Source organism: Pyrus communis, chromosome 8, assembly GCF_963583255.1.
Source record: "Pyrus communis chromosome 8, drPyrComm1.1, whole genome shotgun sequence".
NCBI classification, from domain to species: domain Eukaryota; kingdom Viridiplantae; phylum Streptophyta; class Magnoliopsida; order Rosales; family Rosaceae; genus Pyrus; species Pyrus communis.
In genome coordinates, this window is record NC_084810.1 from 11,827,748 (window position 1) to 11,899,836 (window position 72,089).

The 72,089-nt window shown below is 38.5% G+C and overlaps 4 protein-coding genes and 1 long non-coding RNA gene across 5 annotated transcripts; 1 reads left to right on the forward strand and 4 right to left on the reverse strand.

Annotated features, from left to right (window-relative positions):
- Positions 1-7,068: 7,068 nt before the first annotated feature.
- Positions 7,069-8,693, reverse strand: LOC137743411 (geranylgeranyl diphosphate reductase, chloroplastic-like). Its single transcript, XM_068483295.1, has one exon. It carries the CDS (start codon positions 8,635-8,637, stop codon positions 7,285-7,287), a length of 1,353 nt encoding a protein of 450 aa, XP_068339396.1. The 5' UTR covers positions 8,638-8,693; the 3' UTR covers positions 7,069-7,284.
- Positions 8,694-9,126: 433 nt separating this feature from the next.
- On the reverse strand, positions 9,127-15,806 carry LOC137742962 (GDSL esterase/lipase At1g71250-like). The gene is made up of 4 exons (XM_068482893.1): positions 15,669-15,806; positions 10,620-10,938; positions 9,496-10,176; positions 9,127-9,401 (listed from the first exon to the last, which is right to left on the reverse strand). Exons 1-4 carry the CDS (start codon positions 15,804-15,806, stop codon positions 9,127-9,129), a joined length of 1,413 nt encoding a protein of 470 aa, XP_068338994.1.
- A 14,333-nt stretch (positions 15,807-30,139) lies between these two features.
- LOC137742373 (F-box/WD-40 repeat-containing protein At5g21040) lies at positions 30,140-32,937 on the reverse strand. Its single transcript, XM_068482227.1, has 2 exons — positions 32,788-32,937; positions 30,140-32,505 (listed from the first exon to the last, which is right to left on the reverse strand). Exon 2 carries the CDS (start codon positions 32,375-32,377, stop codon positions 30,674-30,676), a length of 1,704 nt encoding a protein of 567 aa, XP_068338328.1. The 5' UTR covers positions 32,378-32,505; positions 32,788-32,937; the 3' UTR covers positions 30,140-30,673.
- A 14,574-nt stretch (positions 32,938-47,511) lies between these two features.
- LOC137742963 (uncharacterized) lies at positions 47,512-48,879 on the forward strand. Its single transcript, XM_068482894.1, has one exon. It carries the CDS (start codon positions 47,512-47,514, stop codon positions 48,673-48,675), a length of 1,164 nt encoding a protein of 387 aa, XP_068338995.1. The 3' UTR covers positions 48,676-48,879.
- A 10,806-nt stretch (positions 48,880-59,685) lies between these two features.
- On the reverse strand, positions 59,686-60,502 carry LOC137741641 (uncharacterized). Its single transcript, XR_011069321.1, has 3 exons — positions 60,356-60,502; positions 59,918-60,061; positions 59,686-59,751 (listed from the first exon to the last, which is right to left on the reverse strand). It is a non-coding gene; the product is annotated as an uncharacterized lncRNA (long non-coding RNA).
- Positions 60,503-72,089: the final 11,587 nt, after the last annotated feature.

Consider the following 72,089-nt stretch of genomic DNA (forward strand, 5'->3'; position numbering starts at 1 on the left):
TATTTTGATTACACACAAGTCCGAATACTTTGCAAAAGGTTTCAAAGAATTAAAGAATGTAAGTTGATGAGTAAGACGTCTAAAGTATTTACCTCCTTAGATTTGATCCAAGGAAAAATAACACTTTAGAAGAGTTTCCTTGAAAGATATCAAGGAAAGTAGCATCAAATACCCATATATAGGATATATACTTCTAAGACAATATGAATGTTAATTAGAAGATCTTCCAAAATTTTCATGACTCCATAGGATGTAGTTGGAAAGAAAGACAAGTCTTAAGCGTGTTAAGATTTGGGGTTGTGTGCTAATAAGCAATATTTGTTTGAGAACAATCTTGTGGGATATCTTTAAATTAACCTTTGGATATCACTTCTATAAACCAACTAACAAATGTTACTTGTTGGGTAGTTCATTGTCATCTTATAATAGGATTTGCCTAAGATAGAGCAAATGAACGAGAGATAGAACTCAAAGAATGGGTTCTTTGAGAGATAGGATGATAATCAACAAATATAACAACCTAGTTCCTACACCACAAGCTCCAAGGTAGTCGAGAATGATCTATAAACCATCTCAGTTGAATGGTTTGAACTTTATGACTATGTCATAGAGTTACACCTCTTAATTCAAAAGAGATAAGAATGAAAATCCTTATGACTACATTGAGTGTATGTACGACATATACTCAAGGAAATAGTATAGTACTATTTGACCCGAAATAATGAAACCTTCATAGCTAATTGGTAGCTTAAGGTGACTACAATCAATGAGATTGGTTGACTTGGAAAAACCCATCTTTGACGTAGTCTTGGTTTCTATTAATTCGAAGATTGCTAGCTACAACTAAACGGTGATTCAATGTTTGGACTTAATATGGGTTTTCGAAACCATTATCAAGATAGTCTTGATAATATATGTCTAAAACTAGGAATCACAAGACATGTAAGTTGTAGAGATCCATCTATCATGAATCTTAGAACGCTAGTGGGAGCTATAAGTATCTTGTGAGACAAAGATCAAATAGTTTGATTTCTCATTAAGATGTAAATGAATCTTTTGTTTACTAGGTTTACAAAAGATTAGTGGGAGTTAATCATATTCCTAAATTTGAATATATATATATATATATATATATATATTAATTTTGGAAATGAAAGGAATTCTTCTTCGTTAAAATTATGACTTTAAACATTCTATAATGATAGAATGTATATGGGAGACATAGTCTATATGCATTGAATGGAAATCTATAATGATAGATTTCAGGATAAATTGGATTATATCTATCCCTAATGATAGACAAATGATGCTAGGAAGTTTCTCATATGATGATAAACTTCAATCAAAAGGACAATTCCAGTGAGACTAGAAAGTTGCTCTTCTCAAAGGGAATGTAGCCTTTGACTCCCAAAGAAATAATGCATAAATAGAATCCTTTATGCATACGTAGAAAGGTGATTTATGTATTTCATATAGTTTGAAAAACATGATATGAGTTGTACCAAGATCGGCACAAGATGATATCAATGCAAGCCCAGGATCAGAACCATGGCAACTATCAAGTGAATCCTTAAGTATTTAGGAAATACTGAAGGATGGATTCCTTAAGAATGAGGAAGGATTAAAGTAACGCAATGGAAGCATAAATGTATTAGATTATGAATCTAATATTGTATCCATCATTGGATGTCTCTTCATTATGAATGAAGAGATAATTGGATATCTCTTTATTTTGACTAAAGAGATACTTGGGTGGAAACGTTAAAAGTAATGACTTTAATGTGTTTCATCGTGCATGCAAAATATATCGCCATATAGAAGCTTACAACATTGTTGTTTGGATGGGAAAGGTCATTTATGAACTCTCCATTTAGTTCGAACCAGAAAGTGTCTCTAGTGTGCCGACACTACAACACTAATGGGGCAATAGCTCAAGTCAGGGAATCAAGGTCTCATCAAGATCCGAACTCAAATGAGAGACTGAACCACATGATTGAGAATCATGTATAATGGTGACATATAGATATCCATTGTCTAGGCCTACTACTCAGCCATTTTTGAAATGATGACCAAGCTGATTGGCTCTAGTGCAAGTGGGAGATTGTGGGAAATGTGCCCTAAAACTAATCTAGTTTAATATAAAAGGAAAAGATTATTGTTTAAAGTCGTCTCATATAAATGCTATATGCTTAAACGATAAGTCAAATGAATATGTAATTGAGAGAATGTGATCTAAAGAAGTTAGATTCATGAGACCATTCTCTTTCGAATTCATATCCTAAACATTCTTGATCACAGGATTGCCATTTGGGCATTGACATTCCGTCAAGATCAATACGTGCTATGTTTTCTCTTAGGAAGAGTGACTGGTCTCGACTCACTAACATCAAGACAAGCATGTAGGTGCTCAATAGAGAATGAATCCACCGAATGCGATCAACAATGAGTTCTATACTCATGTCACTTGAGAAGTCATGGTTGGGATAATGAAAAGTAGTCATTTGACCTAAGGCATCATAGTTGTCTTGTGGTTAGGTCCTTGATCTTTGACTATGTCAAACTCACTTTGTAAGAAGGTGTCCACGACATAGTTGAGGTTAAGCCACTTAGTCATGGAGGCAGGTAAATGCACAACAAGGGATCTCTAACCTTCAAACTATTTGAGGGAGAATACTCTATGATATGATTAAGAATCTCTGGCCAGAGTATGAATAAGAGTTAGGAAGTCGTTCCAAATCACATTCAAGGTAATCATATAAGTAAGAGAATTACATTGGATAGTAGACATGAATAAACTATCAAACCAAACAATGCGGTCAAGAGTATTGTATTAAAGAAAGACCGTATTACATTGTAATCCTAAACTGAATAGGTTCTCCAACCTCTTCTGATTAGCTTGGATAGCCATGACATATTGGTAGGTGTCACTCATGGTTTGTGGAAGCCCTAAGGGTGTATAATCACTAAAGGGAAAATTGAAAGGAAATTTCAATTCACAATCAATTTGAAGAATTCTAATTGCCCACTACCTCGCTAAAAGGAACCTAATGGATCGCACACTATGTAAGGTAATGTTTGAAGAATTTGACGAAGATGAGTAAGGACAATTAAATGGTTTAATTATTTATGGCAAGGATTAATTAATATGTTAATTAATCAAACGAATAAGTTCGTTTTAAACCTTAAGTTAGAGTTGGGCCTTAAAGCCCAATGGGCTTCGAATCGTCAAGCCCATTAGCTTAAGTTGTATGACAACTTAACAACCAAAATTCAAGAAACCCAAAATAGCCCAAAGGCTTGGGAAAACCGGCCATAGAGAGATGAAGGGCCTTTTGGTTCAAGAAGCACACGAAAGTTGAAAGCATAGAAATGGTATCTTTGCTTTATCCTTATAAGGGTTTTCTAAGGATGAAAAGTGAGAATAACTCTCTCTTTTTCTCTCTAGAATAGCCGGCCACCATGGGAGAGTTTACTAGTATCTAACTCTTCCATGGTCACTCATCTTCTTCCTTAACCATCATTGGTGTCGGAACTTGGAGGTCTCTAACTTTGGGGACTTTTGGAGAACCCAATTCTTCCATCCATATCCAAGAAGACATGGAGCCAAGAAGCCAAGTTCCTCCATCCACATCCATGGAGCCAAGGAGCAAGGTGACAAAGGAAAAAAGGCTCTCACATGGGTGATTAACCTTTGCTAAGCAAAGAGGTGCTTCAAAGGTATAAAGAAATCTAAACTCTTTCTCTTAGATCTTAAGTTGAGTATTGGTTCATCATAACTACTAGGCTTTGAATTTCATGGGTAAAGTTTTGTTTTGAGTGCATACAAGTATGATTCCGCCTTTAATTGTTAATTGCATGTTGTAGATGTTACTCAAATGAACTTGTTCTTCACAATTTTTCCTTCAACATTCAGGTAGCTTGTTCACCTTCTTTTCCAGCAATTTGTCTAGCATTGCAGCCACATCAGAGTCCAGAAAAAGATACGTCTTCTGCTCCAGTTCCCTCAAGGTGTTTTTTTTTTTTTTTTTGGGCCTATCTTGGGTGCAGGAAAGCTCACCTCTCTTCATCTTCTTCGTTTTGTTTTTGGAGGAGATCTTGACGGGCGCGGATGAGGTCTTAATTGGGGTAGTATTGATGGTAAAAGCTTATTTGATAGGCTTCTTCCCAATCTTGTCTACCTTTGGGGCGAACACCTTATCCTTTTTAAAGTCGATGATCGGTTTCTTCTTCCCATGATTGGCGATACTTAGCTCCATGTCATGGGATCAAGTTGCTAGCTCTTAAATGTTCTCGGCTTTATGCCTTGGAGGATGTAATGTAGTCCCCAATGCATGCCTTGAACATACATCTTAATGGTGGAGGTTTCAGAAAGCTGATCTTTGCAATCCAGACTTAATGAACGCCATCTATTGATGTAGTCGACGATAGGTTCATCTTTCCATTACTTCGTACTTGTCAGCTCCAGCATGCTTACGATGCGGCGGGTGCATTAAAAACGGTTAAGGAATTCTTTTCAAGATGGTCCTAGCTGTTGATGAACTCAGGCTAGAGGTCGGTGTACCAGTCAAAGGCGTTACCCTTCAGCAAGCGCACGAACTGCTTGACGAGGTAGTCTCCCTCCGTCCCAACATTGTTGCAGGTTTCAATGAAATGGGCAATATGTTGTTTAGGATTGCCCTTTCCATTGAATTGCATAAATTTGGGTGGTTGATAACCCCTTGGCATCCTTAAGGCGTCAATCTTTTTGGAGTAAGGTTTTGAGTACAACATGGAGTCATGTGAGCTTCCTTCGTACTGCGTCTTGATCGTGCTAATGATCATCTCCTGCATTTACTGGATAGAGAGAGATCCCATGAGCATCGTTGCTTGGTCTAGCCTCTCCTTGACTTTTTCCATCGGAGGCTCCTCATATTCATCAGTTTCCTTCTTTTGTAGATCAACCTTTGGGTCACGGTCAGCTTTTTCGTCATGATGCGCCTTAAGTCGGTTGACGAGTGCTACAATTTGCAAGTTCTTTTCCTCCACATGCCTTGTTAGCCTTGCAATTGCTTTATTCATTTGAGCCAGCTGTTCCTCGATGGAAGTCGTACCAATTGGCTACGGGATACAAGCTGCTGCTTGAGTCGACATCAAAAATCAAGGACTCAGAACACCTCATCGGGCTTTCTTCCCTTAGCGCCCTTAGTGAGGCCAAGGTGATCACAGGCTCGTGCCTCAAGTGCTCTTGCTCATTTGGTAGGTTTGGTGTAAGGGTGGAAGGCATGACAGAGAAAGCTCTTGCTTTACTTCGGGTTGTAATGCCCAAAGTGCCACCACTTGCAGCAATGATGTTCTAGTTCTTCGCGTTGGTTGCAGGAACAACTTGATCTTTTCTTGATGCCATTTGTGCTTTTTGTGGATTTGAAGACAGAGATGAGAGACAGAGATGTCCCAACGAGCATTCCAAATTTGTAAACACGAAAATTCTGTAACAAATGAAACGAGAACACGTGTACAAAGTAGATTTGTATTGATGAATTTGTAAGGTTACAATCTCTGTTTACAATTTTCCTCTGATTTAGTCTTCAAATTTGATGTAGATGCGTAGGTTGTTGATCCAAGGGTCGCAATGACTTCATCTTAGATGAATGATTGAACGATTGCTTCAAGTTTTGAGCTTGAAACAATTCTTGGATAATCTTCACCTTTAGGTTTATGTATGACCTGCGGCAAATGTGATGTTGATGTGGGATTTTGTTGATTCAAGAGTCTTGGTGACTTAATCTTGAATCGAACGTCGTTACAAGTTTTAAGCTTGCAACAAAGTCTTGAAGGAATCGGCACAAGTGCTTGTTGATTCTTCAGTGGAATGCTTCGTCTATGGTTGAAAGAAAGCTTCGACTTTGGTTGTACGTTCTTTGAAGAGAGCTTTGGCAGCGTATTAGTCTTCAAAGATTTGGCAGAGGTTCTCCTTGTGTGAGAATTTCAGCCCTTCAATGTAGAAATTATCGACCTTTATTTGTGTTTGGGGACCTTGTATTTATAGACTTCCCAAAGCTTGCCTTTGGATGGATTTGGCTTTGATTTGTGTCTTGATTTGTCTATGGGAGAATTTAGGCATGTTTTGTGTCTTAATTTCAACCACTTTCCCTTGCTTGGCCGAATTATAGGGCTTTCTTGCATATTTTGTGAGCAATCCCTTGCCGATTTTAAGAGGGATTTTCTCCCTTTTGCCGACTTTTGGGAAGGTTTTGTACTTCCTTTGCTTGATTTGTGTCACATGCCTTTGATGACTTGTCCATTTGTGATGCATCATTTGTATGCAACAAATTTTACATGTCTACAAAAGTTTTGGTATACATCTTGTAAGTCTGACTTTGCATGGTTTTTTTTTTGTTTTTGTTTTTTTTTTTATTGGTCAGTAACTTTGCATGGTTGAAACATCAGAAATAGTCTCGAGGTTGTTTGCTTTACCTTTTGTTGGGAAAGTGATGTATAAATGAAATTTGAACTAAGATTGACATTATTTGATTCAAAATTTGAAAAATCATGCAAATAAGGTATTATAAGATTGAACTCAATAAAGTTGGACGAATTGAACCCAACTCTAGTAAGGCCAAACTCAACCCAAATTCGAATTGTAAAGGTTGGGCTAGAGTTAGGTTGACCATCCAACTCACCTGAGTTGTTCTCCTAGCTCTTACAAACTTAATTTTGATGAACATGAAAGGACGCTGCTAGTTTTATTATTCCAATTGGTCCATTGTACTGAAGTTTCAGCACCCAGGGTTGCCTCATTGGAGCTCGCAGAATGGGATTGTCTTAAGTTCCGGTAGAAGGTGACTCCAAGTTGCCTTTTTTAAAACACTCTCAACTACTTTTTTTTTTTTTTTTTTTTTTGTTTTGTTTTCGTTAGAGACTAACAAAGTGAAGATTATATCACTAAACCAATCAGTCATGCGCGTAATAACAATTCCGTTTTAATCGGAAATAATTCATTTGCTAGTGCACATGTCAGCGTACAAATTTCATTACCTTCTTTTTGACAAACAATTGCGTAGGGAGAAGGATATTGAACTTGCAGGAAAGTGTATAGACGGCATTACTTCCTTAAACCGTCACCGGCTACAAAACCTTCAAGTACTGGAATTAAACAACCACACACACTTAAATTCACCTATGAAGAAATCAAACAAGAAGAAAGCAGTTGATAAATCCCACCACACCACAATTGACCCAAATGAAATCAAACAGGCGAGGCCAATTAAGGCAACCAAATCTAAATTACCCTATCCCTAAACCCTACTACAACTTCAAACCCTGCATTTTCTTGCCCAAAATGTTACACCTCACCAAACTCCCAACAGTATTCAAAACCATCTTAGCGTCCTCCCACCTATTCCCATCCGCTAACTTCTTGTACAAGTAACTCTCGAACGTCATCCGCTGCACGTACTCGTCGCCACACAGCTCCACCAACGCCTCCCTCGCCGCGTCGCTCCCGTAAAACACCTTTTGCAACAAATCCAAAAACCTAAACGTTGTAATGTACTTGCCATCCCACTCTTTCAAATACTCCCTCTTCAAATCCCCTTCGTTGATCATCCTCTCTCCTCCTTCCGACGCCTTCACGATCGCTTCGCCGCACAATCTGCCCGATTTCGCCGCAAAGTATATCCCCTCCCCCGAACATTTCGTCACATACCCGGCCGCGTCCCCAACCAACGCCACACGTCCTCTAACGCGTGTTGGTCGGGGGTGCTCGGGTATTGGATGGGCCTCTACTTTGATCACTTTCCCTCCGCTGATTTTAGAATGGGCCCTAGCCCTAATTGCCCTTTGGAACACCTTAATATCCTGTTTGGAGCACACCGTGCCAGTCCCCACGGCCACGTGGTCGCACTTCGGAAAAACCCACGCGTAAAAATCGGGCGACACGTCGTTTCCCACGTACATCTCGGCGAGATCTTGGTAGTAGTCCATTTTATCGTCCGGGAGTTTAATCCTCTCCTGGAACGCAATGGCGCACGCGTAGTCTCCGGCTTTGATGGACTTGGAGACTCGGCTGTTGGCGCCGTCCGCCCCGATCACGACGTCCACCGCCAGCGACTCCCGCTTGTTGTCCGCCGTGTAGCTGATCACGTACGGCGCGTCGACCGAGGTGGGGACCTCGAGATCCGTGACGAGGCCTGAGATAAGGTTGGCTCCGCGCGACTGGGCGCGGGTGCGGAGGTAGGAGTCGAGCACTTCGCGGCGGAGCATGGCGATGAACTCGTGGGGGAGGAGGGTTTTGCCGAAATCGACGGCGAGATTCGAAGGGGAGAAGATCCTCATGCGAGTGACTTGGCGGTCGATGAGGTGGGATGGGATGTCGAACTCGTCAAGCATGCAGAGAGGGATCGCTCCGCCGCATGGTTTCGCGGTGGACGGACCGCTCCGCTCGAACATGAAACACTCCACTCCGCCGGCGGCCAAGGCCTCAGCGGCAGAGGACCCAGCTGGGCCCGCTCCGATCACGGCGGCTCGGAGCTTCCGGCCGACGATGGGTGGGTTGGTGGTCCTAGTGGTGGACTTTAAGCATCGGATGGTGAGAGAGCGGGGTTTGGCCGGCAGCGGAGCGGCGAAGAGGCTCAAGGTCGCTTGAGTTGCTGAGGCCATTGTTTTTGTGGGTAAAACGCGAGCTAGCGAGTGAGTCAATGAGTGTGAGAGAGAGATGCTTTTGGTTGCCTATTGAATATTAAATCCGAGTACTGCTAAATAAATTAAATTTAGAGACAAAGTTTTGAAAATTAAAAACATAAAAGTTGATGAGTAGATGATTACTTAAAAATTTGATAAATAAATTTATTCTTATGGGTGACATATTATTTAGTTTATAAATTTAACCTCCTAACGAATTTCCCTTTTAATGAAAAATCCTTTTTAAAAGTATAAATGTGATTTTTCGTTAAAAATGAACAATATTGAGTGTTTTCTTAAAATCCTGTATTCTTAAATCCCTCCCCGACACATGTGAACGTTGGGGGTTTTGAAAATTTCGATTTTTTACAATTTTATATTGCAATTTGCAACACATTTGAACAGAGGAGTGTGGAATCACTACAATTACATCAAGCCCTATTAATTTTCAATTTGAAATTTAGGAATTCAAGTGGGAGGATGCGAGACCGGAGCAGCGGCGGCGGCGGTAGTAGTGGAGGTGGAAAGTAATTCCTTGATGGTGGTAGGGCGGCAAATGCGAGAGAGGGGAAAGCCGTTCCAGGCGGAGTCAGCAAGCAAGGAGTTGACTCCCTTGGTTGGGTTGTACAAATCCCACCACACATGGCTTGAATCTTGTTGGCACGCCATTTCTTTCGAAAGGCATCCGATCGCTGCTCCGTACATGCCCAACCCACAGCAAGCACTCTTCACATCCTCAAATCCTGCATTCATTCATTCATTCATTCATTCATTCATTCATTCATTCAATCGTTTGAAATCTATGGAATTAGAAAGAGTTGGCAATTGTAATCGTACCGTAGCGTTTCGGGTTGTTTATGATCTTTCTAATTCCTTTGTACACATCACAGAACACTATATGTGCATCCGGCAACTCTGCGTGGAGCTTGCCGATCTGCTGGTGCAGCACTTTGTTGTACTCCGAGACCTGCTCGTTGATCTCCTCCACGCATCCACTCCGGACATCATCGTCTTCTTCGTCACCAGGTTCAGAATTGGAATTGGTGGAACTGGAATTGTGGTGGTCGAACAACATACGCGGCGTGCATCCCAAAGGCAATATCCCCATGCATATGATCCTCCTCACATTCATGTCGTACAGGTTCCTTATGACATGTATCATCTGATTTGCTAAAATGTGGGAAAATTCCTGGTCACTGTTCTTGGGTTTCTCAGCGCCGGAGGAGGAGGAGGCGTGGCGTAGGTAGAGGTTGATGTAGTCGTCCTTGCCAAAGGAGAGGTAGAAGATGGATGATCTGATGAAATGGAGAGCTACATCCTGGCTGAGCTGCAGTTGTAAGAGCTGCATTGAATCGAAAACTTGGCGGAGTTGTTGGTTTATGGACTGGTAGCTCTGGCCGCTAGGGTTCATGATAGTTGCTTGTGCCGAACCAAAGTTGAGGCCTCTTAGTATTCCATCAATGGATCCGTTTTGTTGGCTGTAGAATGGTAGGACACTCGGCATCCCCATCTTCCCAGCTGTCGTGTTTCACAAAACATTTCATCAAAAAAGACTCTCAGGAGGATCATATGAAGCAATATGCTGCAATTTCGGATGAGCTTTATTACTATTGGCCTGAGAGGTTTTGACACTTGAGAGTCGAGACCTTGTTCATTACTAGGATCGGGTTAACAGTAGAGTGGGCATGGGCAGATTCAAATTGAAGCTGCCGGAGTTGGGTAACTCAGAGAAACAAAACTAGTACTTGTACGGGTTTTGGCAAGACAATGATGGGTTTTCAATTCCAACAAGAAATATGCAGTTCAATTCTCAAGAAAGCTGAATCAAATCAAATCAGAAAAAAGCTCAACACAGATTACTTGCAAATTGAGAAGAAATTGAAGTCCAAGAAACAGAGCATCACATACGAAATCAAGAAAGAAAGAAAGAAAGGAGACGGAGCGAGAGTAGTAAGAGTTACCGAGAAGATGAGGAATGAGACTCGCATCAGAAGAACCGTTGCAGGAATACAAGGAGAGAAAGCTGTGAACGAGTGGGTAAAACAGCGTGTTGTCTCCGCAGTCGACAGAGGAATCCCCAAGAATGTAGAATGCAGGGGGCGCATTTGGGGTGTCATTCTGCACTGCCGAAACCTCAGGCAATTTCCCGTGAGCTGTAACGACGAAACCCATCACTGAGAGGGCAAGAAGATGAACCAGAATCGACCCTTTTGGCGGCTTCGCGCTATCCAACCCCGTCATCTTTGCTTTGTTCCTTGTGCTCAACGTCCCGCTTATCTTCTGCGCTGCTTAAATTCTTGAATGTTCTTGTTGCCTCTGTAAAAATCTATAAGTTGAGTTGAGAAAACGAGTGTTGATGGTGTGTAGGTGGACAAGGATAAGCAAATGAGGGATTGGTTAGGCGATAGGCATGAAATACATGCCCAGAGAAAAGGCAGGTCAGCTGCCCATGTTTTTCTGCTGCTGGCACTGGGTTTTTACTTTTTGTCAAAATTTACAGACGCACAAGATTTCTTGATTTATTATCTTTGTATTTTTTTTCCCTTAACTTTGTCACTTATACATCGTTCTTAGTTGTTTGAAAAAAATGTTGGATATACTTGGTTGTTAGAAAAAAATGCATTCATTTAGAAAGTAATTGGGTTTTTGTCACACACTAGCTTTCTAGGGCATTTTTAACATTTGATCAGTCATGACTTTCCTCTGTTAACCATCCTGATGGTCAGATTGTAATTGTATTAAATACATATGTTTATATGAATATATATGACCGTCAAATAGCAATTGTATTAAATACATATAACTATTGTAGTCAAATCCTTTATTTGCATCTAATTTTACATTTTCATGAAATATTAATTGCATTAAATATATGTAAGTATTGTAAGCAACTTCATGAATATGAGCTCTATTTCAATGAGAGAAATATAAATTTAGTATCTCATTTACTTTTCCCTTTATTTAATGTGATTCATCTCCAAAATATATAGTAAAGAATTTAAATTTCCATTTTCTTAGCCAAGATGAATATTTTAAATCACATACACGGAAGAGTTTTTCAACCAAATAAAATGGTGCCTCTTCTCAAACATTTTCCATCCTTGATTGAAAGTGTTCTTAATTGTATAGAAATTATCCTCGCACATTTTTCTTCAAAAGTGAAAGGTTGAGATTTACCCACACATGAAAAAAAAAAAGAGTTCGAGTGAGCAAAGATCCTTAGAGCAAGTCCAGTTGTTACCCAAAAGGCACGCAAAAGGGCTGCCAAATTGCTCTTTTGCCCAAAAATTACTTCAACGGTTCCACCGATCCATTTTGTGGAGGGCAATTCGTGGGCTACATGCCTAGCCAAAAGCCTGAGCAATTTGAGCCCAGGCTTCCGTCTCAAATTGGTGGGCCAACATATTATGACGTCATCCATGTGCTTCCTTTTTTTTTGTCAGGCGCATGTAAACTACACACATATTCAGTGGGTGGGATGACAGCTTCTGATGTTGTGGGCCTCATTGCTGCATATCCAAATATTGTGCCAATTGCTGACTAACGTGGCGAGATGAGAGTTGTTGGATTTCCAATGCTCTCATGATCTGCACAGTTGGATTTCCAACGGTAAAAAAAATTTGAAAAAGTTTTGATGTGCCCTGTGGCATGTTAAAGGCTGTCAAATTCAATAATAAAGAAAATCCAACGGTCAAGATTAATCTAATCATTAAATATGAAAACAATGGAAAACATAAAAACAAAAAAATTAGGAAGAAATTATTTATTTTTATTGTATAAATATTCAACCATTTTCTACATTCACCTTTTATTTTTAATTAATTATGTTTGTTTGTAATGATGTACTTTACTTTGTATTTAAAATCAAATTATCGGAGTTTAACATGAAGTTTTATTTTCAAAGAACAAACTTACAAAATAAAGACTTAAACACACTTACAAGGCATAAAAAATAAACACAAGGATTACTCCAACAGGTATGGGGCCTGTTGATTAAGAATGCTTCCTTAGCGTGTTGCTTTGTTGGTACTTTTTCATTGAACTTTGAAATTTTATTTTGTATAATACAAGCTTTTAAGTTAGCTAGGACTAGCCTAGGCAATTGTGCTTGGCATGGCAGGTCGTGCAGGGTCTCTAGGTTCAACACGGGCTGGGAACGGGCCTATATGAGTTTTTTTTATAGTATTAGAGCAACTCCACCTCTAAAGACTTTGCGCCAGCACCCAGCCCATTTATCCACTTCAGTGAACAGTAATAGACCCTAATGAACAGTAATAGGCCAAAGCATCTCCACCCCAAAAAAAATGTGCTGGCACCCAGTCTAAAAATGCGCTAGCACAAACGATCTCCACCCCTACAAAATGCGCTGGCACCCAGTCCATTTAAAATATTAAATAATTTTTTTATAAAATAATAAATAAATAAAATAGTTTTAATTTCGGATAGGATTTTTAACCAATCTCGTCACGCCATGTGTCATTATCCGAACGTACTATTTTTTGAATAGATTTCCGCTAAGATTTTCAACCAATCCCGACAACCCACGTGTCACTTCCTGTTTACAATAATTTAGGGAAGATTTCGATAAGATTTTTAACCAATCTTGTCACGCCACGTGTCATTATCCGAACGTACTATTTTGTAGATAGATTTCTGATAAGATTTTCAACCAATCCCGACACGCCACGTGTCACTTCCTATTTACAATAATTTAGCCAAGATTTCGATAAGATTTTCAACCAATCACGTAGTGCCACGTGGCATTGTTCAGAACCTCATCTTCTTTTTTTTTGTCCATATAAACCCTACATCCCTACATCCATCCTCACACTAAACTCAATCTTTTTTTTTAGCTCAGAATTCTAATTTATCGTTTTCAAATCTTGAGTTCTTACAATGTCTTCTTCAAGGAGAGCGTATAAACAGTTGCAAGAGCAGCAGAAAAGGTTGTTGGCACAACAGGAAGAATTGGTCAATCTTGACCAAGGTAGAGGTGGAGATGAGGCCTTCGCAATGGAGGAGGATGAGGATGATCACCATAGAAGGCGAAGGGCCTCACATTCCCACCGTATCATGGAAGCTATGGGTCAGATAGCCAAACCCAGACATGCGGCAAACATCGATAGAAGAAGGGAAAGACGAGGTAAAGATCTATTGGAAGATTATTTTATTCCCAACAGCGTTTTCCCTGATCATGTTTTTAGACGTCGTTTTAGAATGCAACGAAGTTTGTTCGATAAAATCATGAGTGATGTTTGCAACCATGATCTATATTTTGTGCAAAAAGAGGATGCTTTTCATGTTCTAGGTCTTCTTCCTGAGCAAAAAATTACGGCTGCCTTGCGAATGCTTGCATATGGAGCATCTGCAGATCAAGTGGATGAGATCGCAAGGATGGGAAAAACAACAGTTCTGGAGTCCCTGATGCGGTTTTGCTCTGCAATTGAAGCCCTCTACACCAATGAGTACCTTCGACAACCCACGCCAAGGGACATGCGAAGGCTTCTGAGGAAGGGTGAGATGCGAGGCTTCCCTGGCATGATTGGAAGCATCGACTGCATGCACTGGACATGGAAAAACTGTCCAAGTGCGTGGCAAGGAGCTTATGGCGACAGAAAAAGAGCCAAAAGCATCATTTTGGAAGCGGTGGCTTTTTTTGATACATGGATTTGGCATGCTTTTTTTGGTGTTCCATGAGCTCAGAATGACCTAAATGTCCTTGCCTAATCTCCAGTGTTTGACGAACTGCTACAAGGAAATGGGCCGAGATGCACATATTGGGTTAATGGTAATAAATACGAGGGACCATACTACCTTGCAGATGGTATTTACCCAAGGTGGTCAACATTTGTCAAAACAGTGCCACATCCGCAGAGTGAAAAAGAGAAACACTTCGCAAAGTGTTAAGAAGGGTGTAGGAAGGATGTCGAGCGTTGTTTTGGTATCCTGCAAGCTCGTTGGGCCATTGTCAAGGCTGCAGCTAGAATGTTTGATGTCGAGGCTCTTCGATCCATCATGATGACGTGTATTATTCTCCACAACATGATTGTTGAAGACGAGTATGATTATGATACCGTCGATGAATACGAGCCGGATCCGATGAACAACTCAAGAACACAAATCTACTATGCTCATGACTGGACCGAAGATCCCGTGCAACACGAGCCGTTGGAACGGGATGGACGTTACAATGAATTGATCGTTCAACGGTACACTTCATTGCAAGAGCCATACTAGCACATAACCCGCCAGAATGACTTGATTGACTATCAGTGGAGATTGCACGAAGGCGAAGATAATTAAAATAAGGCTTGTGGTTGAAGAATAAAGTGTATTGTTTTTTAAGTAATCTTATTTAGTGTGTTTTTTTTTTTTTTTTTAAGTTTAAGTGGTAAGGTTATGTAATGTTATTTGGTGTAATTTTAAATAAAGTTCTAAAAATAAATAAGAAATTACATAAGAAATTAAATAAAGTTCTAAAAGTAAATAAGAAATTACATAAGAAATTAAATAAAGTTCTAAAAATAAATAAGAAATTACATAAGAAATTAAATAACGTTCTAAAAGTAAATAAGAAATTACATAAGAAATTAAATAAAGTTCTAAAAATAAATAAGAAATTACATAAGAAATTAAATAAAGTTCTAAAAATAAATAAGAAATTAAATAAAGTTCTAAAAATAAATAAGAAATTACATAAGAAATTAAATAAAGTAGTACAAATAAATCCGAAATTATACAAAGTCTGTGGAGTTAGGATATGTGGTGCTAGGATCTTGGTTGCTAGGATTTCTGTAGTTGGAATCCCCTTGACTTGTTTCGGTATCTCTTGCACGCCTCCTTCGCACGACATCTCTTTTTTCTGATGTCCAAAAATATTTTGAATTCGGAGACAGTCCTACTAGAGACTTGTTCATAGTGTCACGATCTATTTGAGCCATCCTTTCTTCTCTAAGCATCTCATTCTCTTGATGAAGTGCTTCTCTAATCATCTCGTTCTCTCGATTAACTATTTCTCTTTGTCTCTCAGCCGCCGCATCATGAGCCTCAGTAGCTGCTATTATTGCTGCCATCGCAATAGCTTTTTCCTCATCTCTAACCTTTTCCCATGCCATGTTCAGTTCACCTTGACGAGTAAGTTCCTCCATATATTTAGTGTAGTCATTTTTGGAAGAACTACCTTTTTTCTTTGATGCCTTTTTACCTTGAGGCCTGAGGGATTGACGAGTCGGTTGGGTCTCTGGCACTTCTTCAGGCGTCCCTTCCATGTCTTCAAATGTGTTGGCTTCTTGTTCGGCTGTGTCTGCTTCTGGCGAACTGTGTAGACCCATACCGTGCATGACAACTTTTGGACCGGTTGCCACAATTTTGTATCTAGGGCAATCTTTGACAATTTGCCAACATTCCCATTTGTTGAATGATTTGTTATGGTTCTTTGCATTGTAGAATGCTTGTACTTGTAGTGTCTATAAAAATGTGGGATAAGATAGTATTAAAAAATACGGGTGTAACACAAATAAATAAATTAAAATATTGATGGACGTGGAATGCATATAAATTACATAAGAAATTACATAGAAATTACATAAGAAATTAATAAATTAAAATATTGATGTGGGTGTAACACAAATAAATAAATTACAATATTGATGGGCGTGGAATGCATATTACATAGAAATTACATAAGAAATTAAATAAATTAAAATATTGATGTGGGTGGAATGCATATAAATAAATAAAAATATTGTTACCTCATCCGCTAAACTTGTCTCACTACGCAGATTACCAGAAGCATGAGAGATGGCGTTTTTCCAACAAGTAAAGGATGCGTTGAGTTTTTTCCAACGACCTTGAAGACCTTGACTAGATCTGGCATCTTTTCCATGTACATCGCAAAACGTTTTCGTAATTTTACTCCACATTTCTCGCTTATCCATCTCATTACCCGTAATCGGGTCATGAGTAGTGCGAACCCAACATTCACACAACGTAACATCTTCACAGAGCTTCCACGAAGTCTTTTTTTTCTCTCAAAGTGTACAAAATATTCAAATGTAGAAAGTGTAGAAAGTGTAGAAAATATTGAAATGTGGTGTAAGGTGGAAGATGAGGGTTAGGTATTTATAGAAAAAAAAAATTAATTTTTTAAAATTTTTCTGTATTTTTTAAAAAAATTTCACATTTTTTAATTAATTTTTAATAAATTTTAATGTTGTAATTAATCTGGACCGTTGGATTTGAAAAATAATCAAATCCAACAGCCAATCAGCTGCCACGTGGCCAATGGTTAAAATTCTGACCGTTGGGCCTTTTTTTTTTTTTTTTTAATTTTATTTTTGGTGAAAAAAACGTGGACCGTTGATCTGTGATCGGACGGTCCATTTTAAAAGTCAATTTAAATTTTTTTTACCTTTGGAAATCCAACGGCCTACAAAAACTAGCTGTTGGAAATCCAACAACTCTGAGGAGGGCCACGTAGCCCTCACCCGTTCGAAGCCCACTTGCGCTAAAACGCGGGGCCCGTGCACTGCAGCGCTGTCGCCTACTCGTGCCCAGTCGCGAGTGTTGTGCACGCGCCAGCGTTTTGGACCAGTTTCTGGGTCTGTCCGAAATGGGCTGGCCTGCTGCCTGGCATGGGCTGGGTGCCAGGCTGTTTCACGGGCTGGAGGGTTTGGACAGGGTGCTGGGTTGTTAATTGGACAGGGTGTTGGGCAAAAAAAGGTGGGGTGGATCTGCTCTTACAGATATTGAACATCATTGATCAGTTTTTTAGATTTCTTTTAGCATTTTTTAATTCATTTTTGAGGTAAATCTTTAGTTTTAAGTTTTTAATTAGCAAAAATTGCTTGCACGATGCTGCGAGTTTAAAACCATAAAAACATATTGAAAGTTCTAAATAAATATACAATAGATAATATTATTTACATATATGTGGAAATCTATTTACAACCTTATTTATAATAAACAAATAGCTATCCAAGGATGGAGGTCACTTAAATCTAGGGCCGGTCTAGAGATTTTTAAGGCCTGGTGCAACGTCAAAAAATGTGCCCTCACTTTATATAAGAAAATTATTTGTTTTCACACGTAAGACATTGATAAAATTATACTTAGAAAAACACTTCAAACTTAATAATTTAGAAACAAGGAAAAACTAATTTATTTTGTATCGTGAGAAGGAACAAAAAAACTCTGGGTTTACAAGTAGATAGATATGAGTTTTCTTTTCCATCTGAACTTTTAAAGTGTTTTTGTATAAATTGTGAGGTGTTTTTTTTTATTTACTAACCTTGTCAATATGGGACTAAAAAAATAATGATATTTTTGAGTCTTTAATTGATATGTATAAGTAATAAATTGGTACTAAATTAAACTTTTTGACGACACGTTATATGATTTGTAAAATTTGGTCTAAAAATTTGGTCTACGCATTACTCTTTGTAGAAGATTAGGAACAAATGTTTAAAAATAACAACCCACATAGCTACTAGCTATTAATTAAAAACAAATTAACAACCAAACAAAAATTCGTAAAAATTGAAAAGAATAAACATACACTTAGCATTTCGAACTTAGGACCTCTCATTAATTTTAAACAACAAAAATCATTGATTCTAATTAAACTTCTTGATCATTTAGCCAAATTTTATATATTTATACTGTGACAGCCCGTCCCGGACTTTTCGTACCGTAGGGGTGAAATGACGATTTTGCCCCTAGCATGGTTGTTTTGTTGTGTGGTTGTTTTTGGGTGTTGCTTGGCTGGTTTTGGACCGCACACACTCTCCCACACCCCCTCACCCTTTTCCCTGTCCTGCATCCCTGTCCCGAGCCCTTTCTCTCTCCCATTTCTATCCTTCTTGTACGGACGACAATCAAAACCATCCAAACCTTCACAGATCGAGGAAACAAATTACATATTCATGCTCGTGAGGTCCGTAGGAGTTCAACCATACCCATTTTAGCTTGTAGGAAGCTTGGTGAGGTCCTTAGGAGGCTCGGGGTGGTTCATTTGAAGGTTTTGGACGTCAGGATCGTGAGTTACAAGGTTGGCCGGAGTTGGTGGTATTTTCCCGGCGAGATTCCGTGTGTTTTAGTGCTTGAAAGTGGTGAGACCTATCCCGAGGACGAGCGCGGTCACTCGAGGCAAGAGGGTTACGACCCTTCTACATACCAGTGAGTGGCCTTTTGGTTTTCCGTATATACCTATATACTTATGCTTTTCCCAGAAAATGAATTGAAACGTTTATACGTTTTTATGCCATGCATTATGTTGCTGTTTGTTTATGCATTGTTAGTAGCCTATATATATATATATATGTATGTTGGTGCTGCGGGCGCACAGGTAAGTGCCAGGTGAGTATGGTTTATGCTTATATTCAGTAGTGGTTTGAGATGCATAGAGAGCTCATAACCTGTGCCCCCGGTGTTAGTGCTCCCGCCCAGAGTTGGGCACAGTCCTTCACGTGATGTTCACCTCCCGCACCACAAGCTCATCTTGGATCCAAGTTAGGTGCACAGTTCTGTCGTACATAGCACTTTAAGTGGTTTCGACTCATAGGAGACCCGCAATTATTCGCCCAACCTTCACGTGATCGTAGCACTTGAGCGTACTTATATTACACCCAATTCTGTCGTACAGACCACTTTAGGTGGTTCCGACTCGTGTGCAGGTATAGTTAGTGAGATGGAGATTTGAGCTCTAGATTCAGCCGTACAGGTCACGTTAGGTGACTCCGGCTGACAAATTTCATGGCATTGATTTTGACATTTTCCTGAGCACTTGCATTTATTCGAGGCATTTGGCATGGCATATTTCAGAGCATGTATATTATACTTTTCTGGGAAGTATACAGGTTTTACGGCGAGGGGTTAGAACTTGTTTATGAAATGGTTTTTGAAAAGCTTTGTTTTTGCCCACTCACACTTTTTGTTTTGCGCCCCTCCAGGTTCTAGTTGGCTAGTACTTGTGGTGGCTTCCCAGAGGATTTCCCCAGCATATCTGACAGATCATCACCAGTGTAGGAGCACCTTTGGGGTGTGTTTTTGTAGTGTTGTTTCTCCCGGACTGCATTAGGTCTTCGTGCTCTGAACTTGTTTTTCACACTTGCACATGTATGCTCTTGCTTGGTGTAAAGCTGGATTTTATTTATTCGTACTTTTATTATTTTATTAGCTTTCGCACTGTGCACATGGTTACGTCACTTCCACGTGACGGCCAGCATGCCCTGACCTCGATCGGGGTGTATCAGTTTGGTATCAGAGCCTAGGTTTGGCAGTCCTGTACTTTTGTGAGTATTCTAATGGTTTTGGTGTCTTCTGTCAGAATTATGCCGCCTCGTCGGGAACCACGTCGCTCTGCTGAGCCTAGTTTCCCCGATGTAGCCCAGTTGGGGGAAGCTATCGCTATAGCTATTCATTCGGCGCTCCGCCCTCCCCTGAGGACTTCTCTGGAGACTATGTATAATCTGAAGTTGGATAAGTTCGAAGGCAACGAGGGTTTTGAGGGTGCGGAGCGGTGGCTAGAACATATTGAAAAGACCTTTCGTGTTTTGTATAATCAGGGGAATCTCTCTGTCGAGAAGTGGGTAGAGACGACATCGTGGTTTTTAGGTAAGGATTCTGCATCTTGGTGGGAGCAGGAACTTCGTCGTTTATCTCCAGCTGAGAAGACTGATTGGGATGTATTCAGAGAGTTGTTTAGGAAAAGGTTTGTGCCTCCTGGGTATATTGACAGCAAAAAGCAGGAATTCACTAAGTTGAGACAGGGGAAGTTGACAGCAAACGAGTACTACTGGAGGTTTACTGATTTGTCTCGCTATCATCCAGATGTTGCTGGCAATCTGGCGGAGATGCTTCGTCGTTTCTGTTTAGGCACTAAGAAGAAGTGGCGTTCGATGGCGACCACTACCCCTTGTGACACCTACCAGGAGTTTTATGAGATTCTGCTGAGAATTGAGGATTCAGAGAATATGTCGAGCGAGAGTGAGGAGGAAGAGAAAGACGGTAATCAGAGGAAAGATGATAAGGGCAAGGGTCAGGCATCGCTCGGACCTCGTAGGACCCAGAACTTCAAGAGGGGTGGCACTAGTTCTAGCTCTTCTAGCAGTGGTTTTAGCACCACTGGTCAGGGTCGTGGTGGTAGGTTTTCTGGTGGTGCTAGAGGCCAGAGACAGGGTGATTCTTTTAGCTGGTAGAGGTAGGGCCCCAGTTTACCACAGGTGTAATAATCGACATTTTGGTGAGTGTAGGCGAGGCAGCAGTGGCTGGTTTACTTGTGGGCAGATGGGACATCGGGCTGCAAATTGTCCCCAGAGTTAGCAGAAGCCCCAGCATACTTTCTTGCCACCACCTGCACCGATACAGCAGATTCCTGGTCCTGGTAGTTATGGGCAGATGGGTCGAGGTGGTGCCTATTATTATCAGGGCGATGCTGTTCCTTATGCCTCGGGACAATATCAATATCCCCAGGACCCATATTCTCAGAGTGGTTATCCCCAGTATTCTAGTGGCTATATGCAGTATCCTCCAGTTCCAGCAGGCGGGTCTCAGTGGTTTCAGGGATGACAGACTCAACAGGGGGATATTGCTACGAGTAATGCGAGGTCTTCAAGGTAGTTTGGTCAGCCCAGTCAGGGGCGTGGTACGCAGAGTCGTGGTGGCCAGACGAGCAGAGGTCGTGGTGGACGGCAGCAGACCCAATGGCGTATTCATAACATCTCTCTGCAGAATGCTCAAAACAATCCATACTTGATCATAGGTACGTTAAATATCCTTGGTTATTTTGCTAGAGTATTAATTGATTGTGGTGCTACACATTCTGTAATTTCTCATACATTTGCTCAAGTGACGCAACCTCGCCCTACACCTCTAGGGTATGATTTAGAGTTCGCTATGCCTACAGGGGAGATGTGTATTGTAGATCGTGTGTACCCAGGATGTCCAGTGATAGTGGAGGATGTTGTTATGCCAGCTGATCTTATCCCATTGGATATTGTTGACTTTAATGTGATTCTGGGCACGGATTGGTTGCATTTCAATCGTGCCAATTGATAGGAGCATATTTAGGCGACTTACTTAGCTTGTTTTCGTGCATTTATGTTGTTAATTCATAGTTGTCTTAGTAGTTTAAGCCATTTTCGTGTGTTTTTAGGTTCATATGGCTAAGGAAGCAAAAAGGTGCATTTTGGAGCATTTTGGAGCAAAATTGGACTTGGAATGGATAGCTTATGCTTGGAGCAAAAGGAATGGACGAAATTGAAGACCTCAAAGAGTTAGGATTCCTAATCAAGTGAGGAATCCTAGTCAAAGAAGGTTTCCTACTTGAAGTAGGAAAGTTAAGCCAAGGTTTCCTATTTTGGTTTAATCTTTCCTAATCCTTAAAGACTCCATGTTTCAGCAATATCAAGGACTTCTACCTATTCTAGGACACAAAGCAATGTTCCCTTGCAACCCAAAATCCTTGCCGTGTATCCCCTTAGTATTTCCCTTCCTTGCCGTGCAAAGGAGAGCCTTCTTTCCTATTCTAAAGCATTTAAACACATTCCTTTTTCATACCAAAGTCAGCCATAACTCATATACCCTTTTCTATTCCAAAGTTCTTGCCTAATTACAGGAATAAATAACATTCCCCTTCTCACAATTGAATGCCGCAGGTTCCCTTCCCTTTTCCTTCAATTTCTGACTTTGTGTTTCCTTTTCTTTAAGGATTTGGAGTTAATTCCTTTCCTAAACTAAGTAATAAAGCCTTAGGATTCTTTCTTCCTTATAAAAACCCTTTGTCGTACCCTTATTGACCCTAATCACCCTTCCACACAACCTGCCTTCATTCATTCAGAAATCTAACCTTTGCCGCACCCTTCCATCCAACTTTCCACCATTCCCATACTTCCAAACCTTCATCCAAGCCTCCATACACCACCCATAACCCTTGCCGCACCACCCTACCTTCCTAAATCAATTCAAAACCCAGAAAATCATCCACAAAACCACTCTAGACTATTGTGCCGTGACTAAGCAAGGAAGAGGAGAAAGAAGACGAAGCCTTGGACGTTTGTGCATTCGAGTTGGAGTGTTGGAACGTTTTTAGGTGTAATCTATCTTTTATTTTCAATGTTTAATTCTATTCTCCTTTGTTTTGTTATGAACATGAGAGGCTAAACTCGTTTTTAGCCTAGGGATGCTTTGAAACCATGATTACGTTTATAATATGAGTTGATAAATTCCAGTTGTGATTTCATAAATTGTGAATGCAATTTACTTAACCGTTTGATGGATAACTTATTCTTGTATGTTGATTAGGGAGGCCTACTTAATTTGCATGCTTGAATTTGGTGCTAGAATATAAGGGTGTTTCACATAATCGTTACAAACTTATATTCACAAGTAGTTACGGTTGTTTTCACAATCATGTTAAGTAAATTCCTAGCATGAGTATCATGATGTTATAGTTACAAGTGCTTTGTCAATACTTATGATTTCCATTGAACGTAATGATCTTTGATTGTATCTCTATTATGATGTCATGTAGGGGACTTTTGAAGACTGCTTTGGGTTGTCGTATGATGTCATCCAATCCAATAACTTAAGGGAAATCTGAGGGTTAATTAGTGATGTCACGGTTAATCTGGGGTTTTGAGGTTCATGGTTTATCGGAAAAGCAACTGGAAATCAATTTATGTTTGAATGTATCATGTGTGGAGAAGTATCCCTTGGCTAGCCCATCATCCATTGGTTTTTCTTAAATTCGTCCAAAATCTGTTTTAAAGTTTTAAGTTACTTGTTTTCCTTTTCAATTCGTCCAAAATCAAACCCCCTTTTCTTACTTATTCCAAATCTGTCCAAAAGTGTGTTTTAGAGTCTTTTGAGTCAAAACTAATTATATTTTCGTCCAAATTGAGTCCTAAAGTCTAAATTGAGTCTTTTTGGTTGTTTTGAGTCTTTAAAGTTTGTTTTGAGTCATAAAAGTTAGTTAAGAGTCTTTTGAGTTTATTTAGCAATCCCTCCTAATCCCCGGCCTAGAACGATCCCTACTTATATCTATACTACAATTGTCAAAAAGAGGGTTTAATTTGTGTGCTATTATTTATCACATCACCAATATTGATTGTTACGGGAAAATAGTTATGTTCCATCGTCCTGGATTACCTGTGGTTACTTTTGTGGGCGAGCAGAGTGGGGTGAGACATGGCGTTATTTCTGCTATTCGAGCGAAAAGGTTGTTATCTAAAGGTTGCCAGGGGTACTTAGCTCATGTGGTGTTGGATGAGGTTACTCCTAGTAGAGTGGAGGATGTGAGGGTAGTCAGACATTTTCCTGATGTTTTCCCTGAGGATTTACCTGGCTTGCCGCCAGATCGAGACATGGAGTTCACCATTGAGTTGCTTCCAGATACTAATCCTATTTCCTTGACTCCTTATCGTATGGCTCCTGCTGAGTTAACGGAATTGAAAGTTCAGTTGCAGGAATTAGTGGATAAGGGTTTTATTCAGCCTAGTACATCACCTTGGGGAGCTCCAGTGTTGTTTGTGAGAAAGAAAGACGGAACTTTGAGGCTATGTATTGATTACCGGCAATTGAATTGGGTGACGATTAAAAACCGTTATCCGTTGCCGCATATTGATGATTTATTTGATCAGCTTCGAGGTGTTTGTGTATTCTCCAAGATTGACTTGAGGTCTGGATATTATCAGCTGAAGATTAGTAGGGATGACGTTCCTAAGACGGCGTTCAGGACTCGTTATGGTCATTACGAGTTTCTGGTTATGCCATTTGGATTGACGAATGCACCAGCTGCTTTTATGAATTTGATGAACCGAGTATTCCAGCCATATTTGGATAGGTTTGTTATTGTTTTCATCGACGACATTCTGGTGTATTCTAAATCTAAAGCGGAGCATGTACGACATCTTACTTTGGTGTTGAAAAGGTTGAGGGAACACCAATTGTATGCTAAATTTAGCAAGTGCCAATTTTGGTTAGACCAAGTTGCATTTTTGGGGCATGTCATTTCAGCTCAAGGTATCTTGGTGGATCCTCAAAAGGTGGCAGCTGTGGAGAAATGGGAGCAACGGCGAACCGTCACTGAGGTGAGGAGTTTCCTTGGTTTAGCAGGGTATTATCGACGGTTTGTTAAGGATTTTTCTGTGATTGCTTTACGACTGACAAGATTAATGAGGAAATACGTTAAATTTGAGTGGGATGATAAGTGTGAGCAAAGTTTCCAGCAGTTGAAGTATTGTCTCACTCATGCACCTGTTTTGGCACTCCCGGACGATAGTGGTGATTTCGAGGTCTATAGTGATGCTTCTTTGAATGGTCTGGGTTGTGTGTTGATGCAGCATGGTAGGGTAATTGCTTATGCTTCACGACAGCTGAAACCTCATGAGTTGAATTACCCTACACATGATTTGGAGTTAGCCGCCATTATTTTTGCGTTGAAGTTGTGGAGACCATTACCTTTATGGAGAGAAATGTAAGATCTTTACAGATCATAAGAGTCTTCAGTATCTTTTTACGCAGAAGGATCTTAATCTTCGTCAGCGGAGGTGGATGGAGCTGCTCAGTGATTATGACTGCACGATTGATTATCACCCTAGTTGTGCAAATGTAGTGGCTGATGCACTTAGCAGGAAGTCTCAGGGCCGTATCAATGCGTTGTACACTAGTCACATTCCTCTTCTGGCAGACTTAAGATCTATGGGAGTGAGGTTAGAGGCAGAAGATCGAGAGGTGGCTTTACTTGCTAATTTTCAAGTCAGGCCAATTTTAGTTGATCGGGTGCTTGAAGCTCAGGTAGTTAATAGGGAAACTCAAGAAATGATCCAAGCTCGAGATCGAGGGAGGAGGAGAGACCTCAGAGTTCGTGATTCGGATGGCATGCTGATGCAGGAAGGTAGGATGTTTGTGCCTAATAATTTGGATTTAAAGAAAGCAATTCTCGATGAAGCACATATCTCGGCTTATGCTATGCATCCAGGAGCTACTAAAATGTATCATACCATTCGACCATTTTATTATTGGCCGGGTATAAAGAGGGAGATAGCTGAGTATGTGAGTAGGTGTGCCGTTTGTCAGCAAGTTAAGGCAGAAAGGAAAAAACCGTTTGGGTTGTTGCAGCCGCTTCCTGTTCCAGAGTGGAAATGGGAAAATATTACTATGGATTTTGTGTACAAGCTTCCGCATACACATAATGGTTTTGATGGCATTTGGGTGATTGTTGATCGGCTTACTAAGTCAGCACATTTTATTCCAGTGAGGGAGAAGTATTCTTTGGGCCGATTAGCTGAGTTGTTCATCTCGAAGATCGTGAAGTACCATGGTGTCCCTGTGAGTATTGTCTCGGATCGTGATCCAAGATTTACATCTAAATTTTGGGTGGCGTTTCAGGAAGCTTTGGGCACAAGACTACTTTATAGTATGGCGTATCATTCTCAGACGGACGGATAGTCAGAGATAACCATTCAGACGTTGGAGGATATGTTGCGATCTTCGGTGTTACAGTTTGGGGATGCTTGGCACAAGCGGTTAGATTTAATGGAATTTGCCTACAACAACAATTTTCATTCGAGTATCGGCATGGCACCATTTGAGGCGTTGTATGGTAGATCTTGTTGCACACCCTTGTGTTGGTCAGAGGTCGGAGAAAGAGTTTTGGTGGGCCCGGAGATTGTTGAGGAGACTACTCAAAATGTTCAAGTAATCAAGTCTAACCTGAAGGCGGCCCAGGATAGGCAAAAGAGTTTAGCAGATCGGCATGCTACTGACAGAGTGTATGAGGTTGGCGATTGGGTATTTCTGAAGCTTTCACCATGGAGAGGCGTTGTACGGTTTGGAAAGAAAGGTAAGTTAAGTCCCAGGTACATCAAACCGTACATGATCACCGAGCGAGTTGGCGAGGTAGCTTACAGGCTGGAGTTGCCTCCTGAGTTGGCTAAAGTACATAACGTTTTTCACGTGCCCATGCTTCGACATTATGTTGCTGATCCATCTCATGTGATACCTCCTCAACCTTTGGAAATCAATCCGGATTTGACTTATGATGAGGAACCAGTGACGATTCTAGATTGGAAGGAAAAGGTCCTGAGGAACAAGACAGTGAATTTGGTGAAAGTTTTGTGGAGGAATCATTCCGTGGAGGAAGCTACTTGGGAAACTGAAGATCGGATGAGAGATTTGTATCCTCGGTTGTTCTTTGATCGCTAAGGTGTTGCTGTGAGTGGTTGTTTTGAATTTCGGGACGAAATTCTTTTTAAGGTGGGTAGGTTGTGACAGCCTGTCCCGGACTTTTCGTACCGTAGGGGTGAAATGAAGATTTTGCCCCTAGCATGGTTATTTCGTTGTGTGGTTGTTTTTAGGTGTTGCTTGGCTGGTTTTGGACCACACACACTCTCCCACACCCCCCTCACCCTTTTCCCTGTCCTGCATCCCTGTCCCGAGCCCTTTCTCTCTCCCATTTCTATCCTTTTTGTACGGACGACAATCAAAACCATCCAAACCTTCACAGATCGAGGAAACAAATTACATATTCATGCTCGTGAGGTCCGTAGGAGTTCAACCATACCCATTTCAGCTTGTAGGAAGTTTGGTGAGGTCCTTAGGAGGCTCGGGGTAGTTCGTTTGAAGGTTTTGGACGTCGGGATTGTGAGTTACAAGGTTGGCCGGAGTTGGTGGTGTTTTCCCGGCGAGATTCCGTGTGTTTTAGTGCTTGAAAGTGGTGAGACCTATCCCAAGGACGAGCGCGGTCACTCGAGGCAAGGGGGTTACGACCCTTCTACATACCAGTGAGTGGCCTTTTGGTTTTCCGTATATACCTATATACTTATGCTTTTCCTAGAAAATGAATTGAAATGTTTATACGTTTTTATGCCATGCATTATGTTGCCGTTTGTTTATGCATTGTTAGTAGCCTATATATATATATGTATGTTGGTGCTGCGGGCGCACAGGTAAGTGCCAGGTGAGTATGGTTTATGCTTATATTCAGTAGTGGTTTGAGATGCATAGAGAGCTCATAATCTGCACCCCCGGTGTTAGTGCTCCCGCCCAGAGTTGGGCACAGTCCTTCACGTGATGTTCACCTCCCGCACCACAAGCTCATCTTGGATCCAAGTTAGGTGCACAGTCCTGTCGTACAGACCACTTTAAGTGGTTCCGACTCGTAGGTGACTCACAATTATTCGCCCAGCCTTCACGTGATCGTAGCACTTGAGCGTACTTATATTACACCCAGTCTTGTCGTACAGACCACTTTAGGTGGTTCCGACTCGTGTGCAGGTATAGTTAGTGAGATGGAGATTTGAGCTCTAGATTCAGCCGTACAGGTCACGTTAGGTGACTCCGGCTGACAGATTTTATGGCATTGATTTTGACATTTTCCTGAGCACTTGCATTTATTCGAGGCATTTGGCATGGCATATTTCGGAGCATGACTTATATATATATATATATATATATATATATATATATGTATATTATACTTTTCTGGGAAGTGTACAGGTTTTACGGCGAGGGGTTAGAACTTGTTTATGAAATGGTTTTTGAAAAGCTTTGTTTTTGCCCACTCACACTTTTTTTTGCGTCCCTCCAGGTTCTAGTTGGCTAGTACTTGTGGTGGTTTCCAAGAGGATTTCCTTGACATATCTGACAGATCATCACCAGTGTAGGAGCACCTTTGGGGTGTGTTTTTGTAGTGTTGTTTCTCCCGGCCTGCATTAGGTCTTCGTGCTCTGAACTTGTTTTTCACGCTTGCACATGTATGCTCTTGCTTGGTGTAAAGCTGGATTTTATTTATCTGTACTTTTATTATTTTATTAGCTTCCGCACTGTGCACATGGTTACGTCACTTCCACGTGACGGCCAGCATGCCCTGACCTCGATCGGGGTGTGTCATATACTCTTATGAAACGAAATTTGTAAAAATTGAAAAACAAATAAACACACATCGTGTTTTGAACCCAAGACCTCCTCGTTAATTTCAAATGACAAAACCACCATTCCTAGTTAAACTTCTTTGTCATTGAACCAAATTTTATAAATTTATACTTATGAAAACATATACAAATATACCGCCCTAATAATTTTGGTGCCCCCAATTATTTTGGACCTCGAACGGTCGCCCTGCCCACACTGGGCCTAGCCCGCCCCTGCTTAAATCCCCATAGAAAGCCTTTGACCAAGGGTTAGCCATATGACGAGCATCCCTCTTTTGCTCTCTAACCACGAGAGACATCGACGTAAGCCTCATTTTGTCTGGAGGATTGAATTATAATGGTCAATTTACTATTTCAAGACATTGAAAGTGGAGGCAAAAGATTTGTCCTTTCTAGTCCTACTATTTTCGGTTTCACTCCATCTTCTAACTTTCAAGCGCGACACAAATTTTCGTTAACAAACTTTGAAAATAGCAAAATTTAAGTAGCGAATCTGAAAATTTTCCAAAAACGGACTACGATCATCCAAAACCAATGTCAAATTATTTTTTCTTGGTCAAAGATAATTTTTATTACCAACACAAACTAATTTATACAACTGGAGGTCCATACACAAGTAAAGCACAAAGCATAATAATGGACCTTCTAAGCAGAGAAAAAAAAGCCCAATCCAACACAAGGTTTGGAGCCCAATAAAGTCGCAAAAAGCGACGGAAAGAGGTGGTTGCACATCGGACAGTTGGGGATGGAGGGATGAGAAATGGGGCTTTCCGATCTTGGCCTAGGGGCAGTAAAATCAAAGGCAAGGAGGTTTTGGGGAATGAAGAAAATTGGGCCGGAGAACGTGGCCAACATTAGGCGGATAAAGATGGAAGAAAAGGAAAGCAAGAAAGAAAAGGGGCTGCCACCAACCCTTGCCAAGGCGAGGGCCTGGCTAAATTATTGGACGAAATTTGAAAGCTCACACATAGTGAGAAACTCACAAAACGGAGAGAGAGGCTCTCGCGAGGAGAGGAAAAAACAGGCAGCTTAGTTTGATTCACAATATGTCAACTATTTTAGGTTGGCACATTTTGTTTCTAAGAAAACTTGTAATTTGATAAAATAAGACATGCAACGTTTCCACAAAAGTATTACCTTTCCTGGTCGTATAAAAGATGAATCATGCTATGATAAAGGTTTTAAAAAGCGCTAAGCAATAGTCGGACGGCACGCTGGGACCTAGCCCCCGTCCAGGCGGATTTAAGTAAATGTATTATATATTGTATAAATAAGTGCTTATTTATACTTAAAAAACATACATAATTGTATTGAAATGCATAAATTGCAACATGTAATGACATATAAATTATAAAGTATTAGAAAATATTAAAAACAACGCCTAGAGACTAATCGCGGTGGTGACCCAGCGCCTAGCACCTAGGCGGAGATTTTTAAAACAGTGGCTATGATAAGAGTTGATGCAAATTTTGCAGTGACAAAATGTTATCACATGAGCGTCGTCACGGATGAGAAGTCATTCGGGTAAGAATGATGAACTGTAAGTATATCCTTGTCTACTATGCTCATTATTAATAAAATTCATGACCACATATAACGACACGACTTGCACAAGAAAGACAGTCTTGTGCAAGTCATGTCGTTATATGGGATGGGGATCCATATTGTATGACATACACTGTCACGTAAAATGCAATCACTGAGCGAAACATGGTGCAAATTTTTACATAAAAGTGCCTCTGTCACTTCATCAACAGTCAACAGATATTTTAAGCCAAAGTAATGGTAAGTTTGTCCCCTCCACACACTAACATCACTTACTCGGTATAACGGAAGAAATCTCCGTATGATTGAGAGCCAAAAGTCAAGTCTCAAAAGCTTTCAACACTATAATTAAACCAACACGTATAAAGTTTATCTAACAACGAACAATTTAAATCCAATTGCAGAATGAGAAATCTACAATTAGTCTGCTCACCTGCTTAAACCATAAATTGTATTCTATTGTTAAATAAACATCCTAACAAGGGAAAAAAAGTAGTAAAGTTTAGAAGCATACAATACAAGGTAACTGTTACCTGCTACTACGACTTCAGCTTGCCGCTCAATGCACGTTTACTGTGCCAGCCACTCCTGTCACCAGTGACTTGATTCTTCTTGGCTGCAACTAAACATTGATCATTCCTACTGGTTTTGCTGATATTCTCTAAGTGGAGCTTACGCCGCCTCATCCTATTCTCCAACCGTATTGCTCTTGAAGCACGAACCCTCCGCTCAATCTCCAAAGCTTCTGTGAAGTTCCATATTCTAACAATACCTTCCTCACCTCCACATACAATACGATCAGCACCAATGTCCACTGACATAAGATTTTTCCCAAAACCATGTAACATCCTCTGTGGGGGTTCCACAGTGCTTGGGACCACATGCTTAACACATGAGAAACTCTTATCTGAAGCACGCCTTTTAGTCCTTAGAAGCTTTCTTACATCAATTAGCGAAAGTTTACCATCAGCAGAAGCAGAAACAAGCCATGGAAATTCAAATGCAAGGGAATAGACACGGCCTGAGTGAGGAACCCATGTGGCAACAAGTACTGGATTAGTCTCGAGATCATGACTAGTGATTTCATACATGTGTATTGCACCGTCATCCCCTCCAGTAAATAGAAAATCCCCTGTGAGGTTTCGTGCCAAAGAATAGGTGTTACCAACATGAGCTTTATGAATAATGTTCATCAGTCTGCCGCTACTAGTATCCCAAATATAAACATCTGAACCCGATGCGCTAGCAACTGTAAGATCACGAGGCACAAGTTCCCACACCCAATCACTATGCCTCAAAACCTTTACACACTTTAGTGAAAATCGATCCCATACACGAACAGTCATGTCCCAGGAACCACTATAAATCCTAGTCAGATCCAAAGCAAGAGAAGTTATGGGCCCCTCATGGTCCCATAGCCGAAACTCGGTATTCTGGCTTTGAGAACCCTTAATATCAAACAAGTGTGGAAAGCCCTCCACTGCCCTCCAACACTGGATAAACCCATCAGTACCACCAGCAACCAGGAGTTTTGTATCTCCAGCAACTGCACGCATAGTGCAACCAAGAGATCTTGAAGAAGCAATCAACAATCCTTCTTCCATCTTCCACATTTTTACAGTTTGGTCATACCCAGCAGTAAATATGAGCTTTGCGGAAACCAAAAGGAAAACTGTTCGAACAGCTTCAGTATGGCCATACATAACATCAATGCTATAGCGTCCCATAAAGGTCTTACTCCTAAACTCCCTTTCAACAAAAAACTCCTTCCATGATGTCTCGTCAGAGACTCCTGCTCCCAAAGGTGTTGGAAGAGTTGAAGTTCCCCACCTCTCACAATAAAAATCCTTCCAAACATGGTGCTCAGACGCAAGCTTACAGAGATAAGCTGATACGCACGAAACTATGCCTAGCTCTTTTGGGTCAAGGAAATTCAGAATTTCGGATAACAAAGCTGGAGGAAGGTCAGTGATTGTTCTACGAGAATGAAGAACTACATCACTAGAAAAAAATTGTTTCGAACCACCAATATCGGAGTTTGGCTTCTTGGTTGGTGTGGGTTTTTGAATTGAAGTTTTTCCCTTTTCAGTATTGGAATCTAATGGTTGTTCTGAAATGCCAAAGTTTTCAGCTTCCGGGCTAGAATTGAATTGATTCGATTCAGTTTTCCGTCGATACGAATTGTCTACAGAGTCACACAAATTCTTAGAAACCTCAGTAATCAATTGGCATTCAAATTCCATAAAAAGATATGGCCCTGACCTTGAATTTTAGGAAACTCTCTTAACCCCCAACACCTCCAATTACACAAACCCCGAAATCAAAATCTATAATTAATCAGAGACGAACCCTAATATCCAAAATCGATATCCTGCAAAAGAAAAAAAAATCCCTAAAAATTGGAGAGTGAACCCTACAAATCAAAACTGGAATAATACAAAATCGAAACAATGAATAAAACATATGGGATAAGAAGGGGCAGAATTGAACAAAATCAAAGAGGGAATATGATAAACAGAAGATTATTGGATCCAATTGAGACCCACAAGATCAAATCATGAAAATAATTGCAAAAAAAAAAAAAAAAAAAAAAAAAAAAAAAAAAAAAAGCTGAGAGATTGGGAATTCAATAAATGTTGAGTTTCGAAAGTACCTTGGGGGAGCACGCAGGTATGAAAAATTCACAGGAAAGAAGAAGGAAGGGAAAGCTTTGGGTTTGGAGGGGACAGGGAAAACGAGACGAAAAGAATAGGGTTATGGATGGTTGAAACACGCGGGGATTGATAATTTAGTGACCGTAGGATTTGCGAAGAAATGAGCGGTTGGGATGAGGGCTGTCAACATTTCCGTAATAAGACCGACCGTACGGATCCGTGTGCTTAATAGGATCCACCGATTCACTCCAGACCCGGCTTTATAGCATGATTAGCACCTTCACGGGATATTGTCAAGGGAGAAAAATATTGAAAAGGAAGACCTAATATTATTCATATTTGCTGTTTCTTTAGTTTTCTACTAGAAATTTTTTGGCTTCGTCTTTTGTTAATTAAGTATCAAACTCGTAATTTAAGTAAGAATATATTTATTTTATGTGGGCTTGAGTTGCAGGCCACCTCATTTGTAAAAGAAATTTTTTGTTATGCTAAAAACATGGTCCAATACGATTGATTGAAAATGAGAGATCTTGTTAGTGTATCGACCCATGTTACGTCAATTTGAAAAATCTTTCATAATACAAAGGAGTCGCATCAACATAACTAAAGGTCATATTGAAGCCAATACAATCATACAAAAAGTTCGGGCTTGTTTGAATGTGCTTTTGGGAAAGTCAAAGTGCTCCCTAAGAAGTAAAAGCATTGCAGTTTAAAGGGGGTGTATTCAATTGATATTTTGAGGAATTTTAATTCTTTTAATGAATCTATAGGCATTCAATCAGGATTTTAAGTGAATCTCTGAAATTCAAGTTGTATTCAATTAGAATTTTAAGATAGTTTATTAAAATGTTTAGAAATTCAGGTGTATTCAATTAGGATTTTAAAGAAGTTTATAACATTCTAGATGTATTCAATTAGAAATTGATTTTAAAGAATTTGAGAAAATTGATGAATTAAAGGGAATTGGAGAGATTTCGTAGTGTATTTTAAACATCCACAAATCTCACCTCTCCCCATGAGATTTTAAGGAAACTGAATCAAAATTTTATATGAAATCTTTACAAATCAATTAAACTCCATAAAAATCCATTAAAGCCTCTTAAATTCTCAATTGAATACACCCCGTAAATTATGGTATTTTGGCAAAATTTTTAAAATTGCTTTAAGTTTAAAGTAGAAGTACTTAGAGTGGTTTTTTTTTTTTTTTAAAAAACAACTTTTCTGCTCCAACATTTCTGACCTAAAATTTTAGCCCCAGATTATTAAAGAATGAATTTAGGCTAATTTTTTTTAAATTAACTTAAAAAAATTATGTAGACTATCCTAAATTAATTTTATGAACATTTTTGAAGGAAAATTTGTGAAAAACAAGTTCATTTGAGCAACATCAACAACATGCAATTAACAATTAAAAGGCGGAATCATGTTTATATGCACTCAAAAACAAAACTTAACCCATGAACTTCAAAGCCTAGTAAGTAGGTGAACCAAGACTCAACTCAAAACAAAGTGAGTTGAGAAATCAATACCTTTGTAGATTCCTCTTTGCATAAGCAAAGGCTAATCACCCAAAGAGAGGGCCTTCATTCCTTGCATCTTAGATCCATGGATTTGGATGGATGAAAAGGTTTCTCCAAGTTCCCAAAATTGAGAACCTCTAAGTCTCCACGCCAAGGCATATTGTAGAAGAAATGAGTGACCTTGGAGGAGTTTGATTGCTAGATGATCCCTCCAAGGTGGCTGAAATTTTAGAGAGAAAGGAGAGCTTGTATTCTCATCCTTTCCCCAAAAAATTACCCTTAATGAATTTTTGGCTATTAAGTCATACTTATTCCTTAATTCATTTGAGTGGCAAACTTGTAAATAAGTCCAAAACCACTCCTTCTTTAACATGGGATTTATTGGGCTATTTGGGCCTTTGTGAATCATTATTCATTAAGTTGTCACACAACTTAAGTCAATGGACTTGACGTTCGAAGCCCATTGGGCCTTAAGGTCCAAAACTATCCCGTGGTCTTTTAACGAACTTATTCGTTTGATTAATAATCATATTAATTAATCCTTGCCATAAATAATTAAACCATTTAATTATTCTTACTCATCTCCGTTGAATCTTCAATCTCTACCTTACACGGTGTACGATCCATTAGGTTCCTTTTAGCGAGGCAGTGGGCGATTCAAACTCTTTCAAATCGATTGTGAATTTGAAACTTACTTTCAATTCTCCCGTTAGTGATAATACACTTTTAGGGCTTCCACAAACCATGGTTGATGCCTAGCAGCATGTCATGGTTACCCAAGCTAATCAGAATAGGTGGAGAACCTATTCAGTTTTAGGATTACAAATGCAATACGGTCTTTCTCTAATACAATACTCTTGACCACATTGTTTGGTTTGATAGTTTATTCATGTCTACTATCCAATGTGAATCTTGTGCTTATATGATTACCTTGAATGTGATCTGGAACGCATTCCAACATCTCATTCATACTCTGGCCAGAGATTCTAAATCATATCATAGAGTATTCTCCCTCAAACAGTTTGAAGGTTAGAGATCCCTTGTTGCGCATTCACTTGCCTCCATGGCTAAGTGGCTTAACCCCAACGATGCCGTGGACACCCTCCTGATGGAGTGACTTTGACATAATCAAAGATTAAGGACCTAACCATAAGACAACTGTGATGCCTCAGGTCAAAAGACTAATTTGCATTATCCCAACCATGAGTTCTCATGTGACATGAATATGAGAACTCTTCGTTGATCGTGTTCAGTGAACTCATTCTCTATTGAGCACCTACGTACTTGTCTTGATGTCACACACACCAATGACTCGAGACTAGTCACTCTCCCTGAGAGAAGACATAGCACGTACTGATCTTAACGGACTGTCAATGCCCAATTGACAATCCTATGATCAGGAACATTTAGGATGTGTCAACGAAAGAATGGTCTCATGAATCTAACTTCTTTAGATCGCATTCTTCCAATCACATATTCCTTGGACTTATCGTTTAAGCATATAACATTTATATGAGACGGCTCAAACAATAATGTTTGCCCTTAATATTAAACTAGATTAGTTTAACATGTGAAATGTCCATAAAGTATCATCATATGATTGGTTTTAGGGCACATTTCCAACAATTTTAACCTAAAAATATTTAAATTTTGATAAATATTGAAAAATCACTAAACCGACACAAGAAACTCATGAAACATGCACTACATAAGAATATGAAACACATGATAGAGATGTATAAACACAAGACACATGAGGAAACACATGGTTTTGGAAGATGGTAGAAAGAAAAATTGGAAGAATTGTAGGATAAAAGTGAGTTTTGTGTGGATGTTTCAACAAATAGGTATTTATAGAGTTTTTGGGTGAATTTTGAGTTAAATAATTTTTTATAATTATTTTAACTGTTGAATTTAAATATGGGTTGTTAGATCTTTTTTTTATTTTTTTTTTATTTTTTTTTACCGTTAGATTTGATCATATTTGATTTCAGTCGTTGAATTCAATAAATTTATAAATATAAAACAAAAATATTGATTACATTAAATGTGGACCGTTAGATAACCAACAATTATTTGAATGTGAGCTGCTGATCAACCAAAAGAGCCATTGGGTTCAATTTTATTGGCAGACAAGTGGGAGACACACCCATGTGGATGGGGGCTCCACCACTAATCTTGGCCTATATCTGGTTTTTCTTTTTTAGGTTTTAGGTTTTATATCCAAATTAAAACTTGGTTGGAATGAATTGGGAGAGAATAGATGGGGAATTATAGGTTTTAGGCCATGAAGTTGGCCTTAACGCGCCGCCTACGAAAAATGATGAATTGTCGCACAACTTTAGCGTCGTGTGAGAGAATTGTTAACTGTCATAGACCTATTGTGTCCTTTGTTTTCAAAAAACAAATTGTCACTATATATTTTCAATTAATTAGGTATCATTTTATTAATGATTTTATTTATTTATTTATTGAACTTTTATCAACACAAGTTGTATGTTATTTATATACAAACAAAAAAATAAAATAAAATAAAAATAAAAAAGACTGATGCAAACTTTTAATTTGGAGAAAACAAAGTCCTTAACTTATCATTACTGAAAACTTATTTTTTTGGATTTGGCACAAGTGCTACTGACAAAAAAACGCTAGAGAGTAAAATTGCTTTGTAGAGTAGCAATTCTTAACGAGTCCTTCATATTGTTGGATTATTTTATAATTCTACGGAAAATAAATAAGGGTTAATTAAAAATAAAATGAATAATTGTCGAAAATATTTTTATTGGGTAATTTACCATGGGCCATCAAATTGCCACCACTGTCTCCCATATTCATATGATATATTTGTAGCCAAGCCAACTTTGAAGGAAAGCAAATGAGATAGTGAAGAGGAAAGGTGCTGCCCATTGTTTTTTGGGGCTAGATGTAGCCTAATTTTTGGACTAGATGTATTCTAATTTTTTGCTATTCAATAAAGGAAGTTACTAGCTCAAGTAGTGGAAATTTCTCACTAGGGCTTTAAATATAGTAGCATAAAGCTCCTATTGGGATGCTCTTAGGGCTTTTTTTACCTGTGAGTGTGACTTAGGATTTGGGGAGCACTAAGCAAATGGAATGGAGGCCATACCAACAATTTGTATGACAAAATTGAATGATGGGTTTTGAGGGTTTGAGGGTGCAGGAAGAGGAAGGAAGGAAGTTGCAAGGTCCCAGTTGGAGGCTGTGGCCTCTTATCATTTAATCAATTTCTTCATCTATTTTTGCCTTATTTAAACTTCAATATGCTTCTTTAATTGGTTAGTGTCATCTCTTCACTGGAAAACTACTTGCTGTTTGGCCTAATTAACAATCCTTTAATACGTGTATATATACAGAGACTTTTCTCTTCTTCCTTTCAAGGTTAGTATTTGGATATTCTGCTGGCACCTTTCCCGTTGAGTAGAAAGTGAAAAATGGTGTTATCTACAACAAGTGAAGGTAGAAAGGAAAGAAAAAAGAAGTTCCAGCGGATGTGCTTCTGCCCAATTTGTAGACAAATTCTATCTTGTTTGTGACTGAAACACGGGAGGATTAGAAGGGAAAAGTTTTCTTCATGTCTAAGCCTCTTCTAGCTAATCCCCTCGAATTGAAAAAAACATTCTCATCTACCTTTATTATGCCTTGAACATTTGGAGGGTTATCTCTTCCAAACCAATCCTTTATACCAAAACGAGTCCTTAGAGTGGTAGCAACACAACAAAGAAAAAATGCAAAAGAAGCTGGAGAGAAAGGGAGTAAAAACTAGGCAACCAAATCATAGCTGTTTAAGCACTGCATGTTTGAGCTAACCTGTGGGACAACAATGGAAGTAGGAAGCAATTAATCGTCGCCTCTTGCTGCGGGTCTAGTTAGGAGAAGTTGTCGAGATGTGGCGACCTTTAAGACCTAACGGCGAAGCCTCCATGTTTCATGTGTTTAAAAGGAGCAGAACAACATTTAGCTTTCAAGGCAAGGAGATTCCCTTGTTAGTTGAAGATGGTGTTTTCTGTATCGGTAAATCTTTGTGAATTCTATTTTTCTTGTCTTCCTTTTTTCTCCTTGAATTATTAAGGTCCCATTTTATAGATTTTGCTTCATATGCATTCACATTCAAACACATGTACATTCAAACATTCATGGAAAATGCATGATGATGAAAACGGTTCTCGTTTCATAACAGAGTTGCAGAAGCAGAAAATCAAGAAATGTATCAAGAGAGAGAGAGAGAGAGAAAGAGAGAGAGAGAGAGAGAGAGAGAAGAGAGTGCAGAGAATATTCTTTTGTATTGCAGTAAATGAATGACTGGAAAGATTGGTTACAATCTGATGTAATTCCCTATTTATAGTAAGTACATTAGCTTATTGACTAAGCTAACACCTTTTAACAACCAACCTCACAAGATTATGACATTTGTCAATACAAGATCATGCCATCTGTCTAACATTACACATCTAAAACTCAATACCCCCCTTAATCGCAACTGGGGAACCCAGCTTGAGATTGATACAGTGATGTAAGAAGACAGGTCCATGAAGTCCTTTTGTAAGAATATCTGCAACTTGATCAACAAAGAAAATGTACTCAACATGTAAATCGCCCTTTTGTACCCTTTCACAAACAAAGTGAAAATCTGTGTCAAGATGTTTAATCTTGCTATGGAACACGAGATTAGAACACAAAGCAATAGAGGAGACGTTATCACAATTCAACAATGGAGGAGAAGGCAATAACACTTTTAAATCTTTAAGAATCAATCGAATCCAAGCTAGTTCTGCAGATGCATTGGCTAGAGCTTTATACTCAGCCTCTGTGGAACTCCGAGAAACACTACCTTGCTTTCGAGATTGCCAAGACACTGGATTTTGACCCAAGAAAACCACATATCCTGTTGTGGATCGTCTTGTATTGATGTCTGATGCCCAATCCGCATTACTAAAAACAACGAGATCCATGGTATCAGTAGACGAGTAAGTAACCCCATACTCAACAGTTCCTTGTAAATATCTCAGGATGCGTTTTACTAAACTGAAATGTATATAAGTAGGATTGGACATGAATTACCATGCATAATTAACTGCAAACGCAATGTTAGGCCTGGAAAATGTAAGATACTGCAATGCACCCACAAGACTTCTAAAAAGAGTTGGATTAGTGAGTGGGGTACCTTTATCTCTTAACAATTGTGTACGAGGTTTACAAGGAGTAGGAGAAGACTTACAAGTGTTCATACCAGCCTTGTTTATCAAGTTTTTGGCATACTTGGATTGAGAAATAAACAAATCACCATTCTCTTTGTAAGTAACCTGTAATCCCAGAAAAAAAACGTGAGCCTTCCCATATCCTTCATATCAAATACCTCTCCAAGATTTGTAATCACTAACTAATATTGAATCAGAACCAGTGATGATTATATCATCAACATAGAGAAGAAGAATGACCACTGCATCACCTTGTGTCTTGACAAATAAACTTGTATCTGACTCTCAAACCACAAACCCAAGAGAAGGCAAGTATGTTGTAAACTTAGAGTTCCAGGCTCGAGGAGCCTGTTTAAGGCCATAGAGAGACTTAATCAGTTTACAGACATAGGTAGGCTGAGATGGATCTACAAAACCTTGGGGCTGCTTCATAAAAACTTCTTCCTGCAAATCTCCATGAAGAAAGGCATTTTTAACATCCAACTGCCTTAGAGGCCATTTATTTGTAGCAGCTAAAGCTCGAACAATTCTAACAGTACTATGTTTCACCATTGGACTAAAGGTTTCTTCATAGTCCAAACCATGTTCTTGACTAAAACCTTGAGTTATCAATCAAGCTTTATATCTGGATATCTTCCCATTTTGATCTTGTAGACCCACTTACTTCCAATTACATTCCTGTCAGTAGGCATAGGTACAAGTTCCTAGGTTCCTTGTTTATGTAGCACAGGAAGGATTACCTCAAGTGGAAAAGAACTATGGACAGTCAACAAGGCAGGATGAGATGCTGATGGATAGAATGGAGTGGTGGAGTGTGATGAGGTCTGTAAAGAAGATGAACTTGCAAATTCTGTTCTTGGAGATGAGACACTGTTATGAGCCCCATGAGAAGTCTGAACAACAGAAGAACTATGTTGAGCAGAATGCTGTCCATTATCCAATTCAACTAGACTAGATGATCGTGCAGATTGACTAGGCAAAACACAAGGAACTATAATGGGATGAACTTGAGAAGATGAAAAACCATCATGTCCTCTGTGAACTATTGGTTGTTGATGAAAAGGAAAAACTGTTTCATCATGAACAACATGCCTAAAGATAAACAACCTCTTACTTAACCTATGATAACAAACCACACCTTTGTATCCTAACAAATATCCCAGAAAAACACACTGTTCAGTTCTTGGTTCCAATTTGTTCTTAGCATAGGGTCTCAAATAAGGATAAATTGCAGTTCCAAACACTTTAACAGAATTCAACACAGGATGGCTTCCAAAAAGTTTGTAATATGGAGAATTCATGTCCAGAGACTGACATGACATTCTGTTAATGAGAAATATAACATGAATACAGGCATGTGTCCAGAAATTATGAGGTAACTTGGCTGAATTCAACAATGTAATTGCAGTCTTAATGATATGCCTATGTTTCATCTCAGCCATCCCATTTTGCTGAGGAGTGTAAAGACAAGAAACCAAGTGTATGATACCTCTATCTCTCAAAAACTTCTTAAAAATTGAACTCATGTATTCACTTCCCCCATCAGATTGAAAATATTGTACTGATGTATGAAAATGATTTCGAATAAATGCATAAAAGTGCTCAAACACATATGCAACTTGGGATTTATAGGCCAAAGGGAATAACCAAGTGAACTTAGTAAAGTCATCAACAAAAACCACATAGTATTTATATCCTTCAATTGATACAACTGGAGATGGTCCCCATACATCACTACAAATCCTTTCATAAGGTCTTACAGAGTATGAGAACTAGGAGAAAAAGCTTGCCTAGACATCTTGCCACTTAAACAAGCACTGCATACATGTTTATTTATATTAGGCCTATACACAATCTGAGAATGAGAAAGCATACTATGTAACACTGCATTACTAGGATGTCCTAGTCTATTATGCCATAAGGAAGCTTGCACCAATTTCCCTAGAAACGCCGTTGGAAAAGAAGTAGATTATCTCGGTAGATTATGCTTGAAGAACAAACTCTTTGGGATGTAATACAGACCTCCACTACTTTTTCCTTTCATTAGAATTGCCCTTGTTGCCTTGTCCTGCACCCAGAAACCAAATTCATCCATGATTACATAACATTTGTTATCCTTGCATAAGGTATAAATGGATAATAAACTAGCTGCAAGATTAGGAACATGTAACACAGTAAGGAGATTCAAGGTTTTCTAAGGAGTATAAAGAGAATTGGAACCAATATTCTTCAGTGGAAGGCATTCCCCACTGCCAACTGTGATTTGTTGATCTCCTTCAAAATGTGTAATAACATTCAGATCATTGGGATCACCAGTCTTGTGGTGTGTAGCACCTGTATCCATAATCCAGGCTTGGTTGGCATTGAAATCAGAAGATGAATGAGCAGTCATAGCAGTCAATGTTGAAGGTGAATGTTCACCTAGTTATTTCGATGGAAACAATTAAGAGCAACATGGTCTCTCTTGCCACAAATTTGATACTCAGGAATGCCTTGATTAACCATAGGTTGTTGTTCATTTCTGTAATAATAGTTGGGAGTAGTGTATCATCTCTTACTGCAAATCTGACACTCGGGTAAAATATGAGACTTATGTCTATTGTTACCACTCCAACTATTCCAGTGAGAACCTCCTTTACCATTTGATCCATTACTGCTAGAAAAATCATTATTTCCAGTGTTTCTAGAATTAAAACCCCAATTGAACCTTGGTCTTGAATTATACCTAGAGCCATTGAATCCACCATTCTGAAAACCACCATTATTTCCATTGTGTCGATGAGACTGAAATTGCTGAGGAATATTTGCTTGAGTAAAGATGCCACCAAAAGGACCCCTTGTATTAGACCTGTTGTATTATCCCACAAAACTATAGCTGCCATTAGAGTGAGAACTAAACTGACCCCTTGAATTAGAGGACTCTCCTTGATAAAACTGTCTTCCATTTCTTGTGTTGAAACCATTCTGACCACCAGAATTTGAAGACTCGCCTTGACAGTACATACCAGCCATTGGAAATTGAACAGAACTCGGTAACTCCTCAGCAGTTCTCTCAGCACTCAACAACTGGGCTCGAAACTCTTTGAGAGTTATTGGAGTTTCTCTAGCAACAATAACAGTACGAATGATATTATATTCAGAGGGTAAATCAACCAAAGCAGCAACTATCAAGTCATTGTCAGAAAGCACTTCCCCTGCAGCAAGTAGTTGATCTTTCAGATTCTTGAATCGAAGCAAATATTTTTCAATAGAATAGACCCTTTCTTGATTGTATGTAATTCAGTCTTGAGATGATTGATTCATGCCCTAAAGACTATGGCATATCTATCAGTAAGATTAGTCCAGTTTTCAAATGCAGTCTTACTACCAACAACATATTCCATAGCCTCATCACCAAGTGTGGCAATGAGTAAACTCAACAGAGCTTTATCAATTTTAATCTATTCCTTAAAAGCTTGTGTGAGTTCTTTAGTAACCCCACCATCCAAAGAAATCAAATACTTAGGAGGACAAACATTTGTACCATCAAAATAGTCGAACAAGTTATACCCTTCAAGCACATAATGAAATTGAAAAGACCATTTTGCAAAGTTGTCTTCTTGCAGGCGAATGGTAAACATGCCTAACAAACCATCAATCTTAAACGAACAAGCCATCATGAATCACAGAATCAACACACACCAATTCAACAATAAACCTTCAAGATTTGCAAAATAACCTAGCTTCGTGCCCCAATTTTTTCAATAATCTGGCTTCGTGCCTTAACTTGTTTTCCTTTCAGTTATCTCAAATTTGCAACAATTTTCAATAATATGGCTTCGTGCCCTAAAGCTCCTTGCTTATACGATCAACAATTTTCAACATACAATCAAGATAACAACAATTTTTATGATCAAATATCAACAGATTTCACCATAAAAGACAATCAGCTTTGTAATCAACAAAGTATGAATTATAGAGGAATAAGAACAGATACCATCAAATCTTCAAAGAAATCAGCGTGAAAGATGAAATTGGAGTACACTGACATGCATCGACGAACAAGAATCTCCACTGCCTAAAAAAAAATTCTTACTCCACGCACAAGACCTTCCACCGCTTTGAATTCCAGCACTAATTCTCATGATCAAATTGAGAACCGAGATCTGGGTACCATCATAATAGAGTTGCAGAAGCAGAAAATCAAGAAATGTATCGAGAGAGAGAGAGAGAGAGAGAGAGGGAGAGAGAGAGGGAGAGAGAGAAAGAAGAGAGTGCAGAGAATATTCTTTTGTATTGCAGTAAATGAATGACTGGAAAGATTGGTTACAATATGATGTAATTCCCTATTTATAGTAAGCACATTAGCTTATTGACTAAGCTAACACCTCTAACAACCAACCTCACAAGATTATGACATTTGTCAATACAAGATCATGCCATTTGTCTAACATTACACATATAATACTCAATATCTTTTTCTATGTTGTTTTTGAAAAGGTTATGAAATTTACCTGTCAATAGCTAGGTTGCATGGAGTCCTTTTGCTCTTTAAGTTATCATCTAAGCAGTTTAAGTCATATATAATTGGATTAGAACTGATCTTGGTTTCAATAATTTTTCAGAGGATTACAGTGTTACAAAAAGGATCGAAACTAGATCTGTATAGCTTCATGTACTATAGCACTCTAACGTCACTGAATATTAGCAACGACACACAAAGCATGTCATAAACAATTCAATACATGTCCTGAAATATGTATGATGACATATATAAAAAGACTTAACATAATTCATCCAAGAAGCAAGATATTAAATTAAACAGTATTGCTTCATAAATTTGTAATTCATCGAGTACCGAAGTATTACAAAAGACAATATAATGTGTAGAGTTTCCTACTAAAATAAAACAATAAGTTCACTTAATTTAAAATTTCACAAACTAACTAATCTAGTGTTTCATCTATTGGGATGAAGTCATCAACATACTCAGCCCACTCTATTCTTAATGCATCAATTTCCTGTTGAGTGTATGTAGCTTTTTCTTTGAACTGCAACAAATCACAACCAAAGAGAACATGTTACAACAAAAACTAATTTCAATCATTAACTAATAAGGAAGTGGTCAATTAGCATCAACTAGCCCAGAAAGAACAAGGGCTCTCTACTCGTATTTTTTGCTAATGTGTTTTATTTTTATTTTTATTTTTCACTTGGTATAGAGCTAATAAAATGTCAAGCGAATACACCCGCTTAAGTGCTCTTTGTAACAGTAGTACTAAGCTTGGTAATAATTGAGCAGTTCGGATCATCAATGATTTCCTTCATGTATTTCATCACATAATATCCACATTCTACAGTTCCTTCTTGCAAAGGGCACTACATATAAAAATAAAAAAAGTATAAAATGTAAGTTAGTCAGATTAATTTAAAGCAGTCTCCACAACACACACATGCACAGCAGAAATGCAAAAATACTCCTAAAAATTCTAGTAAATCTGCAAATAGTTTATCACTACACCCATTCTTTGTTTTTATATTGTACAATCTGACCAAGGTTGATAACTTTGTGAAGTTTGAACCAGGGTATACAGATTTCTCTGCATCCTTTAACAACTTCTCAAATTGTTCAGGATTTGAAGCAAAATGATCATAAGTTGCTTCCACCATCCCGATAATGTTATCTTCAACTATTTCTTCCCAATTACTCCTTTGCTCATTCTTACTATCTGGAATAGCTTTTCCATGCCAATACCATATACAATAACTTTGATCTATACCATTGAAAAAGAGATCCTCTCTTATCTCTTTAACCGTCCTTGATTTGATGTTACCACATTTTAGGCACGGACAACGTATGTAGTTAATATCAGCAGTGTGAAGCATCACATAATTCAAAAAGTTTTCAACCCCTTCATAATACATTTGTGATCTTCTATCCATAGACATCCAAGATTTATCCATTTTAAAATAGTTATATTGATTGATATTAGAATAAAACATACAATGAGATTGCATGAGGGCACAATATATAAACTATTGCAAGCTAAAGATAAAAAAACAGAAGCAGATCTTATGAGGAGTTTTATCAAACACATGGTGTGCTATAAACAAAAGCGGAGCTTATGAGGAGTTTTATCGAACCCTTGGATCCCCATTTTTCAAGTGGATTAATTAAAGCATGTGCATGCGCAGTATACTACAATTGCTTAAGTGGATTAATTAGAGCATTGGACAATCTCAACCAATCTCCACCAATCATATTAATTACTTGTATATATATGCATGGGGGCGAGGGTCTCTTTATTCTATATAAACAGCGTTACACACACACACACACACACACACACACACACATGCGCGCACATATATATGTATATAAAATACATATACCTAGCTTCAATCTAAATAAAAATAAAAAATAAAAACAATGATCATGGCTCAACTACAATTTGTTCAGAAACTATTTTAGCAAATGACAAGGCTAAACTAAAATCTATCTAGCCACATAGCTCAGACTAATCAATACAACTTCACAAAACAAATTAATATAGAAATTATTTTCTAGAAAACCCATAACCATTCCAACAAACTTACCTTACACAATTAGGTTTTGAGTGAAATTTGGGGAAAACAATCAATCTGGTTGATGAAAACTGTGGGCGTCCCAGAGAGACAGAGAGACAGAGAGAGCGAGAGAGAAATAGAGGGAGAGAAAGAATGACAATGAGTCTTCCTAAATCCAAGTGACCTGTTGTTTTTCTAGAAAAATCCAGAAACCCTACTTTCCCAAATTGAAATTAAAAACCAGAACAAAACCGAAATCACACCAGAAACAAAGGCGAGAAACGGAGAAATCAAAAGTGGAGCAGAGAAATTACCAGAAGTGGAGGACGCGACGGGAGGAGGGCGAGGAGGAGCGGAGGGAATCGGGGTTGGAACTGCGGAGCCAGAGAGGGAGAGATAGAAAGAGAGGAGAATGAAAGCTTTGATCTTTCATTCTCTATCTAGGAGTTGGCTGGGGGGGGGGGGGGGGATTGGGTAGTGGAGTGAATGAGTCGTGAGGATTTAGGAAGTTGTGAGAAAGTCACAGGATCTTCGCTCTTCTGTGTTTTAAATCCTTCCCGTTATTTTTTTTAAGTTGCGTCATCCTTTTATTTTAATAACGTTTTTAATAAATAAATGTCATTAAAAATTTTAATAAGTGTCATGAAAGCTCTATTTTGTAGTAGTGAAAGTTGGACGCCGTTGAAATATCTATGAACTCTTGAACTATGACATTGAAATGCCATTTTTTTTTTTCTTTTCTTACGGAATTTTGGATCGTTTGGACACCTATTATTAATTTTATTAAACATGTTCTTCCTGCCACTATAGACTAAACATCAAATCAAATCTTTGTCTACAACTGCAGAGTCGCACAAACCAGCAACACCCGAAGATTTGGCTTCTGCATCGTCTGCTCTGTAAAAGATGACTTGATGAAAAAGAAATGTAGGGATCTGACGGTACTAGTAGGTTATACACAGCAATTTTGAAGTATGAATGAATGCTTGTAACACTTTAATCTTCGTAACTGTAAAAATGAAGAAAAATGTTTTATGATAAAATGGAAAGAAAAATTATGAACAGATGTGATTGAGAGATTTCAGTGTGATTGGAACACGGAGTGGTACACAACGTGTCAATATACAAATGATGGAATATATGTGCTAAAAAGTTAATAACTTAAAAAATAAAATTTTCCACGATTTATATAAAAACACACGGTGTACCATCCATGTTCATGTCACAATGAAAATTTTGTCGATGAGATTAAACTGCAATTCCTCGTCCTGATTACTTGCCAAAAAAAGAAGAGAAAAAATACTAAATTTTCTCCTTTGACCATATAACAAACATCCGTTTTAACCTACTTTGAAACGTTCCCTATTCAATTTCTACCTCAAGCCTCAAATAACTCTCTCTCTCTCTCTCTCTCTCTCTCTCTCTCTCTCTCTCTCTAACAATGTCGAACGATCCCTCCACCTCATCCACCGCAGAAGATCATCAAGACACCATCAGTTCCACCACCACCACCACCACCACCACCACCACCACCCCAACAATTACCACTTCTGCCTCATCAGACCACTCATCATCTCTCTCCAAAGCCCAATCAACAATCCAGTGCCTCTCAACCATCCTCCCCTCTCTCCCTCCTTCCCTCGCCTCCTCCTCCAACCCTTCCCGCTCCCTCCTCCATGACCACCACACCGCCTCCCACATCTCCTCCCTTCTCCGCCTACCCGACTCCGGTGCAGGCGACAACAACCTCTGCCGTTGGCTCTACGACACCTTCCAATCCTCCGATAACGACCTCCAACTTGTGGTCCTTCGCTTCCTTCCCATCATCGCCGGTGTCTACCTTTCCCGCGTGTCTCTTCGTATACCCATAGCCGGCTTTGAGGCTGTTCTGTTAGCCCTCTACGCCCACGAAACCACCACACGTGCCAGCCAGGCCATTACCGTCAACGTGCCTGACTTGTCACACCCCAGCCTTTACCACGAAACAAAGGCACCCATTAAGAACAATTCGACAGGCCTAAACTTGGCCGTTATATCCCCCAGCTTGGAACCCTATGGCACAGTGAGGTCCACAAGGAGGGCGAGGATTGTTGGGGTTGCGCTGGAGTTGTACTACAGCAAGATATGTGAAATGCCGGTGCAGTCTAAAATCGAGTTTTGTGAGTTTTGTAGGGTTTGGGCTGGTGAAGACGGCGAAATGTACAAGGAGATGACTGGTGGTAGTAGTAGTAGCAGCAGCACTAATAAACGTAAAGAAGAGGGTGGAAAGTGTGAAGTACAGGAGGATGGAAATGATGAGAATAAGGAAGGTGGTTCGGGAAAGGCTGTGGTGGGCGTGGGCATGGGGAGAATTCCACTGCCGTGGGAATTACTGCAGCCGGTTTTGCGAATTTTGGGACACTGCCTTTTGTGTCCAAACCAAAACAAGGAGCTGATTGATAAGGCGAGCAAGGCTTGTACCAGTTTGTATGCGAGGTCTATGCATGATATCAATCCCAAGGCTATTTTGGCCACTAGGAGTCTGCTTAGGCTGACCAACACGGCGGCCAAAGATGATAATTTTGATCCAACTGAAATTCCTAAATCTCGAGTTATCAGTATCTAGGCTGATCTGCTGCTGCTCTTCACATCTTTATCATTACTAACTGTGAAACGTTTTTAATTTAGGACAATATATATCCAATGAATAATCCGAAACTCATATATATGTTCGTTTCGTTTCTTTCAGTGATTTGAATATATATATGTTGTTATCATATCCAATTAATTCAGGGTTTCAGATTATAGTTAGTAAATTGTTGTAGGTTTTGAGGGTTACTGGATGAGAGTAGTTATTATATATGTTGTTATCGTATCAGAACCAGTGTGTGCTGAATCACTAAGGTTGGAGAACCCTGTGTATATCCTTAACCTTTTGATCCCATTGCAATTTCCGTATTGTGTTCGAATTTGCATGAGTAGTCCTTCCATTTCTTCCATCTGTTGCTACAATCTCAATTATTCAACATCATCATCGGAGTCGATAGTGATACTCATACTTTCACCATTTTCCCCCATATGTGATTCAAACCAACCCAAGTGTCTTTACGAATGATTGAGCTATTTCTCGATCAACTTTTATATTGCACGGTATGACACTTGTACCACGAAATTGTTGCCAACGTGACGGAATTGGTTTCATCTTTTTTCTGATCATCTTGTAGGATAATATAAATGATTATGATCATAATACACATGTAAATTCAATCAATTAGATAATACCCAAATGCATCAAACACATATATCAATAAATAAAGCAGTAAGAAGGAAAAGATAATGAATGATCTGGCCTGTGATATCAAGAGAGGCGTGTTGTCATAGTCCTAAAGCCGTAGACGCCTCCCTACGTGCCGGTTATAATGGTTATCTAAAACTCCAAGATACAACCCTTGAATCTCACATAGTGTCTAATCCATAAGCACGATTACGGTAGACAGGGTGCCAAGTAGGGATCAATTGCCCGTTGATGATCAAGATGAGTAGGAAGATAATAAGGATTATATATGAGTACTGTAGTAGGGAGAGAAGGAAGTCATTTGAATGTTTTATTAACATTTGAGGAGTTCCCCATTTATAAAACTATATATAACATTTGGTGAAAGACACGACTTCTCTAATATTATTTAAAATAATAATAAATAAAGTTTTGAATCTTTAAGAAAATAAAATAAATAACCAACAATCCCCCATAAGATTCAAAACTCCACAGAAATGTAGAAGACGTGTATGTATGTATGTATGTGTGTGTGTGTGTGTGTGTGTGTGTGTGTGAATGGAAGAAATTTGGGCAACTTGTGTACCACGCAATGGATGTAGATGTCTTTTGGACTTGAACCTACACTTAGTGTTAACAACTTTCATTTGAAGGAATCATAGTGAACTAGGTCTTGAACTAGATCCCTTTTGAACAGGGTACTAAATGTAACACACATGGTATCGATAAAAAAACTTGGCCCTGGTTAGCGTTATTTATGGCCATGCGCTTAATCTTGATTCTCATGAGAGTTATTAGAGAACAGCCCAATCCTCACAGTCACAGCCTCACAACTACTCTCACTTAGGTGAGTTCTCCAAGAGTACATGCGACATGTACCCTGCGGGAGATTGCCCGCCTCGAAACTCATTCAAGGTTAATAACCTTCCTAACGTCACATAAAATAGTACTAATGCCATAGGGATGAGCAGAAGAATATCTAATGGATATCGTCAATATAATATGAGTGCTATTATGAATCACGCAGTATGGATTGTTTCTACCACATTGAACTTCCTTCATGGGATCTCCAATCACAGAAGTTGGGTTTCTTCCCTAGGTGACTCCCTTACGGGCTTAAGCACATCCTCCTCGACAATTTTGCATTTAGCCTCCCTTGGGCATGCAAATAAATGACTAACAAGTCATTTTATTAATTATGATTGCCTTCATAAGGCATATAAGTTTTCTAGTCATATATTTGCTCATTAGTGCTCTTAAACCTGCATGTTATAACTAATTGCAAGCTAAAAAACATTTTAGTCATAATTTCACGTATAAGTTGTTTAAGGTGCATAATCATTCATAGCTTTACTAGAATAAACATGGGTACGGGCAATGAAACATACCCCCACATTATGGTGCATATTAGAAAATTCATTTCATGAGAATATCAGAAAATTCATTTCATGAGAATCTCAAATCAATTTCATTATATATGATATCCAAAATAAAGAGTAATTATACGCACATTGAAGAAAATTCAATATTATTTGTTTGTTCTAGTGAGCAATGACATAAAAGAATTAGGAAATATTGTTAAATAACCAAGAGAGCATCAAACAGTAATCTATATTTCCATAGTATGCTTCAACATTAAGGGCGCGTTTACTAATCCGTAATCAAATTGAGAGGAATTGAATTGAGAAGGAATTGGATTGAGGAGGAATTGGATTGAGGAGGAGTCAAAATCAAATTCTTGTTGAAGCTGTTTACTTAAATGTTCTGAAATCGGAATAGAAATGACACTAATTCCATAAAGCTGTTTACTAATTTAGCAGAATCAGAATATAACCCAGTATGATTACTAAAATGCCCTTGTCCCAAATCAAAAATTTTATATACTTTCTTTTAATAAAATTTGATATAATATAAATAGTAAGAAAAAAAATTTATTTAAAATTTTAACAATTCCCGTGTTTGTTATTTTTAATAAAACTTGAATTCTTTTTACTCTTTTTTTTTTCTTTCACTTTTTACTCTTTAATGAGTAACTCATTCGACAAACAAAGTTAAAAACCCCAACAACAAAAATAATGGGAGTTGGGAGAGGTTCTGGAACCTTCACGGTTCCACTTCCACCACAACCTTCTTTACTCTCCCCACTCTGCATCCTCAATTGGTTTTTGCGATCATCTCTTGACCTTGTTCTATCGGCCTGAAATCTCCTTATGTCAGGTCATCGAGTTGTAAACGAAGAACTCCTTGTTGGCAGCCATTCTTAGATCATCTCAGTGTGCAAATCATAAGGTTTGCTTTTATCTATATACTCCTCTGCATTTGTCTCTCCACAACTGGAATTGGATCTGCGGCTGTCGGGAGTTTGTTGGTAGAACTGTTGGGGTCGGTTGGTGGTGGGTCTTGGCAGTATAGGAGGTGGTGCGGTGGTGTGAGTTGATTAAGGGGTGGGGATGAGTGTGCTTTTGTGGTTGAATCGTGATGAAAGGGGTAGGGTAATTTCGGCAGGGAAGTCTGATTCCGGAAGTTGGCTTTCTTCCGGAATTCAAATACCTCCTCCAAGTTGGTAATTGGATTCCGACAATATTAGGAATTTGATTACTGATTTTAGGTGGAGCCCACAAATAATTTCATTCCCAAAATTTAGTAAACGCCGAAATCAGTTGGGTAAGAATTCAATTCCCTTTCTTCTATTGGTTATTTAACATACTTAACGGTTGATGTTCATATATATATATATGGTTGTGAGATTTATCATGAGATTGAATCTGTTGTCAATTATAAAATAATTATGTGTGTATAAATTTAGTAAACGACGAAATCAGTTGGGGAAGAATTCAATTCCCCTTCTTCTATTGGTTATTTCGCTTTTCTTCTTGTTTCTTTTCTTTTCTTCTTCCTTTACTTATTTTATATATATACTAGCATATGGACACATACAAAGTGTGTGAGAGTTTTTTTTTTTATTTTTGTTTTTGAAATAGAAGGAGAGAGGAAGAGAGTGATAGAAGAATGTGGGAGTGGGAAGTTGTTGTTGTTGTTTTTTTTTTTAATTAGAGATATATTAGGATTACATGTAGGTGAGGTTTTGAAAAAAAAAAAAAAACAGCAAAATTTGGTTGTGTGAAATTACATTTCTACCCCATATTTCTTATTCATATTCTGCTTTAATGAGAGGGTTAAATTGGTAATTTCACAAGATTTTGGTTGACAATGAGTGTTTTATTAATTAGTAGAGATACATATACAGCAGAAAATGCATATCAAGTCAGGACTAATGGAAGTCAAAAGTATGAAGTGGTAAAAACACAATAATTCAAGAGAGATATGCAGTCCGCAAACTATTGTCCGCATGGGACTAAAGTACTCACATGAAATAAATAATATGCAAATGCAAGTAGTCTAGGAATGGAACCATTCTTGATTAAGAGAAAAGATCAAATCGAATAATCCCGCTTCGCTTCTATAGAGAGAATCATCGATACACCCAGATCTTAAATAATCAAATAACTCATTAGTTCTCCAGTAAGAAATTCTTATACAAATACAAAGTCAATAATCTACGATTATAAGTTAAATCACAAAATGCATAACAACTCATATGCCGACAATCTCATTTGAAATTTTGACAACCACTTGACAATGAAATTTGTTCCCTTTGCCTCAACAATGTCGAGACAACATGCATAAGGTAATTATGCATATACACGATTCATGAAACAATATTTCAATTGCCAAATGAAAACAAAATTCAGTTTCTAAGTCAAACTTCATTTACCCTTTTATACATTTGTAAATTATACTCTGCAAGAATATAAACTACTCACTCCAACTACGTATAAACACGCTGAAAAACAAAAGGTAAGGTTAGATGCTGTACAATCTTTATAATTAAGGTTCTTAATTTATAGCTGGTTGCCCAGTGTTTTTGGTTGTCGGTATTCTTGGGACAATGGGTATTTGAACGGTACGGTTAGGCTTGGAAGGGAATCCTTGCTGCAGAATGAGAAACTTCAACATTCATTATCGAACTTAGACCGCATAAGAGAATAGACGTCGCTACTGGAACCCGAAAAGAAAATATGGTTCAGACGAGATTTATCACAAAAATTGCATTGCATAATTGAGAACCCTTTATGATTTGGGAAGTTTATTACAAATATATAAAATTAAATATAATCCTTGGGGTGCCAAACGGAATTGGCTTAACCGTTCTTTTCCATTCTTTGCGATAATTTGTTTTTTTGGCGTGCGCTAAGCCTCACAGTGGGGTGATAATCGAATCCAAAACCTTTTATTTACAAGTGAAGAGGAATACTATTAGACCGTAGAACTAAGTGGTGGGATAATTTATTTCTTATTGTTTGAAGGAAAGATGAGAGAAAATTGGTTACGGTGATTTGGACATGTGCAAAAAAGGCCTACTGATGCGCCGGTTAGAAGATGCGACTACGGGATAGAGGTCCAAGGCCAAAGGGGTAGAGGAAGATCTAGGAAAACTTTGGAAGAGACTCTAAGAAAAGATTTAGACTACTTGGATCTAACGGAGGACATGACACAGAACCGAACGCAATGACGTTCTAGGATTCATATAGCCGACCCCACTTTGTGGGAAAAGACTTTGTTGTTTTTGTTGTTGTTGTTTATATGTATACTACTACTAGGAAGTTCAAAAAGGACTTTCCCGATCAAAAATAAAATAAAAATCTGGCGCTTAACCTTTGTAGTTCTAGCTATATATTTCCTATTTTCTTTTGGATATAATTATTTTATTGTTAATTTATCTAGTTGATCTGGGAAATTAAGACAAGAGGAGTTTCCCGTTCGTCACTTTGCCTTGTCCGAATTAAGGCATGCAGTTTCCTACTGCAATAAGGTGAACCGCGCGCAAAACCAACTAAAGTATATATAGAGAGATCACTGTGATTAGCTACGAACACACATAGACCAACAATAATTCAGCTATTGAAAACAAGAAGCAACGATCGATCGACGAGGCATTGTTATTTACCAAGCTAGATATTGCGATCGTTCTATCCATGTTGAGAACAAGAAGAGTGGGTCCAGTAATTAAACTGGAGCCTCAAGAAGGAGTGGATCCGAGAGTACTACGGCAGAAAGAGCTAAACAGAAAATTTGTGAGTTTCTCCAAGAGGCGTTATGGGCTGTTTAGCAAGGCTACGGATTTTTGCTTGAAGTTCGACGCACAAATTGCCATTCTAGTGTTGTCTCCTGCTGGTAGGCCTTACTCTTTTGGACACTCGTCTGTGGATGCCGTTCTCAATCGCTATTTTAGGATAGCGCAAGCACCTTCTACCAGCGGGGTTAAGGTAGAGCAAATGCCTTCAAGTAGCAGCATTAAAATAGAGGAATTAGCGTCTTGTTCTAGTAGCGGTGTACTTACAGTAGATGATCAGCAGCAAAGAGACAAGATTCAAGAGCTCAGAAACCAACTTGAAAATCAAAAGAAGCGAAAGAGAGAGAACGAGATTGCGGAGAAGGAGAAGGTGGCGAAGGTGAAAGAGTCGATTGAGAAGGAGTTGCAAACAAGCAAAATAGTTGAAGAGTTGGTGGCATTTAAACAAAAATATTCGGTGCTTCTTGACAATATTAACAAGAGATTGAAAAAATCGCTCATTAATAAGAGGCAATGTGTGTCGATCAAACCACAACTGAAATCTGAAGATCACTTGTGGTCTAATTCAAGTACCCTAAATTTTGAGACTGGTCATCGTGCAGTGGTTGATCATGAGCATCCTCATTACAACAATTGTTCTTTTCAAGACGTCGTTAACAGGCAATGCGTCTCAATCAAACCAATTGTTAAATCTGAAAACATATCGCCGCCTAGTTCAACCATAAATTTTGAGATTGATCATCACTGTCATGGTAACAACGGTGGTGGCGAGGGATCTATCAGCCAGGATAAATTTTTGGAAGATAATAACGCGCAACGTGTCTCGATCAGACCACTTTTGATATCTGAAGACACACAGCTTAATACAACCCTAACAAGGGTGGCTGATGATCATCATGTTAGTAACGGCAATGGACCTTTCACCTGGAATGCAGAAGATTTGGAGAACTTCCTGCTAAGGCAAGATTTGGAGGATATAGGTGGTGCAGTGGATCAAACTCGATATTCTGCAATGCTCAACTACTTTAAAGGGGAAGATGGTAATGATCTGAACGGCGCCATTGATGTTTCACCTACAGAACATGTTGCTTTCCGTGCTACGAGCACTCCCTTCGATCCAGTTGGGTCAACAGATTTCACACAACACAATACTGCTGATCGTGCTGCTAATAGATATTCCGGCTACTTAGAAGACATAATCCATAATCCTTACTCTCATCAGCATACACGTTTCTATTTTAGTTGACGAGTTGTTCTCGATCATGATCTAGTTCTATTTTTTTTTCTTATTTTTTAACTGACGAGTATTGTATTTAAGTACGTTATAAAGACCAATTTAAGGAAGTGTTTCGTTTGTTTCTTCTTTCTTTCTGTGGATCCAAATTTCCGTTCAAGCAGATTGACAAAAAAATATGCAAGAAAGATGACACTACAGTTAATGTCTAAGCCCACCAATGCCTAAGTCAGAGATATTTTCAAAGAAATTGAAAAATTTGTAGTGTCTTTTGAGAAGTTTGCTGATGTAGGAATAATCATTTTGGTAGATGCTTGGCAGGAGACATCTGAAGATCTCTTACTTTATCTTTGACACTTTATGAAAAAGTAGCCTTTATCATGCAGTCGTGTAGGAAGTGTTGGACTTCATTCAGGATGTTAGAACCAAATTTGCGCACCGTCGTAGATGGTGGAGGCACAAATTCAAGCAACTTGCAAGACAGAAAAACAATTGTAAGCAAGCTTAAGATTGGGATTGTGCCATCCAAGGGCTATCCGATGGTTAAGTTAGTAAGCAGTTTTAGACTCAAGGATAGAATAAATGTTTTAAAAGGGCGAAAAAAAAAGAAGATAGAAGTTCTAACGGAATTATACAAAAGGGATCTTTTCTCCGCATTGTAACAAGTTTAGATTAAACTTTAGGGACTATTGCTCCAATTATCTCTTATATAAAAGATGTTGTGAAACTTGACTTGCTATATATTACGTTGAGATTGAACGAAAGAAATTGTAGTTGGACGAGTGAAATCAGTGATAATGAGTAGCCAGTAGTCAACATTGATTGGTCAATATACTCATATTGCACAAGTCCACGTGGCCAACGGTCACCAAGTGGAGAAATTTTTCATTATACCCGGAACATAGATGGTACACGTACACCACGTGTCATTATATAAGTGGAGGGAAGTTTAACTTTTTAAGTTGTTAATTTTTTAACACAAGTATCTCACCACTTGTATAATGACACCTGTTGTACCACCTCTGAAAAATCTCTCCACCAAGTGACCAAAGAGGTTATTGTGATAACCAAAGTGGTACCTATTTTTTTTTTTCTAGTCACCAAAGTGAACAAATGCGCGATATACTAAAACCAACCAATTATGTTCTTGTGTAGTTGCTTTGTTTGTACTTGTGTAATTGTTATTCTTCTAGGGTAAAGATGGATTTCATTAAACTGCAAAACGCTAATGCAGTACAAACTAGGGTAATGTATATAAAAGAGACTCTTAAAAAAACCGTGAACGGGAAAAACACATGAAGAATCCCGAACGAAGGACAAAGGGTCACACGTGCCACTTATTCAATCGACAATTATATACTCGCCGGAGATCCAATCCATTAGCCAAGGCAGGCCACTACCCTCCCATAAAGAGAAACCACTAATTGGAAGACTAAATTTTGAAATCCGATGAGCCACCTGATTGGCACTTCGAGGCACAAGCTGCAAAGTTAGCTGACGTAGAAGGATAAGCTCACAGACGGCATGGACAATTGCCTCTTCCCAACACTCCTCCTCCTGCAGTATAAGATTAACCGCATTCAAAGAACCAAGACTCCACCACCAACAGAACAAAACCCTCCAGCGACGTACCCAGCAAGTCATGAACCACCACCCCAATACCCCTCCGCCCATCTCTACTATCAACAACTCCCTCTCATTCAGTTTTAAAAAGAGCCTTCTAGCGGCAGACACCAAAGCACCGCTCAATTAGATATAGGAGATCTCTTTCCTCATAGTCCTTAGCCTTTTTTACAAGCATATCCACACATTCTTATAAGTAGTTTCAAACCAATCATGGGCCATCCTCCAAAAAAAAAAAGGAGAAACTTCGGGAGTAGTTTTCAAGCTCCATATCTGTTGACACGAGAGGACAAAGAGGATGAATTCACACATAGAACAGGACCCGGAGACGCCATCGCAGTCCAATAACCACTTTTCATTCTATTCAAAAGCCAAATCCATAGATCATGATTATCATGCAGAAAAGATATCGATAAGAGATTGTTTCCGTTTCCTCAAAATTAAAATTCTCATACACCACTGGAACATTCCAACTCCCACTTGCTATCATTGAATCACAGATCTTCAAATGCAAAGGAATCTGAAAATTAGACTGAACATAGAATCCATTATCTCTTGGCTCCCATAGTTCGCCATACACCTTTACAGACTTCCCATCTCCAATGCGCCAGCTCAACCCCAGTTTCAACAAGATGGATGGCCATGTAAACGATGGCTGGGGGCCAAGATCAGCTGTCAAAAAAGCGGAGGAAAAATGTTTGAACTGGGAATTCTTGAATCTCAGTTTTCTCCCTACTTCTCACTCAGAAGCTGCTCACTGCCTGCCCCGTTTCCCTTCACCTTCGCACTCATTTTTACATCCTTCCTCTTGCTCCCACTCTTATTTTCCAACCCATAATCACGATTTAGATCTCAGAGTATTGGGCTCTATTTTGACACAAGACTCAACCCTCCCAGCTCACTGCCGATCTAGCTTGCCAAAAAATTTGGGCGAAGTATGGAACTATTTACATTGGAACAAGGGTGTTTTACACACCCCCTTTGCCCTCCTCCTCCTCCTGTTACGTTTTGTGACCTTCCTTGCAGGTGTGGATGTGGTGGTTTTGATTCTTTGTGGATGGTTTTACGCAACATTCTCAGATCTAGTTTATGGTTCGGGTACTCTTTTCATTTTGGAGTGATGACTTTTTTCGCAGTGCAAACTAGGGCTGGGCACGGGCCGGGCCGGGCCCAATTTTGAAGGGACCGGACCGGACCTAAGTTCAAAGGAAACGGGGCGGGCCGGGCCGGGGATTACATTTTTCAATATAAGAACCGATCATTACCCGGCCCGGTTGAAACGGGCCGGTTCGGGCCGGGTCCACGGGTCCCTTTTTTTTTTTTTTTTTTTTTTTTGGTTGTTTGAAAGAAAAAAAAAATTGTACATATTTACAGATTGCAAACTGCACAGTTTGCAATCTGCACAAAACTGCACAGATTGCAAACTGCACAGATTTGCACAGATTGCAAACTGCACAGTTTGCAATCTGCACAGATTTGCACAGATTGCAAACTGCACAGATTTGCACAGATTGCAAACTGCACAGATTGCAATCTGCACAAAACTGCACAGATTGCAAACTGCACAGATTTGCACAGATTTGCACAGATTGCAACTGCATTTACGCATATTTTGCACAAATTCACCATTATTCACATCCAATCTAAATACAAAGTCCAACATCCAAGTTTATAAATTAACAATACATTCAAAATAATAATATTACATCTTCCAACATCTAAAAATTAAATCAACATACAAAATATCCGAAAATCCAAGTTCCAACACCCAAGTTCCAACAACAATCTTCATTGAATCTGTAAACAAAAATAGAATATAAACATGACATTTTTAACATCCAACATCATATTATCTATCCTCATTCAAATTGAATTATTGAAATTTAAAGTTTATTCATTTGAGTTTGAAATATTACCGCAATTCCTTTTCCTTTATTCGTTTGAGTTGTTTCAATTTCAGGAACACTTGATGAGATTGTTGAACTTGTAGATATAGTATTTGCTCTTTTTCTTTTATATTCTACAACAAAGAACAACCGTTAATTGTAAACCAATTAATATAAAGTTATAAACCAAACTATTAAAAACAAGATAATTACCTTCTTCACACTCTTGATAAAATTCAAGCTCCGCGGGACTTGCTTCATACTCAATGCTGCCAATTGGTTCACTTCTTATACTATCACTTTAGAATAAAACTTATACTAAAATATGAGATACAAAAGAGTAAATGTCAAAGGAGATACCTGAAATTGTCAATTAGAATAATTACTTCAAATGTCAAAGGAGATGTATATGTAAGCAAACAAAAAATAACCATCCAGTAAGCAAACAAATTATTATATGGTACCTTACTTATTGCAGATCTTACAATTGTTTGCTCCAGAATCTGAAATGCGAGCACCAAATAGGTCCAGATGTGTCAATCCTGTAAGACCTGCACCACCTTCGGCATAAATTCTTTGACTGTCTATATAGTTATGATTAGAAGAATTCAAGAACATGATTAATTTCAGTGGAAATCAATGCGTCGATCACAAGGTTTTCTACACAAATAGCCAATATTTTCCCTCTACAGCTTAAAAATACACAAAAATCCTTACTTGTAATAGCTGCAAGTCCAGCATCAGAAATTTGCCGAGCATCCAGATTAAGTGATTTGAGAGATGTCAATCCAGATAACCTTTTCAAGCCACTGTCAGTTACTAGGGTGAACGACAAGTTCAAACTTTCGAGATTTTTCAAACCTGAAAGTGATAACAGCCACCCAAATTAATGCTTAAAAAGAAATGCTTTCAAAAAGATGAACATGCACCAAATAATACAAAGTTTACAAACTGCTTAGCAGAAAAATTATGAGGTGCAGTTTAACTTTGAACACTAATGAGACCTTCAAAGAATTTGAGCCACAAACTAACAAGGTAGTAAATTCAAAGCTTCAGCATAATGTATAGCCTACAGCCTCACACTGAACTCGGAAAACATTCAGATCATAACCATGCAATAGTCTGAGACTCTGATGCAATGCAATCAATCATCACCTGAGAGATGACGAAGCCCGTTGCTTCCAACTTCAGTATCAGATAGCTCCAAGTTCTTCAAGAGTGTCAGCCCTTAATATAGAAACAACACGATAAAATCAGATAGGTGGCCATGTCTTTCAATCTCATGCATTTCTAGCAAACAAACGAAGCTAAAAAATGCAACTAGCAATGGTGTGGCAACAACAGCATGACATGGTGCCCACTGTACAACAGAGAAAATCTTAGTGGTGCAGATTCACAATTATAAATGACAAATTTTAGTCTTTTGTATTCAAACCACACAGGGTATCAGTGTAATGGAAATAATCTACCAACTGTAAAGAAACACAATGACATACATGACGACCGTGTGGAACAGAAGGAGCAGGTTACATACATCAGATCAGATCAGAGGTTAAAGAAGCTAAAAAATCAAAAAAATCCACCAAATCAGCAAGAACAAACATGAACATCCCAATATATTGAGCACAGATTACATACATCAGATCAGAATCATCAGATCAGAGGTTAAAGAACCTATTATAAAAAAATAAAATAAAAAAAAAAAGAGGTTAAAGAATTCACCTGAACTGGCAACGGCGATGGAGTGTTGCAGAGACGGTGAGGTGATGGAGTGTTGCAGAGACGGTGAGGTGATGTCGGACTTCAAGAAGAAAATCGAGGATGAGAGAGTCAGAGACGGAAAGGTTGAGAGGTCGATCGAGGATTCGAGAGAGAGCAGCAAACAGCAAAGACTCTCTATTAGGGTAAACCTAAAACCAACGGTCATGATTGGAAGGTCTGTAACAATTCAATCTGGGCCGTCCATTTCAATTACAAACGGGCCGGTTCGGGGCCCCGTTTTTCTATAAATCTGGAACCGGCCCGACCCTAGAAAAACATTACCTAGGCCCGCCCCGCCCCGTTTCCCCCTATTTAAAAACAGGACCCGCCCCGTACCCGCCCCGACCCGCCTATACCCGCCCCTACCCGCGGGCCTAAGACCCGTTTGCCCAACCCTAGTGCAAACGGCGGTTATTTGGATGCTGAAGATTAGGTTTTTTGTTGTTTTTTTTTTTGTTCTTGTTGCCTACGAGCCTAAAGATGTATGGGCCTCTTTTTGTGTTTTGGATTGTAGGTTTACTTTGCTTGGGTTTGTTTATCTTTTAATTCTTGCTTTGTTTTATGTAAGGTTTTGTGTTTTGTTTGAGCCTAGGCTTATCTTTCACAAATTGTAATTTCCCTTACATTAATGAAGTGCTATTTCGACCAAATAATAATAATAATAATAATTGTTTCAGTTTTTAGTTTTTGTTGCAAGATATTTATGTCCATCTACTAATTGGTGATGAATAGGCCATTGATACCTTAAATGAATAGTCATTGATACTTCAAATGAACCATTGATACCTTAAATGAATAGTCATTGATACTTCAAATGAATAGTCATTGACACTTTAAATGAATAGGTCATTTATTCATCAATTAACTGCTGTAATCATTAGGCCCATTCATTCCTCAATTGATTAGGCAATTAATTCTCACTATTGAATTAGGGGTATTTGTCAGGATTGGCACACTACTATATAAAGGTGGTTATGCCTCACATTGTAACACACCAAGATTTTCTCTAATAGAATTCTCTCATTCTCTCTAAAGTTATTTTCCTCTACAACACGTTATTAACACTTTTGCTCTTAACGGAATCAAAACCTACAATTTGGATTTCTCACCTTTTTGGCAACAATCCTCTGAATTTTGAAAGTAGGATCATCTTTGCGTTTGGAGTAGGTATTTTGTTTCATGATTTCAAGTCCATGTTGAACCCGTAATTATATGTCGAAACATTCCATGAAGCATGAACCCGATTATAATATTTTCTTATTGCTTATGTATTTTTTTTATGTTTATCATATATCGTTTTATTTTTTGCAATTTTTTGAAACCCTCACGATACAAAAAATTATCTTGATACATAGCCCTTTAATCTAACTTTATGCATGTTAAATCAAAACCAGTTGTTTGTGATTCTTTTTTATGATAAACATGTGTTATCATATAGGGGATCTAAATGATGCCTCAATCCTTATTGCCGCCAAACCTTAACAACGTTCTTATTAGTGGGCTTGCAGAAGTAAGCCTAACCCAACACTTAGAAATGTGTCTCTCTGCATTCCAGTCGAATGCCCAAATTGGCTTCCCATTTGAAAAGCTCAACCCCTATTCCAATTGTATACAAAACCGTATTCTAGTCAAATACAAAACTCGCATTCTAGTCAAATGCACAATTTTTGCTTTCCAGTCGAAAGCTTAATTCGCTTCCAGTCAAAGCTTGGTTTCATATTCTAGTCGAATATGCAAATAAGAGCCCAATAATCCATTCAAGCGGCATGAATTGAATTAATTTGTTTTCAGTTTCATGCTCACTTGACTTTAGAAATTTTCTAAGCTAAGAAATAACGAAACTTGAGCCCAATTGGATTCAGTAACCCGTGCCTCACTATGAGTTCACATCTTTGGTCCAAGCTTACAACTTAAGCTCTTATTCACCAAATAAAAACCTGAAGGTTTTCTTGCAAAACAAACCTTTAATTAGATTTTTTTTGCATCCATTCTGATTAACGGGAAGTTTTAATCCACCATTTTGTTGCAAAATAGATGTCAAACTTGAACAAGTTGGACTTCACTGCTCTCGATATCTCTAGCACCAACTACCTCAAGTGGGCCCAAAATGTCAAGATGCACCTCAGGGCGAGAAGCTATCTAACGCTATAGTAGATGATGCTGCCAATGGGTCCAAGAAAGCTAAGGCCTTCAATTTCATTCGGAAGCACAGTGGAATGCCTACAAACTGAGTTTCTACTGAGGAGGACTCAAAGTCCTTATGGGAAGCTTAGGCCCATTTTGGTATTGCATTTTTTTAACCAAAAGCTGCTTCACTTTAAAATTAAGCAGTAAAAAAGTGTTTGGTAAAAATAAAATATCCTGCTTTTAAAACCAGCAACCTCTAGAATGCAGTTTCTAAAAGCAACCTATAGGTTGCTTTTTAAAGCTACTTTAATGAAAAAAGCGGAGTTTAGCCTTTAATAAATATTTTTAATTCATGTAATATGCTTATTAATTTTTGAAAATGACATTATTATCCTTCTACGCATATTTTATCCTGGAGAACAAAGTGACCACCAATACTTACCACTACAAACCTTAACCTCTTAAACCACCATTGCCATTACCACCACCATTGTTGCCACCACCACCACTCCACAATTGCACCACTACCACCACCACTACAACCATCACTACAACTATACTCGTCACTCCTACTACCACAACTACAACCACAACTGTCACCATTGCTGTTGTCGTTGCCCCTACCAACATTGTTACCTCTGCAGCCCAACCACCACAACCCTTTATTGACATAAACACCACCAACATCACAACCAATGCCCTCGTCGCCATTATCCCCCACACTATTATGTCCATTTTTTTCACTATATACAATTATATTACTTTTATATTAAAATTTAACAAACAATTTTACACTGCTTTTCATACTCACAACACTAAAAGAACAATTGCTCAATTGTTTTATTTTGTAGTTAATTATTCTTAAAGCACAGCAGAAGCAATTTTTTTTTAAAGTACAACAATCCCAAACTAGCCCTCAATGGATTGCTTTGATTGTCATAAGCTAATTTTCTTGCCTCAAGCAAGAAATGATCGGCATAATCTTTACTTCCAAAACTTTAAGACTATCAATGAGTATGTCTCTGAAGTATGTTAAATCCGGTCAATTCTGAAGTTCTGTGGTCAGGAACTCATTGATTCCAACATGCTGGAGAAGACCTATTCCACCTTTAACGCCTTTAACATTGTGCTCCAGTAGTAGTCAAAAGTGTGGAATTATCAAAGGTTCCCAGACCTCGCATCAGATTTTATTTTAGCTGAGAAGAATAACAACCTGCTGATGGAAAACCATAATTCTTGACTTACTGGTTCCAAAACTATTCCATTTCCAGAAGTCAATATGAATGTTTCCAAGGGAAGTAAATGGAACTGAGTCAATAAGAAGGACCAGTCGTCCCATGGTCTGAAGAACAAAAAGGGGAAAGGCAAGCAAGGTTCGAACCAATGGTCCTAACCTCACAAGAAGTCTAGGCACAACAATGATAAGGCCAGTTGTCCTAAACCAATTACTGGGCTAGCACCTGTCGTGCACCTGCCAATGTTGTTGATCGCTATCATAACCGTCGTCAGATAGAAGCCAACCTCGTCTAGCATGACAACATGAAAATTAAAGTTGTCTGGAATGACACGACTTTAGTCATTTTAGATTTCATGGAGCAATATAGCCACTAATGGATGTGATTGGTGGCATGTTGCCAACTTAAAATTTTCCATAATATTTGTCGGATAATTTCTATTTTATTTTTGAATTATTGGGCCATTTTAGGCAAATTATTGGCTTCTTAAGCCCTTTATGGTTATTGTTTTGTTTCTTCTACAAATTTTTTTTTCCTAATAATTTAAGTTAGTAAAGTTTACTTCAGAAAACTTGTTGTGTGACTTAACTTAAATGTTCATATGCATGTTCCATGAAGTTGATTGTCTAGTAGACAGTGTTACCACACACTGTTTTATGTAACCGTGTTTATTTCCTCAAATTCACACTTACTTAATTCTCGGTGACAACAATCGGTGGCCTGACACAATTGATAGAGGGGCATGGCAAAGCCCAACTCGTGTTGCCTAATGGTACTTTGCTTACCATTAACAAGACTTTATATTATCCTCGTTCCGGTCGAACATTATTGAGTTTTAAGGACATTTGGGCTAACAAATTCCATTATGAAACTATGGAAGAAAATGGCATTGAATATCTTTGCATCACTTCCACTTCATGTAGCTAAAAGCACAACTTACAAAAGTTGAAAGCACCATTGTCGGGTCTTTATAAGACGACTATCTGAATGATCAAGGCAAACCTAGTCATTTGCCCGAAGCCAATTGGCTCGAGCACTTTCCAACACTGGCATGATCATCTTGGATACCTCAGAAGGGATATGATGTGTTGCATACTTTGTGCAACACATGGTAATGCATTAGGAAATATGAGATACGTGATCCAGTCAACCATACCCTATGAAGCTTATTCGGTAGGTAGAGGAGACCTTAAGCTGTCCTATATAAATAGCTCTAAAGAACACACAACTTTCTTGGAAAGGATCCAAAGAGATATTTGTAGACTGATTTAACCACCATGCTCTATGGTTTTGGTTGATGCATCGACTCGATGGTCACACATCACCCTATTATCCACAAGGAATGCTGCATTTGCAAGACTTTTTCCCATATCATTCAGTTGATGGCACATCACCCGGAATATCCAATAAAACATATAAGACTTGATAATGCTGCAAAGTTTATGTTGAATACATTTGACTCATCTTGATCCCTGAACCGCACAATGTGTAAGTGAAGTGTGTAGAATTCTAGATCTACAGACCGTTGCTTAGAATCTGCCAGATGCCTTTACTGATCTAGCGACAGTCACAAGATATATTGGTGTTTATGACAGTAAAAACATAACTCGTCTAAGAACGTGCCTTGTGCGAGTTTGATAAGTACTGAACATCAGCAAACCCAACAAGTAGTGCATCAGACTTCTAGAATGTGTAGGTATAGAACATGCCCATATCTGCAATACCTTTAAGTTATCGAAATATGGCTTTGCTGCCATTCTAGTGGCGGTATGTTGGCGCAAAATTGTATCTCACTAAAAGACTTGTTGCAAACGAGATGTCTAGTCTAATACATTAGGATAAGTATAACAAAGTTCAAATCGCATTAAGATAGGGAAATTCTGGTCCCAGGATCATTTCGTCATCTTCCTTAGGATGAAAATGATCTTTATTAGGATCCAAGGATTGAACGACCATTGGAGTACTAGTTGACTTTGCTTTTAAGAAGTTAAATTGACGCAACACTTTCTGATTATACTCGAATAGTGGACTAAGATCTTGTTTTCACGGTGCTTAATCTACGGGCTGAGATAATACTATTGAAAATGTGCCCTAAAAGCCGATCATATGATGATACTTTATGGACATTTCACATGTTAAACTAATCTAATCTAATATAAAGGGCAAAGATTATTGTTTAAAGTTGTCCCATATAAATGTTATATGCTTAAATAATAAGTCCAAGGAATATGCAATTGGGAGAATGTGATATAAAGAAGTTAGATTCATGAGACCATTCTCTTTCGTATACATATCTTAAATGTTCATGATCATAGGATTACCAATTGGGCATTGACAATCCGTTAAGATCAGTACGTGTTATATCTTCTCTTAGAGAGAGTGACTAGTCTTGAGTCATTGGTGTGACTGACACTAAGACAAGCATGTAGGTGCTCAATAGAGAATGAGTTCACTGGATTAACGAGGAGTTCTCATACTCATGTCGCATGAAAACTCATGGTTGGGATAATGCAAAATAGTCATTTGACTTGAGGCATCATAGTTGTCTTGTGGTTAGGTCCTTGATCTTTGACTATATCAAAGTCAATCCGTCAAAGGGTGTCCACGATATAGTTGGGGTTAAGCCACTTAGCCATAGAGGCAAGTGAATGCACAACAAGGGATCTTTAACCTTTAAACCGTTTGAGGGAGAATACCCTATGATATGATTAAGAATCTTTGGCCAGATGCGAATGAGATTTAGGAAGTCATTCTAAATCATGTTCAAGGTAATCATATATGTAAAAGAATCACATTGGATAGTAGACATGAATAAACTATCAAACCAAACCATGTGGTCAAGAGTATTAGAGAAAGACCTTATTACATTGTAATCCTAAACTGAATTGGTTCTCCACCTCTTCTGATTAGCTTGGGTAGCCATGACATACTACTAGGTGTCACTCATACTTTGTGGAAGCCCTAAAAGTGTTTAATCACTAAAGGGAGAATTGAAAGTATGTTTCAATTCACAATCGATTTGAAGAGTTCTAATCACCCACTGCCTTGCTAAAAGGAACCTAATGGGTCGTACACCGTGTAAGGTAGATATTGAAGAAACAACGGAGATGAGTAAGGATAATTAAATGGTTTAATTATTTATAGATAGGATTAATTAATATGTTAATTAATCAAACGAATATGTTCGTTTTAGCTTTTGAGTAATTATTGGACCTTAAGGCCCATTGGGCTTAGAACTGTCAAGCCTATTAACTTAAGTTGTATGACAACTTAATGACTAAAGACTCAAAAGGGCCCAAACATCTCAAAGCTTTTAGAAGGCTGACCATATTATGAATGATAGATTCTTGTTCCTTTTGTCACTTAATTGAAGTGACTATATAAAGGACTTTATAGCCAAAAGTCATTAGGGTTCTCTTTTGAGGAAATTGGAGAGAACAAAAGCTCTCATTTTCTCTCTAGGAGGCTTGCCCCTTTGGAGGGGATTTACTAGTATGAATCCTCCTCCAAGGTCACTCATCTCTTCTTCAAGTCCCTCCTTGGTGTGGAAACATAGAGGTTCCCTTTCTTAGGAACTTACAGAATCCATTCAACCATCATCCTCCAAGAAATCCACGGAACTAAGAAGTAAGGAATGAAGGCCTCCTCTCTTGGGTGATTAGCTTTATGCAAAGAGGATTCAACAAAGGTATAATATTTCTCAACTCACTTTGTTCTTGAGTTAAGTCTTGGTTCACCACAATTACTAGGCCTTGAATTTCATGGGTAAAATTTTGTTTTTGAGTGCATACAAGTGTGATTCCGCCTTTTAATTGTTAATTGCATGCATAGATGTTGATCAAATGAACTTGTTTTCACAAATATTTCCGTCAAATACTTAGTCTTACCAAGATCCTTTATCTCAAATTCCTTCTTTAGGTCGGTAGCAATCATTTGGATCTCTTTTGTAGTTCTAATGAGGTTCATGCAACTACATATACTGCAATTATCACAAAACCGCAATTGGTGGTCTTAATGAACACGCTTAGGCATAATTCATTGTTTACATATCCTATTCTAATCAAGTACTCGCTTAGGCATTTGTACCACAACCATCTAGATTGCTTTATACCATATAACGAATGTTTCAACCTAAATGAAAGCGTGTTCCATGGTTGGGAACACATTGATTCAGGTATTACCAGTCCTGCTGGGCCTTTCATATAAATCTCTATATCTAAATCCCCATAAAGATATGTAGTGACCACGTCCATAAACTGTATACTCAGTTCTTCGAAAGTTACTAAACTGATTAAGTACCAGAACGTGACAACGTCCATTACGGGAGAATAAGTCTCATCGTAATCAATCCTAGCATGTTGTGAAGAACCATGTGCCATAAGGTTGCCTTATACCATATGACCTCATTATTCTCATTACGCTTCGTTACAAATACCCATTTGAAGCTTACAGGTTTTACGTCTGAGGGTGTTGGAACAACTGGTTCGAACACGTGACGTTTCTCTAAGGAATCAAATTTGACCTGGATTGCCTTATCTCATTTTTGCCAATCGAATCGTCGCTTTGGTTTAACAACAGATTGTGGTTCGATGTCATCATTTTTTTACTATATTGGTGGCCATATCGGTGGCTACCTTATAAGCAAATACATCATCGATGATGGTCTCATTACATTTTTACATGTCTTCAAGACAAGTATAGTTAATAGACATAACAAACTTCTCGGGATCAAGATTTTTAGGTCTTGCGTCCAAGACACTCCCATAATCCAAAACAATATCAAGTTATGGAACGGATGAGGTAGCGACAGAAGGACCAACACTTGGGATAACTAACCCTATCTCTTCATGTGCCATTACTTTCCTTTTTTGGGGAAGCTTGTCATTCCAACCAATGGATCTATCACTATTCAGGGAGGGGACACTACACTTGTTAACCGCCAATATTGTTCTTTATTCGTCAGGAACGAAATATTCTTTGAGAACACGACGTCTGATTAGGACGACTTTAGGAATATCAATCCTTGCAAGGACATTTGCAATAGGAATGTGTGATCTTATGTCTGTCGCTAGATTTGTATTCTAGGCAACGCTCTAAAGATCTAGGATTCTACTCACTTTAGTTTTGCATTGTACAGTTTGGGGATCAAGATGAGTCAAAGTGGTGGCAAATCACGTCAATTCTTGAACACGAATATGACCTTCTCCCCCTAATGACGGGAAGGTTGACTCATCAAAGTCACTTAACGACGGGAAGGTTGACTCATTAAAGTCACAATCCGCCAATCAGGTGGTAAATAGATTTCTTGTCAAGGGTTCCAAGTAACAGATGGTGGAATGGGACAGTAACCGACATAAATCCCTTTCCTCCGCTGGGGGCCCACTTTGGAACGTTGTTCGGTACAATCGACACGTATACAACACATCCAAGTATGTGTAAATACAAGAAATCTAGCTCATAGTTGTCTTATAAAGACTCAACGAGAGTGCTTTTAATTTCTCAAAGATGCGCTTTCGGCCATATGAAGCGAAATTGGTGCAAAGATATTTAACGCCATTTTCTTTCATGGTTTCATAATGAAATTTGTTAGCTCGAATGTCCTTAAAACTCAACAACGTTTGACCAGAATAAGGAGAATATAAGGCCTCATTAATGGTTAGCAAAGTACCATGCCATGCCCCTCTGTCAATGACGTTGGGCCATAGATTGTTGTCACCGAGGGTTCAATAGATGTGAAGTTGAGAAAATAAACATTGTTATGTAAAACAATGTGTGTGGTAACATTATATGCCAGACAATTAACTTCAAGGAACATGCCTACGAAAATTTAAGTTGAGTCACACAACAAGTTTTCTAACGTAAACTTTATTAACTTAAATTATTTGAGAACAAATTTTCCAAAGGAAACAAAACAATAACCATAAGGGGTTAAGAAACCAATAATTTGCCCAAAATGGCCTAATAATATGAAAATAAAATAGAAATTATCCGAAAAACATTATGAAAAATTCTAAGTTGGCGATATGCCACCAATCCATTAATAGCCATCCTACTCTATGAAATCTGAAACAATGAAAGCTGTGTAATCTTGGACAACTTCGTATCCCATTGTCATGCTCGACGAGGTTGGCTTCCCTCTGACGACGGTTATGATAGCGATCAACAACATTGACAGGTGTACGACGGGTGCGATTAGTTATCAATTCCTAGACTTCTTGCGAGGTTGGGACTCTTGGTTCAAACTTTACTTGTCGTCCCCCTTGTTGTTCTTCGAACCTTGGGACGACTGGCCTGTCTCATTGATCCAATTCCCTTTACTTCCGTTGGAAACATTCACATTAACTTTTGGCAATGGAATGACATTGGAACCAGTAGGTCAAGAATTATGATTTTGCATCAGCAAGTTGTTATTCTTCTCAGCTAGAAGGAGAACTGCTATGAGGTGCGAGAACCTTTGATAACTCCATTCCCTGTACTGCTGCTAGAGCACAATGTTAGAGGCGTTAAGAGTGTGATGAGTCAATTTCATACTATATATTTTACCCTATTCTTAGTATATTTTGGTTATTATTTGGTGAAATTTTGATACTTTATATTATATTTTCAATGTAGGACTTGTGACTTCCTCTTAATCAAAAAGCAATCAAACAGTTGAATTTTGGAGTTCCAATTAGAGGATGTTCACGAGTCTCTTTGATTGTTTGTGTCAAAGTTTTAGGTTTTCCTACCAAGCGTTTAATTTATGGCGATGAAATTAAGGACCAACGCGCTATACTATGAAAGTGCCATTTTGGGCTTATACTTTTTGGCGGCCACGATGACATTTTTTGGGTTCGAGTACATTTGGAGATATGTTTAGGACATCTTAATCTTTAAGATAAGTTGTCTTGGGCCTGTTTTGGAGCTATTTTGAGCCTAGAACGTGGCTGATCAGTTTGTTGGTAGATTTCTCCATGTTTGACTGAGAGATTGTTTCCTAGTTTTCTTAATATATTTTATTTTCTAGTTTTATTCTAAGGCCTTTTCTAGGATGGATTTTATTTTGTAGTAGTATAAATAAGGATGATTTGCCATTAGGGTTTTCTAACACTACTTTGGAGAACTTGGCTTAGAAAGCTTTTAACGATTCAAGTTTATTTCCAAAGTGTTTTATATGCATGTTCTTAATGATATTTACTTTATGGTTGTGCATAACTAATCTTTTTTTCCAAGGCGAAGCCATGAGCCTTAGCATGAATATGTAGTCCTTATTTAATTGTTTACGATATTATGCACACATACTTTGAATTATTAATCACTGTGTTTAAACTATCTTTATAGCTTAATGCTTAGCTACCATTAGGATGTTTAGATAAGTAATCGGATGTAATTCGGATATCACTGAAGGATTGAGTAGGGCTTCTTGTGATTGATAATTGTAATTTCACTTAAGGTGAATATTACGCTCTTAAGGGTTGCATGGTTTTTCAAAAGGTTTTCACAAAACTTAATGAGTTTTGCATGTATACATTTAATCTGAATATCATAGATGGATTGCATGTTAGATATACGTTCTTACTTAATATCACGAGGAGAATATGCATAAGAAAAGCCTAACGTTCAAAGTTGCATATGAAATTCATAAGTAATTGGTAAAAACTACATAGGATTGTTAAGTGATGATGGAACACTAATGGATTTTACACTTGATCTTTTCAAAACTGTTTCTTTAGGGTTTTCTTTCTTTATTTAATTATTTTAATTAAATTCACTTTTATTATTTTAAA

Bases quoted from the DNA above. Each gene is read 5' to 3' on its own strand.
- LOC137743411 (XM_068483295.1), bottom strand. From the start codon at position 8,637: ATGGCCTCAGCAACTCAAGCGACCTTGAGCCTCTTCGCCGCTCCGCTG.
- LOC137742373 (XM_068482227.1), bottom strand. From the start codon at position 32,377: ATGGAATTTGAATGCCAATTGATTACTGAGGTTTCTAAGAATTTGTGT.
- LOC137742963 (XM_068482894.1), top strand. From the start codon at position 47,512: ATGTCGAACGATCCCTCCACCTCATCCACCGCAGAAGATCATCAAGAC.
- LOC137742962 (XM_068482893.1), bottom strand. From the start codon at position 15,806: ATGGAGGAACTTACTCGTCAAGGTGAACTGAACATGGCATGGGAAAAG. The intron at 10,939-15,668 runs GTTAATCGAGAG...TAAGCAGCGCAG, and splicing joins CTGAGAGACAAAGAGAAATA to AAGATAAGCGGGACGTTGAG. The intron at 9,402-9,495 runs GTACGATTACAA...GAATGAATGCAG, and splicing joins AAACAACCCGAAACGCTACG to GATTTGAGGATGTGAAGAGT.